This window comes from Apodemus sylvaticus, chromosome 3 (genome assembly GCF_947179515.1).
Source record: "Apodemus sylvaticus chromosome 3, mApoSyl1.1, whole genome shotgun sequence".
Taxonomy (NCBI): domain Eukaryota; kingdom Metazoa; phylum Chordata; class Mammalia; order Rodentia; family Muridae; genus Apodemus; species Apodemus sylvaticus.
In genome coordinates, this window is record NC_067474.1 from 75,239,186 (window position 1) to 75,311,274 (window position 72,089).

Consider the following 72,089-nt stretch of genomic DNA (forward strand, 5'->3'; position numbering starts at 1 on the left):
TTAGGTCATCATTAATTTCTCTAATGTTACAGTTTCGACTGTGGAACAGAAGCTGGCAAACTATTTGTAGCTGTCCAGCAGCCATGGATTAACTTGGATACCTGAAGGGGGGGCTGGAAATGAAAAAGGAACAGGGCATGAGCGAGGGATGAAGCCAAGACAAAGTTTCTAATCAAGGCTCAAAGTTTAATTTTCAGCACTGATGTTATATAGGGAAAGCCTACAGATCCCATCCTTTGTTTCAGCTGGATTATGTTGCAAAGCAAGCTCAGCAGGCAGTCTACTCCTGTAGGAAATTGCAAACGTGGCAAGGCAAGAGACTAGATTGTAAAATCTTTGTGGGTTTGTTTAGCCTACTCAAGGCTGGGGGAAGAGCATGATTCCCTCCTTTTTGATTATTAAAGATGAGCTGGATGGGGACATAAGATTTACTTGTTTTCTATAATCCTGTCTAGGGAGTAGCATGGCTAGGCAAATGTGCCTGACTTAGGCTGGTGCCTATATTGCTCCTTCATGGATAACAAACATAGCTTTTTAATGTATGTCTCTGTCTTAGGTTGATAGGAACATTCTTGCCCTTCTCTGGGTAATGGCCTTCAAAAGCACTCTTTCCCATTCAGAACAAAGCCATGAAGGGCATATGAATATGCACTCAAAGCATTTCTTCATAGTGATGAACAACTGCCATGGTGAATAGTTGAGCTTACTGAAGGCGATCCTGTGTGAAGTCAACCAATTCGTTTAAGATGCAAGGTCCAAAAGTTAAAAGCAACAAGATTATAATTAATGGTCCATTAAAGTTGTAAGCCATGGGTAAGTGGAGAACCAGAATTCAAGCCATCCCTGATTCTATCCTTTTTCTCTTTTCCTTTGGCTAGTCCTTCTCAAACCTTAGCCATAGAATCCTTTACTATTCCTGAATGATCAATGTAAAAGTAACATTCTTCACGAATGGTTGTACATAGTCCTCCCTGTTGAAGAAATAAAAGATTAAGAGCTTAAACAATGCACTAACATTTATTCCTGTCCAATTTTCCCCACTGCAAACGTAACTTCATAAAGAATTGCAACTAACTTCCAAATATGTCTCTGAAAATGTACAGAACCGGCCTTCCAAATGAAGACTATCATTTCCTTTTTTCCAGTATTGGATTGAGTTTTAGACCAGTCCATGATTGAGTCAGAATAACTGGTCACATTAAAGGAAAGAGAAGAGTCATTATAACTTCTCCTTTTGATTAATTTTTCTAAGTTAGTTTCCACAGTCTCCATGTTCTCTGTCCCACAAGGTCTAAAAGCTTGAAGTAAGGCAGCTTGTCCAATCTGGGATATAGGCAAGCAAAGGTGGGTCACGGACATATATCCAAAACAGCTTCCTAGTTACCATTATCAGGGTACTCAGCAAGCCCACAGGTCAGCATCATTTTTGTTCCATAATCAGCATGTCACACCATAATCAGCATGTCGCACCAATCACTGGCAGCTAGCACACTTCTGCAGCATCCTGAAACATGTGGGGGGGGGGGAGAGAAACACAGACATGCCCTCTTCCCCATATTAAATACTTGATCATGATCATACCATGTGCCAGCCGGGCGGTGGTGGCACACACCTGTGATCCCAGCACTCTGGGAGGCAGTAGCAGGTGGATTTCTGAGTTCGAGGCCAGGGCTGGTCTACAGGAGTTACAGGACAGCCAGGGCTACACAGAGAAACCCTGTCTTGGAAAAACCAAATCCAAAAAAAAACCAAAAAAAAAAAAAAAGATCATGCCATATGCCAATAAGTGGATCCTTCCATTTCACCTAGGCATAAGTATGCCTAGTTATAGAGTGCCATAGACACTTAGCAGAGAGTTTTTTGGTATCCAAATTTTAAAATTTTAAAAATAAAAGCATGATTTAAATAATGTGGTATATGGGGATATATACCCCCCCCCCTTTTTTTTATGAAGATATCGTTTTAAAGTTCCATGGTCCTGTTCCACAATACCTTGTCCTTTAGGATAATAAAGAGTTCCAGTAATATGGGTAATATTAAACTGTGAACAAAACATCTCAAATGTGTGACTGTAATATCCAGTTCTATTATCTGTTTTAATCTGATTTGGAACGCCAAGCACAGAAAAACAATGCAGGTGATGACTTATTACACTTTTAGTTGCTTCTCCTGTTAAAGCAGTTGCAACCAGGAAGCCTGAAAAGGTGTCAAATCACATGTACATATTTTAATTTTCCAAAATCAGAAATATGAGTACTACCCATTTGCAATAATTGATTAGGTATAAGTCATCAATTATATTATATATTATTATACCCCAATTATCACCATTATGCAGTACAGGAAGAAATTGAGGACACTGAGAACAAGTCTTTACAATTTGACATGCATTTTCTAGAAATACCAAATTGTTGTCTCAAGCTATTACTGTTTTGATGATGTAAAGATTGTATGGCCAATTGTTCCTGTAAGCACTATAGTCTGCCTGGTATATAAATCTGCTATGGCATTTCCCTAAGGAAAAGCAAATGTAGTATAAGCTCTTAAATGTCCTATAAAGTTAAGGAATAGTATGGTCTATTAAATTAAGTTGAATTTGTATGAATTATTGCAAAATTTCAGAATTAGCAATATCTAAAAATGGAATAATTTCAAGCAATTGTAAGCTATGAGCTATATACTCCATATCAGTATACAAATTAAAAGCTTGATTTTCCAACATTTCAAAAACAGTGGCTATAGCACATAGTTCAATAATCTGTGCTGAAGCAGGGGAAAACTCAAGAGTATAAACATGTTATCCAATCACATATGCTACTTTCATATTAGATGAGCCATCTGTAAATATAGTGAGCACTATCTTTATTGGCGATACATGGAAAAGTGCAGGAAATACAAAAGTATTCATATAGTCAAATTATAGCAACTTGTCAATTTTGCCCGAAAAATTTGCACATACAACAGGCCAAATATTAGCATCCTGCAATAATCAATTTAATTGCTGTTTGAAATAAGGAATAAATGTTTCATCAGGTTCTTAAAACATTCTTGCCAAAATACTTTTGTGATTCTATCCTATAATTCTGTATTAACACAATAACAGTTTCATAACAGTGTGTTCAAACTTTACTTGGAGATGAAGAAAGATGAATCCACATTAATGGTCCCTTTTGCCAAAGAATTGCTGTGGGCACATGAGAGCAACAACACAAATAGCCAACAATTGATCTAAGGTCTATATAATGTATCTGTTGTTAGTTAATGCTTCCTCTACTTTGTACAAAATATTTGTCTCTCACCAGTTAATTGCCTAGGGGAATTAGGATTCGAATCCCCCTTGAGAATATCAAGCAGAGGCTTAAGTTCTCCTGTGGTGAGCTTAAGGTGAAGTCTTGGCCAATTAACATCTAGAAACTTTTGAAAATAATTTGAAGTAAATCCTCTTTTCTTTCTTGAATTTTCTGTGCTACAATTTGTGTAGGATATAACTGAGATCTCAAATATTGAAAAATATATTGCCTTTGAATCTCTTCTGGAACAATTTTAAAACATGTTGTATAAGAAGAGCAAAGGCTTGTAGTAAAACTCCTTCGGAGGAATCAGCTAATAAAATACCCTCCATATAATTAATAATATACACTGAAAGATTCAAACTCTTAACTTCTTGTATTGGAGCAGAGACAATTTTTTATACATAATTTATAATTAAGTATAAAATTTTTATACATAATTTATAATTTATACATAATGTAGCCATTCCTTGAGGCAAAACTTTTCAATGATATTGCTTTATGGGCTCTTTAGAATTACAAGCTCACTAAAAGCAAACCATTTACAATAATCACGATACAAAGGAACAGTATACAAACAATCCTCCAAATCCATCATAATTTTATATGCATTTCCTGGAATGGCAGCTAGAGTAGGGAAGCCAGACTATAATGCTTTCATAAGTTCCTAGTTTCATTTACCTTTCATAAATCTTATGTTTGAACTTTATTTTGGATTAATGAAATAACCAATCCCTTGAAGGCAAGTGAGTACATCAGCAACATTGTCTAATATTTCTTCAAAGCTTTTTTCTTCAACTAGTATTTTAAGGTTAGATCTCTTATTAGTAATCTATTAGTAATAGAGTGAACCCAGTGTGGGAGACCAAACTGTGGAAAACCAGACTCTCAACAGATATGGCAAAAGTAGGTCTAGAATTAAATGAAATATTTACCAGGCAGGGCCCCAATGCTGTCCCATCTCTCTCCACATGGTCATGGCCAGTCTCTACTTATCTATACTCTCTCTCTGACTTTCTCTGTCTCCACTATCCCATTAACTTTCATCCTCTGTTCTGAATAACCTTTATTCTCTGTGTGTGTTCACCTAGGCACCCCCTTTCCCCCTTGTTAAATCTTAAACAAGAGAAAAGGCAGGTTTCAGAAAAGCAGTTTTTCCATGTGTAGAACGTGGTATCAAAAAAAGAAAAAAATGAATGGTTAAAAGCTATTTCAAGACTCTCCTGGAGAGGAGAGGAAAATGGGAGATGTCCTGTTTCCTCTCTGAAACCTACTGGAGATCCCCTTAGTTCTGGTTAAGATATTTTGATCTCTTTGGGACATCAAGTTCCCTCTCCATCTGTTGTCTGTCTTTGGTGCACCAAAACCTGTCCATATGTGTGTCAATTTATGTTGTCTATTATTTTGATTGGCTGAATGATCATTGTTTTTATGTTTTATGTTAAAAAGAAAAAAATGGTTAAAAAAAAGCTTTATCTGTTAACAGTCTTGCCAGTCTGCAATTTACACAGAGAAAGCTAATTTAAGGTGCCTCACATTCTTAAGTAGGAGTCAAACATAGCTGGAGAAAAAGCCACTTTTAAAAGGCCACCAGTCTCAAGTTTTGGGAAACTTTGGTTTAACTTATGAAATTCATGTAATCGCTTTATTCTTGTTTTTAATTGGTCTTAATGGTATAAGGTTTTACATATCTTGACTATAGAGTTATAAATTAGGTGGTTATGATTTAAAAGGTATAGTGTTATTAAGAAAAGGTTTGTTTAAAACTGGTGATTCGGTGTCAGAGCCATCTTAACTAGCTACATGTGGCATGACGCAACCCAAGAAATACAGGCCTCTAAGATGCTTCTAAATTGGTGTGGTGTTTTGTGTGAATCTTAGCCTGGAGATTGGACTTATAAGAAATATGATTTAAAATAATGTCTCTTTAATAAGTTACACTGTCATACACTTGAACATAAGAACTGGCAGACAGACCTTGTGCTGTAAAAATAATATGTTTGCCATTGATTTTAAAGGAAATAGATTGTTTAAAATTGTGATTTGCTTCCAAAGTTGTAGTTGTGCTCTAATATTGTAAAAAAAAAAAAATTGAGTTACAATAAAAATTGCCAGTGTGTCATTGGCTACAGTTTTCAGTTTACAGACTGGTTAAAGGCTCACAGTTCTTAACATATTTTGTGATTAAGATAATTTTAAGAGTGATACAGCTGTGGCTATTATAGGCCTATTGCCACTTTTCCACAAGTTTATTGGCTACAATGGTAGGAGCAAAATTTAACCCTCCAAGATTAAAAAGGAGATCTCAGTGGAAATTTATTTGATAGCAAACAGGCTCCTTTGACTACTATGAAACTATGAGTAGAATTTTTCCGGGAATCCTGAAATTATAGGTTCCTTTTGTTATTCAATTCTCAAAATGTCCTTGCAGGACAGGTGGGTTTGGGTCTGGTCTTAGATAAAAGGCTCAGATTAGAAGGTGGTTACATTTGAGGAATCACATATAATGTCCTTGCCAAGGACTCAAGGTGGGTCCTTGGGCAAAATAAAATAAAATAAAATAAAATAAAATAAAATAAAATAAAAAATAAAATAAAATTTACATTTGAATTAATGCAAAGCTTAGAGCTGCCTCAGGGGAAGCTAGTGAGAAAGCTTGTGAGAATTTGTTTCTGCCTTACAGGCCCCACCTAGGGAGTGTTTGGCTAAAAGAAAATTCTTGACAGACCTATTCAGGTGTGGTTTAAAATGCAGTTCAAATCTATGAAAGGTCAATAAAGCTATGTAGAACGTATAAAGGCATTAAAATTTGGCCTGTCTATTCCATACAAAATTATCATAGATTTAAAGGGTTGTTTTTTGCTTTATATTCTTATAATTATAAAAGCATTTGCTTCTAACTTTAAAGAAGCAATAAAGAAATTTCATTAGAAGGTATTTTCCTCAAGGAAATTCCTTTTTCTTATGTTATGTAAGAAAAAATGTTTTGTCTCTGTTTCAATACAAGAATCTAGGATCTTAAATTTTCAGTGTATAATGTTCATGGAATGTAGTTACAGGCCTTTTCTCCTAACTATGGACTTTTAGAATTCTTACATAAATGATTTTTAAAGGTTGTTAGGATATATTAATTGGCTTTATCTTATATTAACCTCATCTTAAGCTTGCCCTGGGAGGACCTAAACCTCTGTTTTCAAGGTAGAAAATGTTTGTTCCTTGTTTCAAACAGCAATCAAATTGGCTATTACAAAACATTGATGGTTGATTTATTACATGGCAAGCCTTTTTAGACAAAATTAATGTTATATAAAAGATAAATTGTTAAAAATTTGCCTCTATACATGTTTTTATAGTGTTATAGATTTATACATGCATCCTATAAAAATGCATCTACTATGGGAGTAAAGCTCATATAATTAGCTCATATAAATTTCATGTTTATTCTTTTGAGTGTCCCCTTGCCTCAGCACAGATACATATATATATATATATATATCTCATGGCTTACAATTGCTTGAAATTGTTTCTTTTTTAATGCTACTAATTCTTAACTTTTACAATTATTAGTTATACAAATACAATTCAAAAAATTAATAAAAAATATACATATGACCATTGACAGCTTTTCAAGCTTTCTAGTTATAACTATTTTTACATGTTATTTTTTATATTGAATGTTCCAAATCAGATTAAGACAAATATTATAACTATTATAGTCAGTCATTTGGGATGTTTTATTAACAATTTGATATTAGTCACATTACTGAGATTCCTCATAATTCGCAAAGACAAGATATTATGGAACAGGCCCATAGAACTTTATAACAATATTTTTATAATAAAAGAAGGGAGAATCACATATCTATATACCACAAAATTTTAAAATTTTAATGCCAGGGAACTCTCTGAGTGTAGAGAAGAGGTCATGTTTGTGTTTTTTTTCTGCAGGATGTCAAAGGTACATGCTAGCTGCTAGAGTATGCTGATGCTTAGACTTCTCCCTGGCTCTCTACCTTGCTCCCCAGCCTTTTGGGGCCCCTCATGGGTCTTTTGTTGCTTTTGTCATTTGACCCCTGGGTTTTTAACAGATTAACCAATTTCGTTAAATCACAGATCGATTCTGCCTTAAACAAACCAGTTGCTGTCCACTACCATTGGCTAGACATCCGAGGCTCAGCTGAAGACCTCTCTTCTGCCTCTTCTGCCGATGCGGAGACAGCAACTATTGGCCTTCAGTTCTCCACTCTTGCTGCAGACACGGAGCCTTCTTGGTTCTGTAAGCTGTGGAGACATCAGTGATGGGAGGGTTACCTCCAGCTCCTAATAGTGGCTGAGGGCCATAAGCTGTGGGGTCGCTAAAGACGGGAATATTGTGGTGCCACAAGCCATGTGCACACTGTCTATTGGCTACAGGGTGACTCCATGACGGGATTATTGTGAGTCCACTACCTGGGCGCTCATAACGACCACCAAGGGCCTGATTAAGTCATTAGGGTGGGATGTGATGCCAGGAGTGGGAGCCACTCACATAGCCTAAGACAGAGGCCCTGCCCTACTAGGACCTAAAAAGGCCTAGTTACTGTGGTGCTGGACATGGGGGCAAGCCACATAGCCTAAAACAGGCTCTCCACCGACCCTCTTTCCATAGCAACCCCCCAACTTTAAGAAAGAAAAAAGGGGGCTATGTGGGAGACCAAACTGTCGAAAATCAGACTCTCAACAGCTCTCACCTTGAGAGTCCACTGACCTTGCAGTTTACAGCTGAACCACCCCCTTCTTCACACAAGGCTGATCAACTGGTTCTTATCCTGGCCGAACACCTGGGGTTGTCTGGGCAGAACCAGCATTCCAGGGAAACTGCAGATGCTTTGAGCTGGAGTCAACATCCATCCTGGATGACCTTTCCTCTTTCTGTGCTTTTAGCATTTCCCTCAGCCCCTCCCTACTTCCTCTCTGGTGCATTCAAAACCAGGCATTTTGCTTTTCATTAGAGAGGCTTTGACAAGACACCCCTCTTTGCTTGGCCTCTCTTTCTCTCTCTCTCTCTCTCTCTCTCTCTCTCTCTCTCTCTCTCTCTCTCTCTCTCTCTCTCTTCTCTCTCTCTCTCTCTCTCTCTCTCTCTCTCTCTCATTTTTTTTTTATTTTTTATTTTATTTTTTTATTTTTGGTTTTTTGAGACAGGGTTTCTCTGTGTAGTCCTGGCTGTCCTGGAATTCACTCTGTAGACCAGGCTGGCCTTGAACTCAGAAATCCACCTGCCTCTGCCTCCCAGAGTGCTAGGATTACAGGCGTGCACTACCACCGCCTGGCTTGGCCTTGCTTTCTTTTCCCGCCCATTTCTCTCTAAAATTTCTGCCCCTTTAAAAGCAGCTTTTCTCCAGCTCTGGTTGACCCCCAGCTACAGTGCATGGTAAGTTATCTATTTCTGCTGTGCAAATTGAGACTGCCTTCTAACAAGTTAAACTAAATCAAGGGATGGATAGCCAGTGGATAAAGTTTTAACCATTTTTTTTTTCTTTTTAACATGAAACACAGAACAATGGTCATTCAAACAACAAAACAAAAACAGACATAAATTTATACACATGGACAGATTGGTGAATAATAGACAGAGAGGGAAGAGAACTTAACCAGAACTAAGGATATCTTCAGCAGGAGCCAGAGAGGAAGCAGGACATCTCCGATTTCCTCTTGTCCCTAGGGGAGCTCTGAGAGAGCTTATATCCCTTTTCCTCCTCTTTTGCTAACTTGTCCCAGATAGGGGACATCTGCTTTTCTGAGACCTATTCTTTCTCTTTCTATCTCTTTCTCATGTCATTTGTATATTTACCATTCCTACTTCTAGGAACCATGCACAGCATAAATCTGCTTGAGCCAATAAGTTTTCTGACATCTGTTTTTTTAAACCCTGCTCCTCTTGCCTGATGCATCTCTTGGCTGTGGACAAGTGCCTATATAGAATTCCCCTGTCTTAATTGTGCTGTTCCCCCCTAGTTGAATTTGGCATTGGGTTGACACTTGTTCAGCCTAGCTGCATCCTCTTAATGTACCTCCTGCATTAACAGCCCCCCCCCAATAAAATTTATACGTAGCTAGCATTAATGCTGTTCGTTGCAGGATACTGTTACTTTTCTTTCCTTTTTCTGTGGAGCTCCACCTAAAACAGCATTTCTCAGTGGGTCTCCCCTGTTTCCAGTCCCCTCATTCTGGGTCCACCTGTAGCTGTCCATCAGTCATAGATTAACCTAATTACCTGAAAGGGGGGCTGGAAATGAAAAAGGAACGAGGTGTAAGAAAAGGATGAAGCCAAGATAAAGTTTCTGATCAAGGCTCAAAGTTTAATTTTCAGCCCTGCGATTATATAGCGAAAGCCCACAGAACCCATCCTTTGTTTTAGCTGGATTTTGTTGCAAAGCAAGCTCAGTGGGTGGTCTACTCCTGTAGGAAACTGCAAATGCAGTGACATCAGAGACTCCAGCTAGGTTGTAAAACCATGCCATACAAGCCAAGGCTGGGGAAAGAACACACTATCCTTCACACAGGGCTAGACAGCAGATGTTTAAGACTTTGGGACCAAGAGGTGAAATAAAAAATATCAGTTATAATCATGCATTATATTTGCACATTGGCAAAATTCAAAGCATTAATTAAAAACCTTATGGGCTCTTCTGGGTTCAACGTTTCCAGCACGTTCAACCTTTACTAAATTTTTATTAAAGATGAAAGTCACTGTTATGATTTCCAAGCATCATGAACCTCTATTCTCACATTGAATCTTTTTATAGCTATCACCAATTGGAGTTCCTGGGAAGTGAAATTCTGAAGACATCAGAAATTTGCATGTACTCAAGAATCTCTTACCAGGGAGGCTTTTCTGAGGAAGAAAAGCTGTTTCTTTATTTTTCCTTTAAAGCCATTTGTGTAACGTGTTTAGGTTGAATCAGTTTAAATATATTTCACATTAGTGTATCTCATGGATAGAATTAACATCTTTCAGTTGATTCTTCTTCATGCTGTTTTGATTATGTATTTTCTTCTCAGAGTAAACATCTAGATAGAGTATATGCACTCTCTCTCCCTCTCCCTCTCCCTCCTCTTCTCCTTCCCCCCTCCCCTTCCCTCCCCTCCCCCTCTCCTTCTTTCAGGTTCATTTGTTTTAGCACCCCTGGTGGGGAAAATTCTCTTTCTTGATTGAGACTCTAATTTACTACCAGGATAGGAATTCAATACACATTCTACCATGCACCTACCATGACTTGCATGTTTTAGTCATGGGAACAGGACCACATTTAATTCACAGTTGCATGTGAAATTTTTACTATCCCTAGCATGGTTTTTTGTTTGTTTATTAAGATTTCCCCCCCAAAAGTTTCCAAAACTTTTTGGTATGTGAGGGTATTTCTGGATGGACAAGTGGAAGTCGTTATCCTTTTGACGGGGAGATTGACAAAGCCATGAGCCAGAGTCTTGAGGAGCTGACCACCTATTGAGCTTACTTTGTAAAAGAATCCAGCAGGAATAAAGCAACAGAACTCAGTTGAAACAAAGGATGGGTCTTTGCATATATAAACTCAGAACTGAAAACTAAACTTTGAGCCTTAATCAGAAAAACTTTGTCTTCACTCATTATTTCTCTCGCCTACCTCTCCTTTCTATTTCAACCCCAGTTCCACTTCCAGGAGAACTTGGTTCCCCGTGGCCACAGGTGGCTACAATGAGCCCTTGAATCCCATGAAATTCTTGTGATTGAGTCCTGCTGCAGATACCTAAGTTACTTCAGTCCTTCTCTTCCTATGCCCTAATCTCTATTTTACCTTCCATGTGCACAATTGTTTGGTTTGGGTGGGGCCTTCCTTGTGTTCATTTATTGCTTCCTTCAGTTGATGAAAGATATAACCTCTCATTAACTGTGTTAAGCAGTTAGAAGTTATTTCTACCATTGTTTGCTATGACTATCATTAAGAGTAGCACAGTAGCAGACAGGCAGGGCATGGTGCTAGAGCAGTAGCTGAGAGCTTACATATATCCTAACCTGCATGTAAGCTTGAGACATAGAGGGAGGGAGGGAGGGAAGAGAGAGAGAGAGAGAGAGAGAGAGAGAGAGAGAGAGAGAGAGAGAGAGAGGTAGGCAGATAGATGATAAAATGAGCTTATAGGGAATGAGTTTTTTTTCTTTTTATTCTCAAAGTCCATTTCCAGTGGCACACACCTTCCAACAAGGCCACTCACATATTGTATCCTTCCAAAACAGTTCAACCAACTGGAATCCATGCACTCATATAAATGGGCTTATGGGGCCATTCTCATTCAAACCATTACTTTGTTTTTTTAATTTTTAATTTTTTATTGGATATTTTCTTTATTTACATTTCAAATGTTATCCCCTTTTCTGGTTCTCCTCCAAACTCCCTATCCCATCCCTCCTCCCCTGCTTCTATGAGGGTGTTCCTATACCCACCCATCCACTCTCACCTCCACACACTCACATTCCTCTACACTGGGGCATCAAGCCTCACAGGACCAAGAGCCTCTCTAACATTGATGCCTGATAAGGCCTTCCTCTGCTATACATGTAGCTGGAGCCATGGGTTCCTCCATACAAGGAGGTTGGTGGTTTAGACCCTGGGAGCTCTTCGGGGGAGGTCTGGTTAGTTGATATTGTTGTTCTTCTTATGGACTTGCAAACCCCTTCAGCTCCTTCAGTCCTTTCTCTAACTCCTCCACTGGAGACTGCATGTTCAGTCCAATGGTTGGCTGTAACCTTATGCCTCTGTATTTGTCAGGTTCCAGCAGAGCCTCTCAGGAGACAGCTATATCAGGCTCCTGTCAGCAAGCACTTCTTGGCATCCAGAATAGTGTCTGGTGTTTGGTGACTGTATATGTGGTGGATCTTCAGATGGGCCAGTCTCTGGATGGCCTTTCCTTCAATCTCTACTCCACTCTTTGTCTCCGTATTTCCTCCTGTGAGTATTTTGTTCCCCCTTCTAAGAAGGATCAAAGCTTTGGTCTTCCTTTATTTTTTGAGCTTCATGTGCTCTGTGAATTGTATCTTGGGTATTCTGAGCTTTTGCGCTAATATCCATTTATCAATGAGTGCATACTATGTGTGGTTTTTTTTTTTTTTTTTTGTGATTGGGCTACCTCACTCAGGATGATATTTTTTAGTTTCATCCATTTGCCTAAGAATTTCATGAATTCATTGTTTTTAATAGCTGAGTAGTACCCCATTGTATAAATGTAGCACATTTTCTGTATCCATTCCTCTGCTGAAGGACATCTGGGTTCTTCCAGCTTCTGGCTATTATAAAGATGGCAGCTATGAACATTGTGGAGCATGTGTCCTTATTATATGTTGGAGCATCTTTTGGGTATATGCCCAGGAGTGGTATAACTGGGTCCTCACAAACCATCACTTCATAATGCTGGTGTTTATATGTCTTTCTTTTATTCTGTCAGGATTTATCACATGTCCAGGTTTCTTTGTTCATTCCAGTGCTAGGGATTGAACCTTATGCATACCAAACAAATACTCCATTACTGAACTTTTCTCAAGGTGTGCTTTATAGGTTCTTTAGGATGAGTACAATGTAGTGTAGGCCACTCTTAAATCTGGACTTTCTGTTGTTACTAGGGTTAGAGCTACCTAGCTATGTGATGGCTTGTGATAACTTCATGTTATTCCTGTAGTAGGTAAGGTGTTAGGATTCTGCAGTCATTTTATACAATGTTTCTGTATGTGTGTACTCCTGCCTGAAGATCTCTGTAACTCCTCCTTCTCCATCTCTAGCACCTTTCTCTGTGTGCTTCTCCTTGCATTCCTCAACAGCCTCTGATGGGATATCTTGTGGGATGGGTATCATTAGGTTAAAGATGGAAATACTTTAACAAAAACAACTTAAAAATAGAAGGAGTATTCATTTGCCCCACAACTCCAGGTTATGGTTCATCTCTGCAGAGAATGTCAAGGTGACAGTTGTAGCAACTGTGGAGCAATCACAAGTTAAGAGCACAAAGCCATGATTTAATGTGTGCATGCTAGTTCTTGGCAAGCTCTCTCCTTTTCTTACAATCCAGAGCCAGACAATGAAATGGCGTGGCACTCTTTTGAGGTGGGTCTTTCCATTTTAATTAACCCAATTAAGAAAATCTCTCCCAGGCATTCCTATAGACCAACCTAATCTAGACTATCTCATTGCAACCCCCTTCCCAGGTGACTTGAGATTGGGTCCTGTCTCTTCCCCCCACAACATTAAGCTGGCTGGTAACCCCCACTCTTCCAATGGGCTACCTCCTGCCTTTGTTCCTTGGAACAATAAGGCGCCGTCATTGCCTCAAGGCGGTTTTCACCTGACGCCCAACAGAGACCTCGCCAGGCTGGAAGCAGGTGACCCGCTGAGATCTGGAACCGAAGACTTCTCGGCTTGCCCTTTGATGTGACCAGCCTCTGGGAGGGGTTGGGTTATTTCCCTAAGACTATAAATCTTGACATAAAAATATTAAAGTTAGTCTTGACCGGCTTGTCGCCTTGACTCATCTCTCTCTCTCGCCTCCCCCTTCCCGTTAACCTCAGAATTCTCTTCCAGGTAACCCGGTTCGTATGTGGCCGCTGGTGGCCTACAGGGTCCAGCTGACCAATAAAAACTACACGGGAAAAATATTAAAGTTAGTCTTGACCGGCTTGTCGCCTTGACTCATCTCTCTCTCTCGCCTCCCCCTTCTCGTTAACCTCAGAATTCTCTTCCAGGTAACCCGGTTCGTATGTGGCCGCTGGCGGCCTACAGGGTCCAGCTGACCAATAAAAACTACACGTCACAGGCCCCCACCCAAGGTGGGTTGCCCTCACCTGGTAGACACTCTGTGCTGTCTTTTGGGTTCCTCTTTCCTGAGTTCCCTTTAGGAAACTGGGTAGCCAGGAAAGGGTAGTAAAGGTGGAACAGATGCCATATACTTGTTTCTTCTTAGGACCACAGTTCTATGTGGCCTGCCATTAAGTGAGCAAAGTCAATACTTCATGTATGTCATCTAGTTTTTCAGTAACAAGGTCACAGGGATAGTAAGACCTTTATTCATGAATGTATTACGGATAGAAGCAAAATATCCAGGCTCTTCTTTATCTTTGATTTCTCAGAGGCCAGAGTACTGCCCAGACCTAGATGCTTGAGGTTAGCTGAATGAACAATCAATCATTTTGATAGACAGGCTGTCCAAGCAAATAGGCAAAGGAAAGCATAGACCCTTGAGTCTCTTGGCACAGTGTTAGCTTTGCTGTATTTCATTTTCTTCTCTTGTGGTTTTGAGTGAGGACTCAGCATTCACTGTGAATGGGTTTTTCTTCCCTTCTTGATGAAACTTACACCCACACTTGTAGTGAAACCACATTTAACCTTTTGGGATTCACTTTCAGGGACTGTGGGGGAAACACAGGGAAATGTCCAGGAGTTTTCAGTATAATTTTTTTGGTTTCCTTCTTCATTTTTTAAATACAAATTATTATGTTATTATTATTATTAATAATACACACATGTGCATATGTGTGTGTGTGTCTATGTGTGTGTCTGTACCATGACACATGTTTGGAAGTTAGAGGACAACTTTTTTGATTTAGTTTTTTTTAGTTACCTTCTTACACTCTTTTGTGAGTAATGGGGACTAAATTCAGGTACTTAGGTCTAAGAAGCCGGTGCTTAATCACAAAACCACCTTATGAGCCCTGAGCTTCATTTCTCATTTAGCAAAGCCACAGAATTCTTGGAGTAGCTCTTTGATGAAATCAGCAGTTATCCTTGTCCCCCCCCCCCTTAAAATGCTTTTATTTTCTATTTTATGTGTGTGGGTATTTTGTCTGCATGCACATTTGTATACTACAGGTGTGACTGGTGCCTGTGGAGGCCAGAAGAAGGCTTCAGATTCCCTGGAACTGGAATTATGGAGGGTTGTGAGGGTGCTGGCAATTGACATTGGGTCTTCTGGAAGAGTGGCTAGTGCTCTTAATGGCATAGCCATCATCTCTCCAGTCCCATTCCTGTTCTCTTGAATGACTCTAGTGAGTAGCCTAATCCTCCTGTAGCAACTATTTATTTGATTTTCCTTCTTCTAGATGAGGATACCATGCTGACTTCTGTTTAAGCCTCTCTCTGGAAATGGCTGAATAGGCAGGGGAGTCACACGATTCTGTCAAGGACAGAATTATGAACCTCTAGGAGCTGAGTTCTGCTTTATAGGAAATTATCAGCACTGCTCAGCCCCTGCAAGCTCTGTTAGCCTCAGTTTTATATGTGGTAGTTATAGCATCTGCCTTCTAGGTAAGCTTGAAGGAATCAACAAGGGCAAAGCCTATGGTGTCTGCCTCAGAACCCACAGTGATAGGCTCAAATACCATTGACAGACTATGAACCCAAATCACTCTTTCCGTTGAAGTGGGTTTCCTTCAGGTGTATTGTTACAGTAAGAGAGAACTGACTAACTAACACAAGAACACTATGAGCCTCAGAAGTTACCCTTAGTGAGTTATTAAATGTGGGGGTAAATGTGACCTGTCTGAGACCTTAGTCTGTCTTGGGACACTGGATTGGAATTATAGATGTCTCCAAAATACATGGTATCCCTGGATAGTTGGACAAGGTGTGGTTGCCTTGAGAGAATGGCACATCCCAAAGCCCTTGGACTCCAATCCCCTGTGCCTGTCTGCATCAGAACCATAAGCACTTCTAGGGATTTATTCTTAGTGTGAGGTCTCTATAGTGGGGTTTCTCTGACCTTTTAGCGCATGGACTATATTCCCCCTGGGGAAACATCAAAGGGTTGGGTACATAGTATGGCTATTTAGACTTGCTTAGTCCCTATATTCATAGGACTCCTTTAGCTTCTTCCTCTTTGAACATCTCTTTATGTTCCATTAAACAGACACTGTCATCTAGGGCCCATCTCCTAACCACCATCACCCCTAAATCTCATGGGAAGAGGATATTTTCCTTGTGATGTTAGACTACATTTTCTTATGCAAAGGTAAAAACTAAGAGATATCCCTGAAACATGACAAATACAGCTTAGATGGGCATGGTTTTTGAATAACTGTGAGAAGGTAATTTGGATCTTCTTGCAGCAGCTGTAAGAGAGACACTTCCTGTCTAAGGCCATGGAATGGAGCATGCGGTCAGAGCTCAGGGTGTGGCTTACTTGCTTTGGCCCAGGGTCAGCTGGCAGCCAGCCAGGCCAGTATTTTTACCTCCTTGGTCTTTGACCCCCAAAGGTCTGGAAATTAGAGTGAGTCACACTTGCTATTAGCTGATAATCGTATTATGAAGTTACAAACCCAATGTTACCTAAACTGTAAAGTGTGCAGTTAAGTGTCTGAGATACAAACCCCGAGTCTCATGTGATAAAGGCCCTTTCTTTGTTTTTAAATCCTATTTCCTTTATATCCTTTATCACAACCACTTAGCAATTATTTAGTAATTCCTTTTTTGTACCCTGAATTTCAACTCAATAGTACAAATATTTGGTGAGTCTATTAGCCTTATCCGTTTCACACATGGCACTTGACAGAGCCTGACTTGTCACTGTGACCTTATGGCTTCATGATGTTCATAGTTTAACATGTCCTGTATCAGTGCAGAAGAAAAGAAAAGAAGACCACAGACCATTCAGACAGAGTGACAGTTGACTCTTAGTGAGCATGGACCAAAGATCTTGACAGAATCATCATCTTGACAGTTGTCATGTGTATTCACTCCCTTTGTCCCCTCAAGGGCATCACCCTAATCTTACTGGTTTGTAGATGGAGGAAGTAAGGCTCAAACTGGTCCATATATCTGAGGTCTCAGAGCTCGAACATGGCAGAGGAGAGATCATGCATCTATCTACCCCCATAGCCTTTCTCCACAGCCTCAGGCATCAGTGCTTTGAGAAGTCAATACTTTCCCTGTGTTCCACCTTAGAGATTGCAGTGGTCTGAATGAGAATGGCTCCCACAGGCTCATATATTTGAATGCTTAGTGCCCAGTCGATGAACTGTTTGGGAAGGTTTAGGAGGTATGTCTTTGTTGGACATATGTTACTCAGGGTAGGATTTGAGAATTCAAAAGTCCTCACAAGGCCCTGTCTGTCTGTCTGTCTGTCTGTCTGTCTGTCTGTCTGTCTGTCTTTCTCTGCCTGCTGACTACAGACAAGGATATAAGCTTCCCAGCTACTGCTCCATTACCCTGCTTCTTATCTCCTTCATGTCAAGATGATAATGGACTAATCATCTGCAATTGGGTCCCCAATTAATTGCTTTTTTTAAAAAAAATAGGAGTCACCTTAGTTATGGTCTCTATTCACAGCACTAGACTAGTAACTGTTTTAGAATTAATATTGCTCTGGTGAAACATCATGACCAAATTGGGGAGGAATGGATTTATTTGGCTTATACTTTCACATCACTTTATTATTGAAGGAAGTCAGGACAGGAACTCAAGCAGGGCAGGAATCTGGAGCTGATGCAGAGGCCATGGAAGAGTGCTGCTTACTGGTTTTGCTCCTTCTGGCTTGCTCAGGTGCCTTCTTATAGAACCCAGGACCATCAGCCTATGGATGGACTGGACCCATCCTGCCAATCACCAATTAAGAAAATGCCATACAGCTGGGTCTTTGGAGGCATTTTCTTATTGAATTTTTCTCCTTCCAGATGACTTTAGCCTGTGTCAAGTTGATGTAAAACTAGCCAGCACAGAGATTTTGATTGGATTGGTCTGGGATAGTCTCTCCCTACCCTCTACTTTCACTATTATGCAGTCAAAATTGAGAACTCAGTGAGGTAAACATAGTCAGTAAGGGCATCTTTCCTTTGGCATAGTTACAGGCACAGGTTGCTGGAGAAGGTTTTGGAGTGGTGTTTCATGGTCCCTAGAATGATTAGAGACCTGGAGAGGAGAGGGCTCTGTGTAGTGGATAATAAGAAAGAGTACCGCTCCACCCAGTCCCCACAGGTCCCACTCAGAATGGCTCTCACTGTCGCCGCTGAGCCAATCTCTTCTAGCTAGCTCTCACAGCATCCCAGCTGTATTCCCTCTCCACCATAGACTCTGTAAACAGTGGGAGTCCCACGATTCTGTCCAGCAATCACTCCTTCCAAGTATCTGGTAAAGCATGACTACTAAACTTGAATAGATAACCAAATATATTTATGTATAAGAAACTTCCAATTTTATAATGCCAATTTACAATGATAAAGTCTTATCCTAATATTTTTAACCTCTCCAAAACACCAGAAATACGTTTGAAGCCATCTGGATATCGGAGTCTCCCTCTCTGCTCCACTCATTTGGTCCACCCAGCCTTTCTCCCTCCTTAGCTCCTCCTCCTCTCTCCCCTCCAATCACTGGCCTCTCATTGCCTCAGTGTGACTGGATAGGCAACATCTTGCAACGACTCTGGGTATAATGTCCTCTAAAAAAGCAAGGCCAGACTTCTTATAACACAATAATGATGACAGTTGTGCTAAAGTTAAGCTAGAATACTAGAGTTTTAGATATGTACTTGAATTTAGAGGTCCTCTCTGAGGTCCAAAGGAGTTTGGTGAATTTTTCAATGACACACATAAGACACAGTGATGTAGGAAAGCCTAGAAGCAGAGTGAGGCACTGTGTGAGAAGGTGGAATCATACTTATTGGAAGGCCCAAATCCACGGAGTTCCTGGGTCTCTGTGAACTTAACCTTCATGAGTAGAAGAGCCGCAATGACAGGGGTTCCTGCTCTCCCAGTTCTGATGTGAAGATGAGGGAAACTGTGCTTGCAAAATGCTTAGTGAAGGGTACATGCTCCAACTGACTAAGGCCGAGTAGAGACTGCAGACCAGAAAGCAGACAGGGCTTACTTTTAGGGTGGGTGAGTGGTAACATTTCAGAGGAACTAGAAGCCAATAAAGAAGAACCCTACATTGCTCTCTGGTTAGTAGCTGGAACTGATCTGAAGACTCAGTGTGGCCAGAATTGAGGTTCCCAGTTTGGGCAAGACTGAGATGACCAACATTGCATGATGCTGGCACTTCCATAGGTTGGTAGGAGTAAGAACCTGGCATGCCAGAGGAAAGGACATTCCTGGGTGGGATCTCTGCTGTGCTCGCAGTGGCCAAATGATGCTTTGAGTGGAAGACCCAGTCACCTTTTGAGGACTCCATCCTTATTCTGAGGTTGCCAGTGGCAGTAGGAGCAGGCGTGGCTATTGACATGAACCCAAGGATGTGATGCTCAGAGAAGAAAATGAGATGATGCATGCCAAGTGCTTAGCTCTTAGTTAGCTATTGTTACAGATTGCTGACTATGGGTTTGGAGAGGCGGGTACTCTCTTCCTCTCTGGTTAGGATCCTAGCTTTGCAGAGTTATTTTAGGCCTGTGGACTTAATCTCCTGGGCTTCATTTCCCTCATCTGTTCAGTGAGAAAAGGCTAATTTCATAGCATTGCCGAATAAGGTGAGTTACAGGAAGACTTAATCTCAGGATTAACCTGGGAAACACCGGTTGTAACTGCAATAGCAACCCGCTAGGACAGTGTTTCCTTGATAATGTAGGATGGAGAGTGGGTCACCAAGCCCTACTGAAAGCTGAGAGGGACCAGTGGGTAGAGGGAGTCAAGAGTTCTGTTAACATGGAACAGACATTGGAATACATATCTCAGGCCCAGTTAGCTTTCTGTTTCCTCCACTGAAGAGGAGAAAAGTCCCTGTGCTGAGGGACACAGAGTTCTGCTTTCTCTTGGAGAAGTCCTCTTCACTCCCCACACAAATGTGATAAAAGGAAGCTCACTTGAAACTCAAGTACTATGGGTACAGGCTTACTTAGCTCTGCTACTTGTTTAATTAGATTTTTATTATTTTTATGCAATATATTTTGATCATATTCTTTCCCTCCCCCAAATCTTCATGGTCATCACCACTTCCCTACCCTCCCAACTTTCTTTCTCAAGGTTTCTCCTGAAAAGCCAACAAACAAACAAACAAACAAACAAACAGGAAAACAAAGCAAAACAAAACACAAAAAGGCTAAACCCACTAAACTGTAACAACAACAACAACAACAACAACAACAACAAAAAGCACACAAAAAAACATGGAGTTTGTTTTCTCTTGGTCAACTACTCCTGAGCATGGGGCCTACCCTGTAGTGTGACTTATATATCCAGTGTTATTCCATTACAGAAAACTGACTTTGCCTCCCTCAGTGGGTATCAATTTCAAATAGCTTCTCAGTTAGGAGTGGAGTTTGCATCCCCCACTCCTGAGATTGGATTGTGTCAGGCTTGAACCCGTGCAGGTCTTGTGCATGCTGCTATGATCTCTGCATTCCCATGTGCATCAGCCCTGGAGTGTTTGCAAATGATATTTCCTTGGAGCCATCCACCACCTCTCTTATAGTCTTTCAGCCTCTCCTCCATGATAGATCCCAGAGCCTTCAGAGAAGGGGTTTGACATAGACATTCCATTTAGGGCTAAATTTGAGCCCTGTTCTTCATCAGAGAAGAAAATGGAAACTTGGAGAAGTATTGTCTCAAGGCCAAATTGGCAGTCCGGGGCTTAGAACAGAGAGCTTCTGCCCCTTACACAGCAGTTTGTATGATTCCATATTGGATCATTAGTGCTGAGTATTATTGTGACGGGATGTGTGTGTAGGGTGGGTAAATGCCAGATAAACACATACTGTGATCACACTAGCTCACAACCATAATGGTAATATCAGTCTTTTAGAATGAGGAATCTCATCTGTCACTGGTTATTTCCCCTAGGTGAGTAGCATGACACTGGGGAGAAGGTGAATGCTTTTGAGGTTCTGGGGATGCAAAGTCCTTTCGAGAATCTGCTGGAAACCTCGTTTTTTTGGTGACCTGCATTAGACGTTCATCACTGTTTCCCCTCTGGAAAATTGGAATGAGTTTTCTCTGGTATTTGCTTGAAATGATTCATTTCATGCTACAAGTGTAAAGAACAAACTGTTCTCTGTCACTCTCAGGGATGGGCATAAAGGAATGAGAAGGGAACTGACCTCCAGAAGGACCAAGAGCCTTTCCCAGGCTTGTCCGGAAGGAGATTTTTGAGGCAGATGCTTCAGAGCAGAACCTCACCCCCCACCCTTTGTGTCTGATTTTACCTGTAGAGGTAGAAATAAATTTTCTGATGTGTGATTTTTTTTTAACCCTTAAAAATGTCAATTTAATGCTGGGCACGGTGGTACATGTCTTCAGTCTCAGTGTTTGGGAGGAAGAGGAATGTGGATCTCTTTCAGTTTGAGGATAGTCTAGTCTACATACATAGTGAGTTCCAGGACAGTCATGGCTACATAAAGAGACCCTGTCATCATCCCCCCCCCCCCCAAGAAACAGCCAGCAATTTAAGATAGTTTACATCTGAACTCCAGAAGTGAATTGATACTAAAAGTCTATTGCTGGGAAGTGGGCAGAAATGGATATCTTGAACCCTTATTATTATTATTATTATTGACAGAATCTCATTTTTTTTTAAATTTTTTTATTCGATATAATTTATTTACATTTCAAATGATTTCCCCTTTTCTAGCCCCCCACTCCCTGAGAGTCCCGTAAGCCCCCTTCTCTTCCCCGTCCTCCCACCCACCCCTTCCCACTTCCCCGTTCTGGTTTTGCCTAATACTGCTTCACTGAGTCTTTCCAGAACCAGGGGCCACTCCTCATTTCTTCTTGTACCTCATTTGATGTGTGAATTATGTTTTGGGTATTCCAGTTTTCTAGGTTAATATCCACTTATTAGTGAGTGCATACCATGATTCACCTTTTGAGTCTGGGTTACCTCACTTAGTATGATGTTCTCTAGCTCCATCCATTTGCCTAAGAATTTCATGAATTCATTGTTTCTAATGGCTGAATAGTACTCCATTGTGTAGATATACCACATTTTTTGCCTCCACTCTTCTGTTGAGGGATACCTGGGTTCTTTCCAGCATCTGGCAATTATAAATAGGGCTGCTATGAACATAGTAGAGCATGTATCCTTATTACATGGTGGGGAATCCTCTGGGTATATGCCCAGAATCTCATTTTTGTAGCCCAGGCTGGCGTTGATGTCATGTTCCTCCTGTCTTAGGCTCCTGAGTTCTGCAATGACATGTATATAGTCCTAAGGCAAGCTCTATTTGAGTTATTCTGTTGTGGTTTGTGTCCATGTCTACGCATAGATTTTTCCAAGTGCATGTGCCTGTAGGCCAGAGGAGAATACCTGAGTGTGCGTCTCTATCATTCTTTACCATATGTGTATGTGTGGGAGCATGTATATGTGTGTGCATTCATACTTGGGGGGTCATGGTTGATGCCAAGAATCTTCCCCAGTTGTTTTTGATCTTATTTGGTGGGAGCAGGGTCTCTCAGTTGAGCCCAGAGCTCACTGACATAGCTACTCTCAGCAGCCAGCTTGTTTTAAGGATACCCGGTTCACTTTTCTTTATATATATTTTTTTCTATATTCTTTGTTTACATTCCAAATGATTTCCCCTTTCCCAGTTTTCCCCCTTCCCATATGTCCCATAAACCTTCTCTCCACCCATTCTCCAATCACCTCTCTCCTTTTTCTCTGTCCGATACTCCCCTCCAATGCTAGATCAATCCTTTCCAGGATCAGGACCCTCTCCATACTTCTTCATGGGAGTCATTTGTTATGCTAATTGTGCCTTGGGTGCCTTCTGGGCTAATTAATATTCATTTATCAGAGATTGCCTTCCATGTGTATTCTTTTGTGATTGGGTTACCTGACTTTCACCTTTCAAAGCTGGAGATACTGATGACTGGTACTCCCACCAGACATTCATGTAGCTTCAGGCAAGAGAATCCAAACTCTGGATTCTCTTGCTTGTATTACAAGCACTTTAATGGCTTAGCTATCTACCCAGCCCCTAGATGCATTTTTAAAAGAATCCCAAGGTGACCCTTGTATTAATCCAGAAAGAGAAGCAAATGAACTGATTAACAGAAGAAATGAAAGAATCAAAATTTGTAGCCTTCAGTGTCAGTTTATTAAATTACAACTATTACATATGTTAACATATATAATTTTTCATTTACAGAGATTAGAATTCATACATGGGATGCATACTAGTTAATTATATACCCGACAACATACAATATGCATTTTACCATGGTGATATGACGTTTTAACATAAAACATACAACCAATGAAAGCACATGGGGCTTATCGATAAGATCAGGTGAACACCGACATCTGTTCAGCCTGTATACCCTCTGAGACAAAAGAGGGGTAGGTGGTGTGTCTTAATGACCTTCAGATGAAAATCGTGTAAGTTTTCTTCCCTGTTTATTTGCTACTGTGAGCCTCTGTCCTCTTGTGTGTACACAGCAGAGTAGGACTTGTCTGTCATGGACCCTCTTGGCATGAGAGTAACTAGGTGTGACAGGGGCTCAAAATAAAATAAAATAAACAAAACCACAAAGCAATCTATGGATCAAATCGAAAGGTTGGTGAGCGTGGTCAGGGGCAGGAAATCTAGTTTTAGCCTTAATACTCCATCAAGCCACTGCCCAACACCAGGCTTCACTTGCTGCCTCTCCTGGCCTGTGTTTCTCCATTCTTGAAGAGGCATAACCTTGGATAGCAGCTCATGTTAACTTTAAAATCTCATGGCATTTTTTCTACTGGTTATGCCCTAGAGTTGGTAAGGAAATGGATCACTTTTCTAGTTCATTGGGAACCACTGAACTCTGGGCAGGGCTGTCAGGTTTGTCATGATCAAATAGAAGCCCCCTAAAGAGTGGCCACATGGCTCTAGATGTGGAGAAGAAATTATTTGGCTTAATCCCTCCACTGACCTCCATGATGCAATGGTTTCTATAAAACTCTCTTTTTGCTTGACACGTTCCAGAGAATAAACAATCACTACAAGAAAAAAAAATGGAGGGGTCAGAAAGTTGACTTAGGGATGAAGCCAGAGATGTGACCATCATGTGTAAGCAGTCTCCTTGCTCTGCATAGTAAATGATATTTCTGTCTTCAATTTCTCTTTCAGTTGCACCAAATTCAGTACCATTTGCTAAGAGTAGAGTTCTGGCCATTAACATAGTGAGTCTTCTCACAAGCTACATCCCTAAGACTGGTAGATGGAAGAGGTAGGGGTAAGTGTGTTACAGAGGTTGGGAAGTTTTAACAATAATAGAATAGAGCAAGGTATGAATATAGATACTCTGATCTGATACTGTCACCACTATTAAATTAGCCAGAGGCAAGCAGGCAATACCTTAGAACACTGCTAATACTCAGGACAATACTGCAAGCTTAAATAAAATACAACTGAAAACAGTAGAACACTCCAAGGATTCTCTAAACCCTAAAATAAAATAAAAAAAAAAGCAGGGGATTTTGAGGCCAGACATATCTGCATGTATTTTGCAAGGGACAGACTATAAACAAACCTGCTCAAGCAATTAATCCCCAATGTCACAATCATGAGAACCTGATTGAGTAAGAGCTTGAGAGAAATACCACGCAAGAGACTGCTGGCAATGGCTGCGCCTTGTGCACAGCAAACTCGTGGACTTCCATAATCCAGAGTAGTTGACAGGCATAAACTTGGAATTTCCTTTGGGGTGACGTAGCTTGCACCGGAATGAATCCAAGGCTCTGGCATTCCCTGTTGTTGAGTAGAGTCTGACATGCATGAGAAACGTTGAGCTACAAGTCCACTTTCCTTTTTTCCCCACTGTATCTTAGTAAATCACTAAATCCACCTCAGAGATTACAGCTCAGGATTTGTGTTCTGCGAAACAGATCTAAAATCAGCTAAGGTCAAAATAATCATAAGGTGACCTATGCTGCAGGCTGATTAATGGCTTGGCTGAGAACATAGACTTTTCAAAGCACCTCTAGGCCATCCTCAAGGTTCTAACATTTTCAAAGGTGTTTGTGTTAAAATTTGAGGCCAGTAAATAACAGCCTCTTTGAGAACATTGTTTGAGTACTGGCTCTCACCACAGGGAATTGTATCCTTATACTCCCCTCCCATTTATTTATGGGAAAGTGCCCTTGATTAGCTAGTTAAAAAAAAAGGAAAAAGAAAAAGAAAAAAGAATATCATTTAAGCAGAAATTCAAACCATTTTGTTAATGATTGTCTTTCATCAAATAGCACCCATGTTCATAATAAGGAAATATCAGTGTGTCTTAAGTTAGCTAATTAATTAGCTAATACAACCAGAGTGATCAAAAGCGCCACAGACGATGGAGACGCCAATCTGTTAGAATGAGTGGATCTGAGGCTAAAATAATTTATGTCTTTGTCCCCAAGGCAAGCAAGTACTAGGTAAATGTTTATAGACTTGCTTTGAGTTCAGCAGCCTTGAAGATGCATTTGACCACAAAGCATTTCTCACTAAATTAACTATTTTCCAACATGTACACCCCTTCGACTATATCTATGAATATATTACCTTATCTCCAAGGACCAGCCTGTGGTCTATTTGGTTGTGGGTTTTTCTTTTTTAAATTTAAGACAAGGTCTTGTTCTGTAGGCTAGGCTTTCCTGAAAATTATCATTTAGCCCAGGTTCTCCTCAAACTCATGGCAATCCTCCTGGCTTAGTCTCCTATGTGCTAGGATTACAGATGTACACAAACACACTTTACTCCATCACATATTCTTAAAACTATGTTTTTCTATTTTGTTTTTAAAAAATAGCATGCTCCTGTTTGCTATGGGAATAGTTAGTAGCTTGGAAATGGAAATGCTGGTTTGAGTTCAATTAGGGATGTTTGATGCTGCCTTCTGAACAGCATATATATATATATATATATATATATATATATATATATATATATATATATATAAACACACAAAATCAACAGTAACAGTCTTCAATAAACAGGGGCAAAATAAATACATGTCAGGGACAAAGCCTCAAGTGTCTTTGGATGTCAGGAAATTCCTGACTTGGATAAATTTTCAAGCCATCCAGATCACTTCTGGGCAGCTTTGAAGGCCCTTGACACAAAGCTTGGGTTTAGTAGAGAAGGTGACCAGGTCACTCTTGCAGCTTTTGGGTAAGGCTTTTGCAATAAGTCTATGTTGTTCAATGTTCTCATGCACCATGAAGATAAATGCTGGCAGAGAGAGCGTCTCACTCTCCTTTCTGACTTTGGAGCCAGACTGGAGTCGTTGACAAAGAAACGTCCTTAACTACCAATGGACATTACTCTCAGGGTTTTAGACCTAAGCAAAAAAAAAAAATAAGTCCTTCTTCTGAGACACCCCTTCCTCCAGGTCACCTCAGGCTGCCCAGCTTCTTTCAGGTGTAATTTCCCCTATGAAGAACCAGGGGGAGGTGACCTCACCTTTCCTTGTGTTCTCACTGAGACCTGTGATATTTCAAGAAGTTGAAGAGAGAAAAAGGGCCAATGTAATGGTTTAACAGAAGCTAGATAGCATATGACCTAGGTTGGGTAGGCAGCAGAGATGAATTTTATAACAAATTATTACTCAACAAATTTTGGTCAGCTACCACTACTCTGCAAGCCATTGTGTGGGAGCTATACTGCCTAGCTCTGTTTCTAACCTTTCCTAGACAATGGCTCAACAGTCGTTTGGGGTTAATTTTACCGTCTGTCTCCTCTGTGGTATCTGCCATGACACAGCATTTCTAATACAGACTGTGGTAGTGGAAGTACTTGGCCATTTCAATCCAAGTTTTATTTATCTGATGAGATGTTAGATTTGGTCATGGAATCAATCATCATTGTTGAAATATTAGTGATCTTATAAAGGTTACAGAATAGGTTACCCTACATAAAATGCATGAAGCTAACAAGCCTCCTTCTAATGGTTTCATTTGGTCCTGAGAAATTAAGGAATTTCAGCTTTTCATATCAGTCAAGCAGCTAAAAAGATCATGGTTGCCCCTCCTACCCCTGTGAGTCTTGGCAAATCACACCAAGGAAATGAAAACAAGGAGGCCCAGAAGGACCTCATCCTCCAAGCTCTCCTCCCAGAAGAGGCGTTGTCTGGGCTGGTTAGTTAAGTCCACATTTAAATCCCTTTGAATATTTTAAGGCAAAAATACCTATGTAGTATTCTTCATAGAAAGCATCGAACCAAACTTGAAAGCAGATCCAGATAAACGGCTCCAGATTTGATGATTGACACCTTGTTGTTGGTCCTCATAGTACATTGACTGTTGGCATGAATCAAGTGTTTGTATAGTGGTCCATTTCACTAAATATCTGTCTTAAATTCCTTCAGTGTCTCTATCAGCTGGCTAGCCTGCCCTGGACAATGACAGAAACAACATTTTCAGGAGTGCTGCCTTTCAGGACTTGAAACTTTTCTTTAAAAAAAAATTTTTTTTTAATATATTTAGTTAGTTAGTTACGTGTGTGTATGCCATGGCATTTGTATGGGGGTTTGAAGATAACTTGTTGGAATCAGGTCTCTCCTTCCAGCTTTTGAGTTCTGGGAGGTCAAACCCGGGTTTTAGGTTAATGACAAGCAACTTTACTGACTGAACCATCTTGATGGTTGACTTGAAGTTATTCTTTAGAACACTTTGATCAGGAAGTATGTATTGAGAATTCATTTAGGTTTTAAGTAAAATTTGACTTTCTCTTCATGGTCCTGTGGGCAGAGTGCCCAGAGCACAGTAGGTACTCAAGAAACATGTTCTCACAACAATTAAAGTGTTCTATGTTCCATGTGCCTGTGGAATTCCCACTTGCACGTTTGGATACTAAAGGATGCAATCAGAAGAAAAGTGAACTTTCTCCTTCACAGCAGAAAACCAATTCCTTTTTGGAGAATATTTATGAGAAATACCAGTTCTTTTCTTTTTCCTTGTCTTCCTTTCTTCCTTTCTTCCTTTCTTCCTTTCTTCCTTCCTTCCTTCTTTCCTTTCTTTCTTTCCTTCCTTCCTTCCTTCTTTCTTTCTTTCTTTCTTTCTTTCTTTCTTTCTTTCTTTCTTTCTTTCTTTCTTTCTTTCTTTCTTTCTCTCTTTTTCTTTCTCTCTCTTTCTTTCTTTCTTTCTTTCTTTCTTTCTTTCTTTCTTTCTTTCTTTCTTTCTTTCTTTCTTTCTTTCTTTTTTCCTTCCTTCCTTCCTTCCTTTCTTTCTTTCTTTCTTTCTTTCTTTCTTTCTTTCTTTCTTTCTTTCTTTCTTTCTTTCTTTCTTTCTTTCTTTCTTTCTTAATTTTAGGTTAGGCACAAAAGAATGTGGAAATACAAATAAAGAACTTTTGCCTCTAGAGGAATTACATCATTTTCTCAGACTTTCTTTCTGTCCTTAGCTCTTGAACTGAAGTACATTTATCATCAGCTGTAACTGAACTGCTGGTTCAGAAAGGACTAGGACAGAGGGCACCATGGAAAGGTTCTGTTCCGAGATCAGAAGACTGTGCCATTGGATGATGGGTGCTTCAATTTTTAAAACCCAGCATGTCTCTATCAAACATGAGCTGTTCTGAGCTTTCCATTTATTTTTTTAGTCCATAAGGCATATAAAGATCAACTTTGGGTTCCTAAATTATATAGCTAAACCACTGTCCCCTATCCTTATCCATCTAAAGTCCCTGTTTATAGTTCCATATGAGCAAAATAAATTGGAAAGTAGGAGGCAGGAAGCCCCGTGGAATGATGGTTGTTTCTTCCTTATACCAAGAAGGCTCCAAAGAAAGTTTTATCTTCTTTTGTGTAATCCACCAAAGAGATGTCACTGACATTAACCATCAGCCTGTCGCCTTCTTCCAAGGAGAACATGGCCGCAAGGTAGATGGGCTGAAACCAGTTGCTGCTTATTTCACACATAGACTTGGTCCCTGTGAGTAGGTATTCAGGCACAGGGTAGCTGTCTGCTACCTTGTTGATAACCACGGTGATGGAGTCTGGCTTGTTTAGTCGTCTGCCCTGGCTGATGTCACCACACTCAGATGTGGTCCCTCGGAACGTGATCTGGGAATAGATGAAGTAGTCTCCTGACTCTGGGATCACCAGGAATTTGTTGGTGTAGTTCATCCGGTTCTTGGTGAAGGCCAACCCTAGGTCATGCTCCCACTGCAGAGCAGAGAGCTGATTATTCAGATGTGGTGCTGGAGTTTGCCTCAGAACTGCAAATACAGTAGAGAAGTTTAATCGTCACAGGTCAGAACCTGTGGTTTTGATACCTGGGATATCAGAATAAAGTCTTGTGCTATTTTTCTGTCCATTCCACCCCTCCCCCCACCATGTGTCTGTGTGTGTGTGTGTGTGTGTATGCATGCATGCATGTATGTGTGTTTATGTTGTATCTACACATGTGCATGCAAGTACACATGCATATGGAGGCCAGAGATAGAAGCTCTACATTATGAGATAGGGCTTTTCACTGAGCCTGGAATCTCCTTGAGGAGACTGGCTGGCTAGAAAGGTCTAGGGATCTGCGTATGTCTGTCCCACAAGTCTTAGGGACAGAGGCATGAGTGACTGTGCCAGGATTTCTGCTGATCCAAGCTTACATCCTCATGCTTGCACAGCAGGCACTGTACACTTGAGTAGTCTTCCAGCCCCTGCCTCCTGCACTCACTTTCCTTGGTGACCCTATGAGGTTAGCACTCTTTTAAAGTAGGAACTTTGGCATTCATGATAATTTAAGTTTGTGCCCTGGGACATGGTTGCTCATATTTGAATCACTAGAAAAGATTTTTCTCATGTACAAATTGTGTTTAATATGGGCATAGAGAAAATTTAGAACCCCCCCCCCCTTTTTTTTCTCTGTGTACCTGAAAGAATTTACTGCTAAGCTGGCTTACCCAGGATAAGGCTAAACAGCAGACCCTCTCAGTGCTCATTCCTGAAGCCATTTGTAGGTTGTGTCAATGCTTCATCATTTTACATGAGTTTAGCATTTTACCTTAGATTGGACTGTGTGCTAGAGGGCCTGGAAACAATCGTCCACCAGCATGGAATCTACAACTGTACTCTCCTCTCTCCCTCCCTCTAGAAATATTCCTTTTGCATAATATTTCATCTTACTAAATCTGTGTTTGTTTTTATTTGGCATGTCTTTCCTTTGAAAAAAGATAAATAATACTTGTGGGAAGAATTAAAAGAAGTGTAAAATTTGTGGCTATTAGGGAATACATTAATCTTTACTAGCCTTCATGTTTCAGAAAAGCTCTGTTCCAAAGGAAAGAAGGAGGAAGGAGAGAGGTAAGAGGGAGGAAGGAGAAGGAAGGAGAAAGAGAGAGAGGGAGAGAGGGAGAGAGAGAGAAGAGGAGGAGAGGGAGAGGGACAGGGACTGGAAGGAAAGAGAGATTCTGGAGTGGGGAGAGAGAGAAGAGGGAGAGGAAGAGGAAGAGGGAGAGGGACAGGGACAGGGACAGGGACAGGGAGAAAGAGCCCATAAGCTCCTGAGATGGAGAGTATTAGCACCAACCCTATCATTACATCACAGTGCTGTGGTCCAATGTCACAAAACAGGCAGTAATCAATAATTTATTACCTGGGGACTTGTTGGGACCAGAAACTCAGAACATTTTGGCAATTCTTCTCCTGTCCTGACAGGGCCAAATATAAGTCAATACAAATAGACTTGTGAAATGAAAGGAAGCTGGGCTTTGGGCCACTTGGGCCTAGTACCAACTCTGTTTCTGCACCATGCATAGCTCTTTGCATAGCTCTTTCATCATCTGTGCAGATTGTTTTCCTCCTATGTACCTCAGAGTCCCATCTGGAAGCTGAAGATATAGTTCTTTAGAGCCTTGTTTTGAAGATTAAGTGGGAAGAAAAATGTGAGTATTTTATAGATTGTCATGAACTAGGTACAGTTGGGATAATTTTTCCTGTTCAAATAAAGCAGCATGTTCATTTAGACAGATTAAAGAGTAAGCTTATGTCATTTTTATGTTTTATATGTTCTTATGCTTGCATCACTCCTAAATATACATTATATAAAACATATTAGCCAATGCTTTATGAAGTACGCCTGTAGTTAAAAAATAAATAGAACCAAACTTGATTCAAACCACTGATGTCAAATAGGATAATTTGCAACCAGGTTATTTTTAGTGGCAACAAAACATCTTAATTCCCTATAACTACTTTGGAAACTCACAGAGCTCACCATTATGTGTACTGACACTACAGTTTGGGGATAGCTTCTGTTTTAAGGAATAATTCAACAACTTGTGGATCCAATGGGTGACCAGACACCTAGATCCTGGACTTTCTAATAGATTCTCAAATAGATTTCTCAACCTATGGGATGTGACCGTTGGAAACCACATATTTCCAATGGTCTTAGGAACAGAGGCATATCTCAGTAGCAAAACTACAGTTATGAAATAGCAACAAAAATAATTTCATGCTTGAGAATTGCCATGACATGAGGAACTGTAATAAAGGGTCACCGCACTAGGAAGGTTGAGAACCAATGCAATCTAAGGTATCGTTACCTGCTGACTTGGTCTAGGCTATCTGTTGTAAGCTTGGCACATGTCCTGAATTGGTGTGGAATTCTCTAGTCTCTACATTAAATGGCTCTCGGAAAGCTCTGGGGCTTCCATGTAGACACCTTTATTAGTCACATCTGGTTGTCTCCATCTCTTGACTGTGGTTGATGCAGTGATTGATGTGTGTTCTCAGATGATGGATGGATAAACCAGTCCTACTATGTCTGTGGAGAGGCAAGCCCTATTGCACTGAATGCAATAAGCTGAGTTCTCTCAGCAGCATTTGGGGTTGAGATAGGAAGCATGTTGCTTGATTTGAATTTTCCCCACTGCCTACCCATCTGACTTGCAACATGCAAATCGGTGTCTGAGCCTGAGTTTTCTCAATGTCTTTTCATGTGTGTATGTGGCGAATGTGGTGTGTGTAGGTGTGCGTGTTTAGTTGTATGTGTCCCATGTGAAAACCAGAAGTTGACACCTAGTATCATAATCTGTTGCTTTCCACCTTATTTTTTGAGACAGATCTCACTGGACCTGGAGCTTACTACTTCAGCTAGCCTGGCTCTCCAGAGAGCTTCTGGGATCTGACTGACTGTGCACCATAGACACAGAGCAGCATGTCTGGCTTTTTACATGGGTGTTAGGGATCTGGACTCAGGTTCTTAAATAATAAGCACCTCACTTCCTGAGCTACCTCTCCAGTCCCTTCAAGTCAGTCCAGAGATCTTTCATCTGTTATGAGAGCAAGAATTACTTGAGGCCCCAAGATGGAGGAAAGCCACTTGTGGATGGCTGAGTGTGAACATGCCACAGGAAAGCAGGAGGGACAGGCAGAATGCTGACTGCAGTGGAGAGGGCGCCCACAAGTCATGGGCCCTTGGATCTAACACAGGGAAGAAATTATTCAAAATCCTTGATTGTCAGTTCTCTTGCCGGTTTAAAGCCATCACAGCGAGTTTTGGTAAATATAGTGAAAAAAAAAATCTCTCCGATCCATGAACGATGGTGTTTAAGGAAGTAAAGGAAGGCTTACTTGTCAGGTGTGCTTTCGGCTTGTCTCTGGAAGGTGTGTCTGTAACCAAAGGACAAATATGTTTTGATCAATGGGTAACAGACTAAAGATAGAATCTTCAATAGCAAAGGAACATCAATCCTACTCATTGTGGTTCAGTTTCATGCCTTGTGAGCTTTGGATTGGTGCATGGTATCTGTAGGACACTCCATGGGGAAGTAGGAGACTCTGGAGTAAGAGTCTTAGGTGTAAAGGACTGGGCAATTTACCTAGCTTGAACTCTGTTCTCCTATCTCTAAGATGGGCACAGTGATTTTTACCTTGAATGTTATATCCACATGGTTCTTGGTTCTTAGGACCAAATAAACCCTGGCTCATCGCTTCATATTCTAGGTGATTCTTTGAGGGCCAGATAATCTTTTAGATTCTTTTTGGTTCTTTTACCATATCCGTTGGGGAGTGGCTAACTCCTCAGTGGCTGACACAACAGAGAAGGGCTGTGGAGTGAATAGGACCCACTCTGTGACTCTATGACCTTGACAGATCCTTTCCCATTTCTGTGCCCTTTTTCTCATTAGTCTTGAGAAGGACCTTATCATTAAAGTTAAACATGTTCTATAGTGATAAAAATGGTGTTGACTATAAACAGCAAAATCTTCATCTACACTCATCTTGCCAGAAAGGATAACCACTGTCAGAGGTGAATGACTGTAGACAGCTGGAATGACCTGTCTGAAGGCCACATTGCCTAGCATGTCCCTGAACTGCACTGTTTTGCCTTCTTAGCAATGGGGGAGGAGACTCAACTATTCTCAAGGTCTGTCTACATCCCTTGGCTTGGCAACTTGGCATTTATAGACCCACCTCCAATACATGCACACTAAAACTGTCAGCAATGTCATTATCCCCAAGAAAAGACATCAAAAATGAACACTTACAAACTGGTTGTGGTGAAGGTTCAGACCTCTGTTCTGTTATAGCCTGTTGAGAAAAAGTACAGTTCAGTCTATTTACAGTCCTTCTTAAATCAAAAACCCACATAGCTACCCATAAGACTTTGCTGCTGTCTAAGTCTTGGTCCTCTGCCGGGAGGGGAACAGCGTTTGAGTATCTCGGTTGGTGGGAATCTTGCCTCTTAGCTCTGTACTCCTTTTTTAGAGACCCCCATGGCCTTCCTTTCTCCTGTCTTTATCTCTTAGCTTGAGAGCTTTTCCTGCTGCATCTGAGATTTCTGTATCCTATCATTGCTCGTAGTAAACAAACTGAAAGTTTATTTTTCCCACACTATTTTGAAGGTTGGAACTATTCTTGTTATTGGCATATACTGATTGTGCATCTTGAAGGATTTCGTGAAGACTGTCTCAGTCCACTATATCATATACTCTGACCATATTCATCCTCTCATATTCTCTTCTGCTCCTCTTTCCCCCCCAGCTACACTACCCCTGCCCCCGCAAGTTATTCCTGCTTTTAATTCTATGAAATCCACCTTTCTACAGCTGTATCTATATCATCTGTATCTATTTCTCTCTATGAATTATTTGTATATGACTGTGGATCTGCACATGAAAGGAAACACACAATATTTGTTGCTCTGAGTCTTAAGAAATGATTCAGACAAAGAAATGATGACTACCTTCCCTTCCCACCAGCTTTGCAATCTTATTTATTTTCACAGAACACATGAAGAATTCTCCCACTATCACAACCCTAATTCCTGAGTCACTTCAGATTTCCCATGATAGAAGAAAAGCAAATGCCTTGGTACCAGATAAACGTGCATTTGGATTGTGGTTCTATTCTTTGTCAATGGTGAGATCTTGTGAAAGACACCCTTTTCTCTGAGTTTAGCATATCCACTGGATTTACTAACACCCCAAACCTAAGTGACTTGCAGAGTTGAGGTGAAGATCAAATAAGAAAATGCTCCAGTCAGTTCAAAGGACATGTGAAAATACAAGAACTAGCATTCACAGGCCTGAGCACAAGACTCAGGAGCAAGGCAGGTTCCCAGCTTACTAACAATCACATCATCTTTTCACACACTTGCACACCTTTGCAAGACAGCTCTCTGACTTGGATCTTGTAATTACACAGCCTTCATTAACAGATTATTTCCTACTACCATGGACACCTCATCTTTGTCTGCAACTTAAAATCTACATGTGCACAGCATGTGTGTGTGTGTGTGTGTGTATGTATGTGTGTGTGTGCTTTTGTCTGAGGGGGTGTAACTGTTTGAGTGCAAGGAAGCAGGCTTCAACACAGGAGAGTGTGCACCAAGATGTCCAAGCCCTGCCTCCTGCTCTTTGGGCCCTCCTGCAGCTGCTTGGCAGACCTTCATGCCTTTGGTTTCTTCCTTTTGTCTATTTTACAGCTTCTCTCTAGAGGGATAACTAGAGAGGATTCTATTATGGCCAAGATTCTATTGTGCTCATAATGCTGTGGTGGCTCCTCATGCCTTTCACAATATAGTTCTATATTTTTAAAAAAATTACATTTTTATTTATTTTATGTATGTGTATATGTACACAGTGCATGTGTGGAGGTCTGAGGGCAACTTGTGCTAGGTCTGTTTTTTACTTTCACTATGGGGGTCCTAAGGCGAGCTCCTTTACCTACTGAGCCCTCCCACTGCTCCACAGTTCTATCTTATCCTGAGATCTCATTGGTCACCTCTCTTGTTACCAACTGTTTGTTCTTTTCTGTTGTCCATGTTTCCAGCTGTGAAAGGAAACCACAGTGTTCCTCAGTCAATAGATTTAGAAGTACGAAGAGTGTGGTTGTCACTTATTTGTGCTGACAAAAACTCTATAGTAGATTCTATCCATATCCCCGTAGTAACAGTGGGGCTCAAAGAATGTCCTCCATTCTACATGTTGGGGAATAGCATGCTAACTATGGTCAGGTGACTCCAAAATCTGAAGATTGAAATTCTGCCCTTGAAGCTTATGGACAAGCATCTGATGCAGAAGACATGACAGTTAGCATGATGATAGCGGGGGTGAGCTCAAGGTTCATTAAACGGATGACTGATCCACAACTGTAGGGACCAGTGGAAATCAGTCTGAGCAGAGGCTTACACGTCCTGTATATGTTAGTCAGGTGATGAGGGTTGAAGAGCTAGTTGCACTGGAGAAGACTAACAGCATGAACAAGAAGAGGGAGGCCAGTTGCACATGGGGACAGCTGGAAAAGGCAAGGCTAGGAAATGAAGACACTATAGATATTCATCCAGCATCTTTGAAAAGTCAAACCATTTGCTGGCACAAACTGTCCCACATGAATAATTTTGCTGGCTTGAGGGACAGAGATATATTTTCAGAAGTGGCTTGATTTCTCTCTGGTGCCTGATTTGCTACAGAGATAATAATTTCGTTGGTTATTTGGTGAGGCAGAAAGTGGGAAGTGGGGTACTCAAAGACAGTTGGGGAGATCTTGGTCGCATCTCCTCATGGTAAAGGAAGGTATAGCTGCCTTAGTTGGACTTCTCTTGCTTCATTTACTGCTCTGCTGAGAAACCACATCATTCATCCTGCTTATGTTGGGCTGAATGGACACTCAGCAAACGTTTTGGGGCATTCCTTTTTGACTAAGAATTCCAGGGCTGTGAGCTCATCCCTGGGCCATGCACACAGGTTCCTGATGGGTTTCTTGGGTTTTTATTACTTAGATATTTTATTACATTTTATTTTTATATATGGTTGGGATGCATGGGTTTTAGTGGTTCAGACTGCCACTAGATATGGAGGCTGAGCTAGTTCCCTGTTGGAAGGTATTGAAGAACATACCACTCCCAGAACCTGAAGGAAAACAGTGAGCTGGGACTCTGTTTTCCTTTCCTTCACTGGTTTTTAAAGTAATGACTGCCACAGAGGGGAAGCTACTGTGATAGAGCACAGTAGTAGATGAGGTGTGAAGGGGCGGGACAGTAGCTTGTCTAGGGAAAGGTTCAGGAACCAAACTGTCCTGCTGCCTATGCTCCAGATGGTCACTGCAACACCAGGGCAATTAGATGTCCTTCCTGTTCTCTAGGCGGGGTTCCTCTGAACACTTCTAGACGACTCTGGGGTCCTGGAGAGATGAAATTTCCCAAATGGGTTCTATATGTCTCCAAATCTAAATGGCCCCTGGCCCCAGGCCACATCTCAAGAATTGGACATTTCCCCTTAACATGACCATGGGCTGAGAATCAGAGCCCAATTCTATTTCTTGGGAGGATAATGTTTTTCTCTCTGTAGGAGAATTTGCTAGGCACAGTGTCTGTTTTGCCCTTACCACTTTATTCCCAGTATGCCCGGAAGTGCCTCTGTTTATACTAAAGTGTCAGTCTGCAAAATTTGAAGATTCTCTGACCCCAGGAAGTCAGAGAAGAGTGGGTAATGGGGCAAAGCTTGGATTCAATGACTTTAGCTAGGGTTTCACAACTCAAAAATCTAGGAGCCAGGTATTTTTGGATAGATTAGAACGTTTTGAACCTGGAGAGAATGCTCAGCAGTTAAGAGCACCTGTTGGTATTGCAAATGACCCAGGTTCAGTTCCCAGCACTCACATGGTAGCATGTATAGGTATAGTTTTAGGAGATTTGATGTTTTTTTTTTACCTTCCTGGGTACCAGATATGCATTTGGTACACATGCACACATACCACCAAAACACTTGTATGCGTAAATAAAATAAGCAAATCATCATCAGTATCATCATCATCAACAACAACAAGCAAACAATATCTTAACAACTTAAAGCTAAGCAACGACAGCCTGTTAGTACCACAGTTTCCGAAGTTTCCCCAAAGGTCTGTGTGGAACACAGCTGAGCCTCTGAAAATGTTTATTGAGAATTAAAAGGGATGTCCAGAAACCAAGTCAGAAGAAACACAAAACAAAATGCTAACGGGCACACTCATGATCATACATCTTTTGGGACAGTAGGGCGTCCAGGACATACAGCACTGAAAGATAATGGGTGCCTCCTCCTCCTTCCTCCCTTAATTCTTGCAGGTTGTAACTCTTACATTATTCTATGAATTTCTTTCTTTCTTTCATTGCTTGATTTTTTTTTTTTTTGGCATGTTGACTAGTAGTGACCCCTGGCCTCAGACTGACTGTGTTCTTTGCTTTACATATTTCTTGACTGAATCTTCTTTATCCAACTGGTCAGAAAAAAGGGTCAGGTGAAGGAGGATCCACTCAGCCATATGCTCCTGCATGCTGGGCTCTGTGCTGGGCCCTGGTGTGTGAGCATTTTAATACCTGTGCAAGCTGACATCACCCCAGGTATTTGAAGGCCGTAAGAAAGTACTGACAATCAACGGTAGGGATCTGAACCTTTGGAGCAAATTCAGACTCTGACGCACAAACCAGGATCCTGATAAGCATTATCAGGGAACACAACATAAACAAGTTAGCAGTGAGCTGGCCTTTGAGATTTCCTGGCATTCCCCCAGAAAAATCCCTGTGAGTGTTTATTAATTAATGATCCACTTAGCCTTCCCTCCCACTTCTGGAGTCACCTGCTCGATCTATTCTGTTCACAAACAGGAAATTATATTCATTTCTTGCTGTCATAAACGCTGCAATTGAAAAGACATTTGTGTGGATGGAGCTGGAGAACATCATACTAAGTGAGGTAACCTAGTCTCAAAAGATCAATCATGGTATGCACTCACTGATAAGTGGATATTAGCCTAGAAACTTGGAATACCCAAGACATAATCCACATAATAAATGATGTCCAAAAAGAACGGAGGAGTGGCCCCTGGTTCTGGAAAGACTCAGTGCAACAGTATAGGGGAATTTCAGAACAGGGAAGTGGGAAGGAGTAGATGGAGGAACAGGGGGAGGGAAGAGGGCTTATGGGACTTGTGGGGAGTGGGGACCCAGAAAAGGGGAAATCATTTGATATGTAAATAAGGAATATATTGAATAAAAAAAAAGAAAAAAAAAGAAAAGACATTTGTGTTTTATGATTCACAACACTTCCCTCCATGCCCGACTAAGGAAAATCACTCTATCTAAGGCTTCCTTTCCTCTGTATTCTCACAAGGATAAATACAACTGGAAATGGCTTCTGTTGAGGTCATTTCATTGCATCATCCTCTGCATCGGCCTGGACCACGGTTGGTATATATTTGATCTGGCACAGAGCAAAGAGTCAGGAGTTTTGCAGCAGAGTGAATTTGGAATTTCCAACTTTGTGTTTTCTTGACTCCTGATTCCGGCACAGTAGCTGGCCTCAGTGATTCTTTCCTGGCAGGCCTATCCTTCTGGCTCAGAGAAACCATACTTAAAGTTGATATCAATCCATTACATTTCTCTCTTTCTCTGGGCCCAAGGAATCCTCTTAGACTGCAGTGCCTGCACCTTCCATTCTAGGGTTTTGTAGTTTTGGCTGTAAACAGAAGTTACCATTGAATCTGTTTTATGAGAAACAGAAGATTTTAGATTCTTTTAGGAGTCTGGGGTGACTTTATTCCTTCTGCAAACAGACATGGTATAGGCATCATGGGTCCATAGTTTTCTTCTGGAATCTGCCTTTTCAGAACACAAATATGGAGAGGAAGCAGAATGGACCAGTGTCCACTTCAAATCCTCAGCTTGCTGCTGCTGTCTGTGGCTGGCTGGCATGAGGTTCAGGCTGGGAGACAACTTTACACAGTACTAGCGCTGTGGCGTCTGGCACTCTGAGGTGGTTGGGTGAGGACATGGGAGTTTGCCAAACTAGAATGGTGCTTGCTGTAGTGCAGGCTTGCCCGAGGGAGTGACAGCTAGGCTCAGGAAGTGAAGGGTTCGTGCTGCGGCCCTGACCAGCTAGGATGCACCTCCTTGGGCACCTTGCTTTCTTGTTCTGCCTTTGAACCTCCACTGTCTTCCCTGTCAGCTGCTCACAACCTAACTTTTGGGGATAAGCTACTCGTCCACGTGGGTCTTCCTTGGGTTATAGCAGGGGGGCTCCGCTGTGGGAGCAACATGCACACAGCTCAGTTGTTTGTGTCTTGTATACAATGCTGAGGATCATGTTGTTGTTTCCCTTCAGAACAGGAATAACAACTTGGGCAAGATAAGAGGCCGGCCCAAGGTGGAGTGGGTGGGTAGGGAAATCCTCTGGGCGGCATCCCTATTTTGCCTATAACTTTCTGGATGTCTTGCAGAATTTCTACTCTAGTCCCAAGAAGAAAGCACATTCATTCCCTCATTTTATAGATAGAGTCTGAGGCCCAGGGAAGGCTGATCTACTGCCCAGCACTCCGTTCCATGCAGAAAACACAAGTGAATGTCTTTGCAAGTTACCACTGGGTATCTTTCCAAGTGGAAATGGAGTTAGCATTTACTGATCATTTACTGCATTCCAGACCTTCCTGGGGTGTGGGCTAAGGGAATGAGGTAGGGGAGGGAGTACAGGAAACAGCAGAGTCTTGCAGAGCTTTTGAGAAGGGTGGAGAAGTGAGATTAAAGGGTCCTGAGGAGAATGTGGGGAGAGTCTGTGAGGGGTGTACAGATGCAACAGGAGTGCTGCACTGAACAGGAAGCCCTAGCACACAGTAGGGAGACATACTGTACAGGATTCAGTAACATTCTATGCCTTGTGTGCAGCTAAGAGGATTCAGTGTCCTGAGCCAGGGTGGGGTGCAGTTGGGGTAGAAACAAAGACCTGCCTTTAGGGTGCCAGTTTCAGAGGGTCAAGGGCACCTGTTCTGGAGCAGTGACAACTATTGGGGACCCTGGAGGAGACCTGAACCATGGTCAAATGCTTTCCATAAAAAGAGTAGTTTCAGGGAAGAGGTTGTGGTGCTAGGGCAAGATTGGAGCGCACAAGGGGGCACAGAGACACTCATAACTTAAGAAAAGCTGCACAGAGCTCAAACCTATTCTCTGGCCTGCGATGGCAAATTCCATAGTACGCAGGGAAGTTGTGCTCTGTGAAGTAATCTCGCTGAGCTGGGGATTTCCCTGGCCAGCATGATGTAAGCACTGTTCTTGGCTAATCCCCACCAAGGGGAGACACCTCGAATACCGTATTGCCTGCATTTCATACATAAGCAAGCAGACACCAAGGGAAGGGAGGTGGCCTACTAACCAGGCCAGTCTAGAATTCAGACTGGGGTTGAGATTTCAACTCATGACCTGTGGCCTCGCTGAAATGCAGATCATGCTTGTGCCTTCCACAGATCCGAAGATCCGAAAACACTATATTACATTTATCTTTTTCTTAAATGGTGGGACACGTACATTTTGTTCAAGGAATGTCTGCAAGCACTTCTTTCCTTCCCTGATGGTGGCCCAGCCTCCCATATCCCCTCCTTTGGGTTTTCACAGAAGCACCAATTTCTCAGCTCTTCATGGGATACTCCATGTGTTTATAAATGCCTATACATAGATGAACTATCAAAAACAAGTGTGTGCTATTATGTGTATGTATGCCTAGGGCCACTTGGCTCTTTACACTGAATCTGTAGATGCTGGGCTGTATCTACCTGACCATATTAAACTGCAATCTCTTTGTGCTGCTAAGCAGATTGTCTGTGATGCGCATCACGTCTCAGTTTCAGGATTGTTCAGTAATAGAATATAAGTCTTTGTTTCCCTTCTGGCTTTCCTGAGAGAGAGGTCTTCAGGGTTGGGAGACAATTTTGTTTTCAATTATATTTCCTCAGCCTAAGGGTGCCAGGCCACCTCTCTGATTCATCCCCCCACCACCCCGCAGTTCTAATTTCCTGCTGAGCTATGTGTCCTAGGTGGGTGGGTGATTCTGAGAGTGCTGTAGTAGGTTTGGACTGTGAAACTCCTCACTGGGCTGACATGGAGCTACTGGTAGTGGCCTTGACTATCCTCCAGGGCATTGCTGAAAGTTTTCTTCTTGTGATGTGATATCTAGAACCTACTGCAGTGTGGATGGGCATTGTGACCTGAAGGCAGAGCAGGGGGCTCAGGTTGTCTGGTTTTAAGCTTTGATCTGCCTCTGACTAGAGGTACAGGCTTAGGTAAGTATCTTCATCCCCCACTCCCATTCAATTTTCCTATCTGCAAAACAAAGGAATGGCTTACTTTTAAATCAAATGTAGTCTTTGACAGAGACCTCTGGAACAGCCTTTATTTCACAGCTGTGTCTCTGGACTCTTGCATAAAGCCTTCTTGGGGCCATTTTACCCCTGCTCCATGGCCAGGGAGGTGAGGGAACACCAGGACTTCCACAGCTCCTTTTTCAGTGTCCTGCATCAACCGAAGCCTCTTGAGGCTCAGGGTCATGTTTCCCTGGTGGTTGTCCGATGCCAATCATATCTCAGGATCCCAGGGCATGTGGTTTAGCCACATTCCAGACATACAAAATGTTCCTGCACGTGTCTCATTAATAATGTCAGCATGCTGACAGAGACACCCTCTTTGGCAGAAAAGGAAACAGCTCAAAGACATGAAACCAGCAGCCTGTTTGTCACTTGGCCAAAACTGGCTGAGCCAACCTTTAACCCAGTTTGCCCTCCTTGGATCTTATATTCTGCCCTCTCCTCTGAGTCAGTAATTCTCTTTCAGGAACCCCCAGTTCCATCTCTGCCTTCTCAGAGTGGCTCCTTCTTGGTGAGGCTAGCCTCTTAGCATGAGCGCTGCCTGGCTTCTTTGAGCCATGACTTTTGCTTGAGTCTGGTGATTGGGATCAAAAGTCTGGAGGGGAAACCGATCAGTGATTCCTGTCCCCTCTGCTGGCACTTTTCTCTGTCCAAACTTTTGCATCCTCCAGTGAGGCCCTTTCTGAGGGTTAGTACCCTACAAAATCCAAAATAGTGCTTCTCCAAATTCCTCATGCTGCGGTCTCATCTTGCGGTGACCCCACCACCACCACCATGAAAATATTTCGTAGCTACTTCATAACAGAAACTTTGCTACTGTTACAAATCATAATGTAAATATCTACTATGCAGGCTGATATGCTACCACTCTGCAGGTTGTGACGCACAGATTGAGAGTTGCTGTTCTAAAACTCCTTTCACCCAGTCCCAAGGAATTGGTGGTAGCAGCTTCTCAGGCCACTGACCCTGAATGTTTCCAGCTGTTCTGTGTTCCTCCTGTCTGTGCATCTCAGTGAACAGGCCCCCTTTAAGCCCCTACAAGCTGTTTCATAAATATTTTTCTGTCTTATGAACTTGCCTCGAGTGGCCAGCTGCCTCTCTTCAGGACCTGGGTCTCTCCAGGCTCCGCAGCCTCAGGTCCTTTGCTTTCTGTTTAGATGCTGAGATGTCTTGTAGTCTGCTTAAGCAACAGCCTCAAGCATCCCTGTGTGTATCTCCTCCAGGGAGATGGCTTTCTTCATGGTGGGATGGGGGTATTAAGTATTACTGTGGCTCATACCTAAAGCATCTGAGTTGGGATTTTGAGGAGGGGACTTTAGGGTGTTGTGGCTTTTGATGACACCCTGTTCCTTCTTTATGGGTCTTCCTGTTGTGTCATTTCCCTCTAGATGGTACCTAGATGGCCTTCTCTGGCTTCTGCCAACATGGGGTTTTCGAACAGCATCCTGAGTAATAGGATCGATCCTATTGTATGTCAGGGATCCATCCCTTCAGAGTCCAAGGAGGCGCAGGTTGCTGGAGGCCACTTAATAATACTGTGTTCAAGAATGGCTATCTCCATGTGAGTTGAGAATTCCCTGAAGTGCCTCAGTCTGGTGTGTGTGTGTGTGTGTGTTTCCTGGGGTCAGAGCCTGACTTCCTAATCCTAATCGCCTCCAGGTCCCTTCTAACATAAGCAGCCTTCCTGGTCTCTGTGCACATGTCTACATTTTATAAACCATGACACGTGGCTGCCTGAATCAATGTTTGTTGACTCTGGTGGAGTGACAGGAGTTACACATTAGCCACAGAGTGGAAATTGCCCAGGATTCATTAGAGACCAGGTTTCTAATTTGGCTGCCTATTTTTGCTTTTAGTTCTTAATCTTTGGGACTAAAATGGAATCAGTCACTCCAGACCATGCCAGATATTTTCCCCTAAGGAATATTCTTTAAATAACACACTTTGACCTTTCAGATTCTTCCCAGGTTTCCCCAGCCCTGGCTTTGTCACCTCCTGGACACTGGTCCTCTTATTCTCTGAGTTTCGCCCTTGCACCCCTGTGGTAGCTAAGCTTCTTTATAGCCCCAGCAAAATCCCAGAGTCAGTAGGTTCTTAGTTAAGCACTGCAAACTATTTCTAAACCCAAGAAGAGGAATTGGTTAAATAAATTTTATCACACGCATATGAGAGCATAATATGGTCACCCATACACCATGCTGCCATGGGGTCATTGCCATAGAAACAATTTCATACTATGCAGAAATCTCAGAATAACCCTCCATTATAACTAAAAAGGAATCACATACTTTAGTTCATTACTAGCTTAATCTATGGATTTCTGACTAAGGCCTTTTCTTCATTTCCTTGTCTCTGATTTCTGTTACTTTCCCCTCAGTAGTCATGCATTATGTAATTTAATTAAAGAGCTTTTTGTTTAAGGAAAAGGAATGTTTTCCAAAGTATTGGAAGCACTCTAATTGTAATGATCTTAAAAAAAAAGTATATGGAGTGTGAAGTTCTTCTTGCATAACCATGAGATGAAACAATTCAATTCCCTGGAAATGCAGAGTTAAGAACCAGATGGGACCTTTCCACCTCTCACCCTCCCAGTCTGTATTTGCTTTGGACAGGGGGGCCACCAGTGCTACCCATGAGCAGTTCTGTCCCAAGCTGGAATACCTGGCTGCCTGCAGAGAGACCACTGATTCTCTAGGTAGGAGAATGCTCACTTACCGGAAACATACAGTCTTTCCCCGGGACCCGGAGCTGGCCAGTCATCAGGAGGGCGCTAAGTCCTGCGAGCATGGGAAGTGACAGCAGGCAGCAGGTGAGAGCCAAGCAGGCTCTGCTCCTGGCAGCTAGCCCGGCCCTGGCCTCTGGCCTGTGCCTGCAGCCCTCAGGCAGCATTTCCACTGTGGATGCTTCTCCGAAGCCCAGCCCCAGCTCCTCTGCCATGCTTCTGCTGTCTTGGAGATACTTCTGATTCCTTCTGACCAGAGAGCCCCCCATTAAATAAGAGAGCAGCTGTCACGCTGTGTGAGTTACTGCCTGTCCTCTCCTCCCTTTTTTATTCTCCCCTCCCCCTGACAATCCTCTGCAGTCCGCCCTGCCCGGCTAGGGAATGCACCGCCTACAACAGAAACCAAGTTTGGTTTAAGAAAAAAAAAAAAGAAGAAGGAGAAGGAGAAAGCTTTCCCAAGCATATTTATATACAGTATGCTCATGTGCTCTTTCCTTCATCTGCAGAAGGAAGTCAGGAAAGTCCCTGGAGGAGGAGATCAAGAATGCATCTAGTCAATGGGTGGGGCAAATTAAAACGTACCTGCTCCCTGCCCTGGACTGCAGCCAGCTGAGCTGGTCTGGGGAGTATGTTCCTTCTGGAAGTGAAAGTGAGGGACTAGGAGGTATGTGGCTTGCAACAGGAAATGGAAATCACGTTTACACCAGCCCTTTGCCAAGTGCCCCAAAGCCTCTTGCTCTAATAGCACCGACCTGTCATTGCATACATGGAAGCACTGACTGTCGGAAAGGTACCTGCCCTTTCTTCCCTTAGGTCACTCTGGAAGTAAGAGAACAGATGCCCATTCTAAGTTAAGATTAGACATGGGCATTGCCTGCGAAACATAAGGCTATTTCTAACCTCAGTTCCATCAGAGAGTATCCAGTTGTGGTCGTAGTTAGAAGTGACTGTCAGAGAGATAAGGACATGGGCTTCTGTGCTCCTTTGTTCCAAAGTTACCTTAATGCCTCTGGATTACCTTGCCTATGTTGACTGTGGATGGCAGAGGGGCACGGCAGCTGATTAAGGGCTAGCATTCACTAAACACTCACTTTTAACTCAATGCTGGAAGTTAACTGTATCAGTCAACTTAGTTCATCCTGAGACAACTGCTTTTCTTTTTCTCTTTCTTTTCTTTCTTTTTTTCTCTTTCTCCTCCTTCTTTTTATTTATTTATTTATTTATTTATTTATTTATTATCTATCTATTTATTTATTTTTATACAAGGTCTTACTATGCTGCTTTGACTGTCCTGAAACTCACTAGGTAGACCTTGTTGGCTTCGAACTCAAAGAGATCTTTCTGCCTCAGTTTGGAGATGTGAATCCCCTTCTGAAAGGGACCTTCTGGAAGAGGAGGTGGGGTTTGAATTCAGTCTTGGAGCTAGGCAGGGGTGACACAAGAGAAGCATAGAGGACCCTATATAAAGGTGGGCTACAGAAATCAGGAATCCATGGCCTGTGAGCTGGCTCAGCAGGAGCAAGCGCTTGTTGCCAAACCCAGTGGTTTGAGTTTAATATTGGAAACCCACATAGTAGAAAGAGAAACCTCCGTATTCCACCGTGTGTATACACCAAATTTTCTGTATCCATTCCTCCATTGAGAGACATCTGGGTTCTTTCCAGCTTCTGGCTATTATAAATAGGGCTGCTATGAACATAGTGGAACATATATCCTTATTACTATTCAACCATTAAAAACAATGAATTCATGAAAAATTTAAAAGAACACTCATGGTATACACTCACTGATAAGTGGATATTAGCCACTTATAACCTTGGAATACCCAAGACACAATTCACACATCAAATGATGCCCAAGAAGGAGGAAGAGCAAAGTATGGATCCTTGGATCCCTTATAGAAAGGGGAAAAATACCTACAGGAAGAGATACAAAGACAAAAGGTTGAGCAGAGTCTGAGGGAAAGACCATCCAGAGACTACCCAACCCAGGAATGCACCCTATATACAGTTATAAAACCCAGGCACTATTGTGGGTGCCCACAAGTGCTGACTGACTGGAGCTGGATATAGCTATCACCTGGGAAGATCTCCTAGTACATGACAAATACAGAGGGGGGCACTCTCAGCCAGCCATTAAACTGAGCACAGGGTCCCCAATGGAGGAGCTAGAGAAAGGACCCAAGGAGTTGAAGGGGTTTGCAGTGTCATAGGAGGAACAACAATATGAGTCACCAACTACTCCCAGAGATCCCAGGGACAAAACCATCAACCAAAGAGTACACATGGAGTTACCCATGGCCCCAGACACATCGGCAGCAGAGGATGATCTGGTTGGACACCAAATGGGGGAGAGGCCCTTGGTCCTGGAAAGACTTGATACTGTAGTGTAGAGGAATACCAGGACTGGGAAGTGGGGGAGGGTTGATTGGGGAAGGGGAGATGACTTGTGGAATTTTTGGCAGAGGGGGGGAGACCAGGAAAAGGGACAACATTTGAAGTGTAAATAAAGAATATACCTAATTTTAAAAAAAGTGAAAGAGATCTGACAAGTTGTCCTCTGACTTCTACATGTCACATATACATATACCTTGGCACATATACATGTAGAATGAATGAACGAATAAATGAATGAATGAATGACTAATAAAATAAACAGGGGTGGGGAGAAAGAATAAAGAAACCAGGCACCTAGAGTAGCCTATGGCATGTCCCTGTTTGGTGACCATTGTGCCTTGAACATAACCCAAATCCTCTCAGTATTTGGGAAAACTCTTGGCCTAGACCACACCTGTTGTCATTCCTGCCCCCCCACTCCTCCAGGCCCAGACTCATCTCTTCCTATGTTCCTGAGATATAGATTCCCCAAGCCTCTACAGACTTATGCTCACCACGGTGTTTTCTGCTGGGGACGCTTCTGTTTTGCTCGTCCTAGCCCTATATTCTTCAGCTGTACTGTAAACCTTTGCTGCATCCCTCCCTCCAGCTGGATATAATGCTATCTTTAATGTTCTTGAGGCATCCTGTCTTCTCTGACACCAGATGTCTGTGTCAGATGTCACTTGACTTTTCCTCTCACTTGCATTGTACCTACAGACATCAAAGCTAGGAGGGAAGGTGCTAAGTCAAGTCCTTTCCTGCAGCTGCTGCTCCTAACTTGGCTGTGGTTACATACATACTCGATTCATAACTAACAACTGCTGAGGTGAATTCCACGGAAGGGTGGCTTTTATGGCCCCTGCTTATCCATGCTTGATTCAACGAACCTACTAAGAAATGGATCTTGGAGATTCACTCAAATCTTTGCCAGTATAATTTAACATTTCTTTCGATGACAGAGCACTGTACCGTGCATGGTACAGATGTTCTAATTTAACCTTACCCACTGAAGAGCATTTGAATTATGTCTAGTTATTATGCATAAAAGTGTTTTGAATATTCCTGCACAGGTCTTTGTGTAAACTCACTTTTATTTCATTGACATCAGTGACTAAAAGCAGCAATGCAGGGCTTTTTGATGAACTTATGTTCGTTGTGTAAAAAAAGTGCTGTAGTTGCATCAGAAACCATTTCATTTTTATTAGCAACATGACAGAGATCCAAGAGTCCTTTCAGAATTTGGTATTATCAATTGTTTTTATTTTAGCCATTTTTATTTCTAGCGTGTGTGTGTGTGTGTGTGTGTTTGCACGCATGTGAATAGACACATGTTGTCATAGTATGCATGTTTGTGGACACGTATGTGATATGTATGTATATAATGTTCGTGTATACACATGTACCACACTATGTGTGTGCGTGTATATGATATATGTATGGGTAGATCAGTGGACAACTTTGTATATTAGTCCTTGCTGTCTACTTTGTTTCAAATAGTGATACCTTGTTTGTCTAGGCCAGTCTAGCTGGCCTGAGAACATCTGGGGATTCTTCTTCTGCCTCCTATTTCCCTAAAGAAGTACCTGGATTACAGATGCACACCACTACACCCGGCTGTCTGTGAGTTCTGGGAATTTGGAGTCAGTTCTTCATGCTTAGGTTGCACACTTTACTCACTGAACCATCTCCCTAATTCTGTTTTAGCCATTTTTTTTCTGCTTTGAGACAGGGTTTCTCTGTATAGTCCTCAAACCCTGCAACTCACTGTGTAGACCAGCCTGGTCTTGTACTCACAGAGATATGCTTCCTTCTTTCTCCTGAGTGCTAGAACTAAAAGTTTGTATCTCTATGCCCAGCATGTTTTAGCTATTGTGATAGATGTGAAGCAGTAACTCATCATGATTTAGTGACTGATGATGTAAATATCTTTTTGTGTATTTGCTTGCCATCTTTAAAATTATTTTTTATGACATAAACATTCATTTCAATGGCTATAAGTATTTCTTCTTTTCAGCATTCTCAAAGGATTCAAAGGCACATGGTAATCAGCATGTAGCTAAAGAAGGAACTAATGTACTCATTAATGAAACAGCAGAAGGTAGGTTAAAAAAAAAAACACTTTCACAAAGCCCATGTAGCAGTCCCCTCTTGTCCACAGGGAATATGTTTGCATATCTCTGCCAGATGCCTGAAACTACAAGTAACCAAATCCTATGAAGGGACTATTCCATCTGTGATGCAGCTTGTGATAGGGTGAAACCCAGAGAAACCTACTGAAGGCGAAGGTATTGTACCTCTTAGTTTAGTGCTACAGGGCACCCCAGAGTTTCTATTGAGTGGCTAATGGTGGCTAGGACTTACTGCCATCGCTAAAAATCCCCAGAGAGTATCTGTTACAGACTGCTAGGTAGGTAAAGACAAAAACTATGTGTTGCTTTTATACCACCCCAAAGGGGAAAATTGCAAGTCAAACTACACACACTGAGGACCATCTACAAATACAATGTTTTACCTTTCCATAGGTACCTGTGACAAATCTTAATTTATAAACTCAGTTCAGTAAACAAATCACTGCAATAACTGGCTATAAAATAGAACAATTGTAACAATCCACTCTAATAAAAATTGCCAGCATCACATCTGGTGCACTTTGAAACCTCTCTCAAATAAATCGAGGGTTACATTACTGCAAGCATGATGACACTGTGGCAGGGGACCTGGTAATCAAGACGGTTGCTCACTGATTCACAGGGAGAGCATGGGGTCTGCCGCCGACAGGCTGCTTGTCTCGCGAGGAGTGAGGTAAGATGCAGCAAGATGTCACATGTCTCTGAACAGTCAGCAGTTCAAAATGTGCGAATGGATCATTTCTGGAAAGACACACAGAATGCTCATCAGCGGTTTAGAAATATTTCACAGTGTGTGTGTGTGTGTGTGTGTGTGTGTAAGTGATCTTAATGTAAAAGATGGTGATTAGAAAGACCACCACTATGTGCCTAGCCCTGAAGAGACTTGATGTGTCAGGGTGTTGGGGAGATACCTGGGCAGGGGGCATCTACTCAGAGGATAAAATGAGGAGGCCTGCAGGGGAGGATTGTGGGAAGGGATGACCGGGAGGTAGGCGGTGAGCGGGATGTAAAGTGAGTAATTAAAAAAGGAAAGGAAAGGAAGGAAGGAAGGAAAGAAGGAAGGAAGGAAGGAAGGAAGGAAAGAAGGAAGGAAGGAAGGAAGGAAGGAAGGAAGAAAGAATGAGCATCACCAGAAAGAGACCAAGAAGTGGGGAGAGGAGGAACCAGGGAGGGCGGCATAGCGTGAGCTCAAACAACAGAGAAAATACAATGACATGTCTGTGAGAAAATGTCCTCAGGAAACTTCCTGTTCTGTATACCAACTAATAAATTGAAAAAGAAAAGAATGATCCTCCTGGAGAAGAGGTACAGGGGCCACTATAGGAGGCAGGAAGGCTATGGGTGGCATGGCGGAGAGAGTTTCTGGTTGTGAAGGAGGCATGGATGTGCATCAACAAGGATAAAATGAAGGCTCCTAGATGGAGTGAGGGGTGAGAGCCAGGCGATGGGGCTGGGTGGCAGCGGGGGCTGCTGACCACGTGGGGGGGCTGCTGACCACATGGGGGGCTGCTGACCACGTGGGGGGGCTGCTGACCACGTGGGGGGGCTGCTGACCACGTGGGGCCTCCTAGGGAGGGTAAGACTGAGTTTTTCTTCCAAGTAAGGTATGTGTCTTTGAAGGCATAGGGCACAGACCTTGTCAGGTTTGGATTTTATTGTGAGAAGACCTTGCTGGCTTTTTTTCTATATATTTCTTCAATTTTATCAGAGATAGTTTCCATGTAAATCTTCAACTTTATCAGAAAATGTTTATAATTTAACTTTCAATCAACGTAGGAATACTTTTATGCCTACCATTATTACATCTATCTAAAATTTTCCACGATAATCTTCAATTCTAACATGTTTTTCTACACTTTTCTACAATTTTATCAGAAATATTTTTCCACGAAAATCTTCAATTCTATCATGAAGTGTTTCTACTTCCATTTTCAATTAATTTAGCGATGTTTTTATGCCAACCACTTTACTCTTTAACTTTTCCAGGAAAATTGTCAATTTTAATGTGTTTTATGTATCTTTTCTATTTTATCAGAAGTATTTCCCATGTAAATCTTTAACTTTATCATAAAATGTTTTTTACTTCCTTTTTCAATAAAAGAACATGCTTTTCAAAAAAAAAGGAAAAAAAGAAGAGAAAAGAAAAGAAAAGAAAATAGCATAGGGGAAGGGACAGGCAGGCAGAGAAGCTGGGGCGTTTCTCTGGCCGTCTGGGAGATGCGTGATAACATTTCAGATAAAGTGCCAATGACAGGTAGGTCTCAGGAAGGAATGGACTTAAGATATATTTTTGAGTAAAGTCTTTTCTTACAAAGGTGGACAGAGGACAAAGTTTCAGGGCAGGGTTCCCTTTTTACTTAAACCACTCTGAATACCAACCCACCTTCCCTTGCTACCTGGGACACATCCAAAGCATTTTCTTAGTGAATCATCTGTATTGAGAATAAAAATGATGTGTCACAGAACTAGGGGTGTTACTGTTGGTGGCATCTGTCAGTGAAGGTACTGGTGGTGGGTGTTAGCCGGGTCAAAAGATGGAAGGCATTGAGAGGCACATTTCAGCTCAGATTTAAGCCCTTGTCAACTTCATTTAGAAATACACCACTCTGCTCCTAGAAGCCTGCTGTTTCAAAGGCAAGACTCTGAGAGGACATTCAATGCCTGCCGAAGTGATCCAAATCATTTCTTCTCTCCAGGCTCCGTTTTGCCCACCGTGTGGGATTGGGACCTGAATTCTGTGCCTGTGAAGGATGCTTTGGCATAATGTCCAGGGGTTCTGGGACTCTCCCTGCCCTTCCTCTGCTCAGTCTCTGGTTTCCCCACCATCTTTGCATAGCCCTTTAGCATCCTAGTTTGTGAGTACCTCTTTCCCCAGAGTGTGCTGTAGAAAGATTCCCATGATGTACCGTGAACAACAAGACGTGGCCACTGGGAGGTGTCAGCAGATAGATTCCCTGTTGCTTCTTGATTGGGATTGATTAATTTAAAAATCATTTACTTTATTTTTGAGATTATAATATAATTATATCATTTCCCATCCCCTTTCATGCTCCAAAGTCTTCCATATATTCTTCCCTGTTCTTTTTCAAATTCATGACCTCTTTTTCATTAATTACTGTTATATATATATATATATATATATATATATATATATATATATATATATATATTTCCATGCATCTATCCATAAATATGTAAATACAACCTGCACAGTCTGTAGATTGTTACCTGTATGGGTATTTTCAGGGCTGGACATTTGGTATTGGGTAACCGGTTGGAATGTTCTTCTCCCACTTTCAGCATCCTTAGATGCCTTCAGTACTTTGTGTAAGGTCAAGGTTTCCTGGGCTTTCCCACATCTATATTGGCATGCTCATTGTGGTCCTTCTTCCACTCATGCATCCACCCCTGGCAGTCTTGCGAAGACTCCAGACTCACGCATGCTTCTGAATGTGTCCAGCCCATTCTTCAATTATGGACGTCTGATCACACAGCATTGTCATGACCTGTTTGTACAACAATCTTATCCACTAGCCTGCACACATCTCATAGGCAACAGATAGGAATTTGAAACTGATAAATGTTTTCAATTCTGGATATAACTGTGTGAGAGAACACTCCGTGTAGCCAGGGCCCAGGGAGTGCACGTGAGTGTTGAGACAGGTTATCACAGGCTGGGAGAGGATTTGGTACAGTTCAAACAGGAGGGAGTGGGTCTGGGTTTTCTGATAGATTTCATGGATGGAATAGGGAACCGAAAGAGTCAAGATTGCCACTCGTGTGGTTATTAGTTATTAGAGCACTACTGGCGACTTGATGTTGGTTGGCCTAGGAAAGGGGGAAGGCAAGAAGAAATGCCTTAGCATTATTGCTCATATTCTGGATGGTTCTCAGCATCATGTGTACGTGCACACTATGTACATGGGTGTGCCCAAGGTCATGTGTGTGAATGGAGGCCAAAGACAACCTCACATGTCATTCCCCAGTTACTATTCACCACTTTGTTCATTGGACAGTCTCTCAGTGACTTGGGACTTTCCAATTAGGCTATGCTAGCTAGCCATGGAGCGCCTCTTGTCTTTACTTCTCTCTATAGCTTCTGAGGGATTGAACTCAGGAGGTCTTCTTGGTCTTAAGGCAAGCACTATCCCAATTGAGCTATTCTCCCCAGCCCCGAGACTCTGTATTTGCATGATCTTTCTTGATTCCAACATAACCTTGGCAGGTAGGCACAGTTAAGTCTAATTTTGAGGATCAGGAAACAAAGCCAGAAAAGTGAGGCTGCTTGCTCAGAATCGCCAAAGAAGTGAGTGGCAGAGTACAAGCTCAAGTTTGACCCAGGCTCGGTTCTTTCTGGAGGTTGTGGCCAGCAGAGGTCAGAGTAGTCAGAGAACCAAGACAGGGGTCCACGCAGGGCAGGGAGTGGGGATGAGCAGGAGATGAGGCAGCAGGGGAGAGCGGGAAGCTCCCTTGGGAAGGGCAGATGAAGCATTGTGTTTATGGACAGTCTGTCTAGACTCTGTCAGCATCCAGTCTTCATAACCGTGAAAGCCCCCAAGGGCACAAGTTTATCACAGCCTTTCTGTGGAATGCTTTTGTAACAGGACATGAAGCTGAGGCTTTGTGGAAGGATGTGTTAGAACACATGCCAAACTCAACAGTCTTGGAATTTAGAGCCACGGCGGCGAGGAGTGCAAGTGAGGAGCAGTTGAGGCTGGGGATGAGTAACTGTTAGGGAACAGCTCCACTATCAGAGGAAAAGGAAGTGATTCAAAGCAGGCTAAGCAGTCCGCCTAATCAGAAACCTAAGATGTAAGTGAACAAGTCAGTTAGCTTGATATCAGCAGAGCCAAAGGACTGGTTCACCCAGAGCCAGCTTTCAGAAAAGCCCACAAGTTGCAGCACATTGCTGGAAGCAGTGTGTGTGTGTGGGGGGGGGGGAGGGAGAGGAAGTGGGGGAAGGGAGTAGACAAGAAATTCAAGTACAGTAGCACACAGTCGGATGACAAGCCAGAAGTTCAGGGACAAGTGGAAACCAGGGCAAACTGTCAGAGACAGAGATGGGCAGAGAGCGACAGGACGCAGGGGGCGGCGATGAGTGGGATCACTGTGTCATCACTGTGACTGGAGAACACAGTGAGAACTCCTGAGGGATGACACACTGGCCTTCTTAGCAGGACGAGTTCTGGGCTCGTGGCTTACGCTGAGGCAGTCTTACACCGCTAGGCTTTTGCTTCCTCTTAGTCGTTTGTGTTGCTGCAACTTAGTCTAAGTCGTTTGTGTTTTGCTCTTTGTCATAGGTATTGGGAAGCCCAAGACCAAGGAAATAGCAGACTTGATCCCTAGTAGGGGTTCACGCCTCTCTTTAAAGATACAATCAGGTTGCATCCTCAAAAACCAGAGGGGCCAAATCAGCCTTGTCATTTGTAAAAGGGACTCCTTTCTAAGGGTACCAATCCCATCCACAAGGGCAGAGATTTGGGCGGCCTCTTCAGAGAAATGTGTTTAAGATGGCACTTTTCTGTGCTAATTTTCTGAGGGAAGACTCAGGCTACTCCATGATGCTGATTCCTCTGGGTCAAAGGCCATTGGCATATAGAGACCCTGATGTTCTCTGTTGGATACTCATCCTCAGAACCCCCTCCCTTGGTCTGAACTGCCTCTCCGTGTCTGCCTCAATCTGTGAGCAATACATGAGCAAATCTAGCACTCTGCGCATAGTTCCGTCATTCACCCCACACACCCAGATTCTGTTTAATGTGGGAGAAAATAAAGGGCGGGGCTTTGTCTGCTGATTGCTGCAGTAGACAACCTCCAGTGTGTCTTAAATGATGAAAGTTTGATTTTCACGTCATGTCAGGGAACACTTGTTTTTTTGATTAGTAGGTTTCTATTATGGACTTCAGAGGCCTGGCCATAAAGTGATTGTTCTCATTGATTCTGATATTAGAAAATACATTAAAGCAGTCATGCATTGCCCTGTACTAATATTCTCTGGAGTGTCTTACTAGCTGACTCTCCACTCCCTCCTCTTACTGCACAGACTCTTTTTAGGGAACATCTATTCTCTCTCTCTCTCTCTCTCTCTCTCTCTCTCTCTCTCTCTCTCTCTCTCTGAAGATAGTCTATTAATGAATCTGGAGATCACTGACTGGCTATAGTGGCTGGCCAGTGAACTCCAGGGGTCACGTGTCTGTCCTCCCCGAGGGCTGGGGTTGCAGACATGCACACCGCAGCAGCCTTTTTATGCAGGCTCTGGGGCTCTAATGCAGACACTTCTCTCCCTGAGCCACCTGCCTAGCCAGCCACACTGCTTCTAAAACTGTTGGTTGCAACCCCATCCGGGGTCAGGCAACTGAACTTGGTGGACCGTGACAGATGTTCTAATAACACTGCAGGCTCGGTTCTGAACACATGTGCACTTTTCCCTGTGCATGCCCTCAGCATGTACAGTGCCTGCAGCGCCTCGTCTCAGAGTCGAGTCCACTGCATGTGATGAGTTACGTTTTCCTTTCCTTGCATTCACAAAAGCTTCTTGCGCTTACGGACAAAGTGACTTAATTATAGAGAACAGCTGTTCAATAACTTCCTGCTACCATTCTTCTTTGGCTTGTAAGTTTCAGACTGGTAATCTTTGGGTTGTGTTGCATTAGAGTGTTTGACTAGAAAAAAAAATCACTGTTAAAGTTGCCGATGAGTTTCATAAAAAAAAAAAAATCATTAAGTGAATTTGGCTCAGGATTCGGACAGAATTTCAGGCATCTTCTTAAGTGACCACCAACATGCTCATGTCGTGCTGTGCTACATATTTAGGTGAAATGACCTGTTCAGCATTGACAGTTGTAAAGTCAAGATGTCAGTCAATCCTGAAAAGTATTGGAGACAAATCCCATTATGTGGTGTCAAACATTCAGCTGAGATCTAATGATTTATGTAAAAATATGCAAACCTATCCATCTTGTCAGTATGCAAACTTTCCTTCACCTTTAATAAATGGTAAAATTATATGCTTATCAAAAATTGTTTTTGCACAAATCATGTTTTACCATTTAATTTCTAGACTTACTCAAATACTTGGAGTTTTGCCAGCACTCAGTGGAGATGCCACTGTCTCTGTAACTGCTTGTTGTTAACCATGATCAACCATACCATATTATCCTATAGTTCTACCCATGGCAAGCTCTCAGGTTGTGTCTTCTTATAGCTGTTTGCAAACATATTCTAAGGGCAGTAGACAACTGTTCTGCTCTGAGTACCAGAGAGAAGATTTGCCTATGAGGGCCACTCCTTTCACAGAATCATTCCAGAATTAATGTGCCAGGCTGGTGGCTTCACACACTGTAATGGCACTGGCTATAAGTCTATTTACAACAGAGGTTCTCAACCTGTGGGTTTCAACTCTTTGCCTAACCTTTTCACAGGGTCCACCTAAGACCATTGGAAAATACAGATATTTACATTATGATTCATAACAGGAGCAAGATTATGATCATGAAGTAGCAACAAAAATAATTTTATGTTTGGAGGTCACCACAATATGAAGAACTGTATTAAAGGGTCACAGCATTAAGAAGGTTGAGAGCCATTGCTCTACAGAGAAACTTGCGACTGAGAACTTCATCCTGAAGCATACAGGTCCTAATGTCTTGTCCATAGAAAACACTGGAGCAAACACAAATACTTCCTAGTTTTTCACCTTACTAATAAGCCTGAGTGGCTGGATGGCAAGCCAGTATACCAGGGCCTTGGGGGAGGGGTCCTCCAGCATGGAGAGGGGAGTTGGAGGGTGTTTGCTGATAGGGTGGTCTGAAGAGGAGATAAGGAGTGGGCAAGGGGAGTGAGTCAGGTATGATGGTCAGGGAAATCTTGAAGCTGACTTCCTAGCAATCAGGCTGCGTCTGTGGCTCCTAGCGGCAGCCATTTCTGCTGCTCCAACTCACTATCCACCAGTTGCTTCTTTCATTATGTAAGCTTCACAGAACGAACACAGACTAACAATTATCCAAGCGGTACAGAATAGACGTGTGACTTTTCATTACATGTCAAGGGTTACAAGTTCAGACATAATAGAAAATATAAACAGAACAGGTTTTATTCTTCTTATCAGTCCTAGAACTCTAATTCGAAGAATCTAGAAAATGTCTCCTCCAAACACAATGTTTCCTTGCAAACACATATATTACATGATAGCCTGCTTTCAAGCTGACGATGTTTGCTGTTTGAAAGCATTCCTGACAAACACAAAATATCTGAATCAGTCTTTTCATGAGTGTCAAAAACTAATGCCTAACTTCTTTTACTATATGTCTACATATTTCATCATCTATGCTATAAAATAGGAAAAGCTTATTGTAGTGAATCTTCTTTATTACTAAATTTTATTCCTTCAGGAGTGCACCCTGCATGGCCCCTTATCTTTACACTACATTTTTTTGAGACTTCTAAGCCTATAGTAAAAAGAGATCTTGGCCCAGTCTCCTGGCCAGTCAGTTTGTCAATTATCTCTGTTTACCCTGCATCAGTTATACTCTTTGATTTTGCTCAGGGGCAGATGCCCCAAGAAGACTCTTTAAGTAGTGGCTTCATCCAGCTATGTGCTTATCTGCACGTAATGATCTCCAGGGCATAAGGGAGGCTTCCAAATAGTGGCCAGATAAAGTTAACTTTCTTATAAAGACTCAGACATATTTTTTTCCTCAGGAAAAGACAAAATGAATCATAATGCAGAAAGTCCCAAACTATGAAACACACAGAGATCAATACGCTAAAGTTAAAGATAGAAGGACAGCGATTGTAGCAATTTGCTCAGCCTTGTTGGAACTGTATAGTGGATGTGACTGTCCCACCTGTGGTCTCCAGGAAAAGTCAAAGACAACATGAGCATCATCAGAGCCTTGAATCCCTTTGATTTCAGGACCAGCAGGACCAGCATGAAGATTGCAACTGTGGACAGGGCTGAGTCTTTGACTCACATACATCTAACCCAGCAGTCCCTTTCCTCTGTCACTCAGGAGAGTTTCCCACCCTTTGTGTTCTCAAGTTCCCATAATCTTTTTGTTCTCAATTCCCCTCCAAGTCTGGCTGGATGGCAGAGTTAAGTGTCTGATTATTAACAACAACTAAAGAAGAGTGGTTACAAGACCTCTGCCTTCTTAGGTCCAAAGGGGTCATGCGTGAAAACACTTTGAGGCACCTTGTCTTGCAGTAGTGCTCCTGTGTTTGTTGCTTTTAAGTTCTTTGAATGAGGAAAATCCTTCTGGCTAGCACATGGTTGCTATGGAAGAGAAGTGACCCTTTCCTTCTCTGAAAAGGAAAGTGGCACTTCAGGTTCAGGCTGGGAGATTTAAAGAACTGAAATCTCCAGGGCTCTGTGCCTTCCGTTAGCTTTTGTCTACTCAGCCTCTTCCAGTTGCTATTGTAACAATCCAGAGAACTTCTTCAGCTGGGGGAAGAAAGGACACTAGAAAATACCTTTGTAAGGTCTTCAGGGGGAATCACTTCATGCAAATATCTCTCTCTCAGAAGGAAACTGCCCAAGGTCAGTCCTTTGTCCATCCTGAGAAGGCAGCAAGCTGAGGGGGTGTTTTCACTTTTGCTTTCCTGTTTCCAAATATGAAAGAGTCAAGATGTCAGGAGACCAGTCACCAACTTGCTGCGTGACTTCAAGCCATACCCCTTCACCAGTCTCCAGGAAAACAAGGGTGTTCATGTGGGCACACAGGGAGTGGGCTGTTGTGGGGAAATGTGTTTCCTGGTGAGCTTGGCTGATTTTCGTAACATCAAGCCTGATGTTTAGAAAACTGGTTGTTTCCTATAAGCATGGGTGTGCAGACCCACACTGGGATCTTGCTGGTAGTAGTCTTGATTAGTGATTCAAATAGTAAGACTTGGTGCTGTCCCTGAGCCATGTGCCTTACCTCGTTTGGTGATGTGACTTTCTACTAACTGTTGATCCCTCCTTTAGCCTCTGTGTGTTCTCCTTGACCGTGACAAGGTGGTAACGATATGACCACACACTGTGAAGGCACAAGGCACCATGCTCATAAAGTGTTCACCCAAGGTACAATGCATGCTTCTCATCTCTTCCCTCAATGAGGTCAGCCTTAGATGGCACAGCCTGGGTGCCCTCACTCTGCTTAGCATTGACAGTCCTCTTTCTCCTTGGATAAGGTCAGAGAATAATTACTCACAACCACTGTTTCAGAAAGGATGGTGAGTAGGTCATGGAAATACCCTCTCACTGAGCCTTCAGATACCTGTCTCTCAGTCTACAGCATCCTATTCTTCATCTCATCTCTCTCAGAGATGTGGCCCTTTTCCTTTTCTGGTTTTCCATATTCTCTTCTGCAAAACTTGTAAGCTAGATGAGAACATCTCCAATGTTATTGACTTCAATGGCATCCTAGGCTGGATGCTCTGCACTCGGTTAAAACAGGGTTTCTCGGTCTTATTGATTTTTGTATATGCATGTGTATGTGTATGTTGAAATGTAACCAACAACAAACCTCACATGTTGTTCCTCAGGACACAGTCCACCTTGAGTCTTTGAGACAGAATCTCTCATACTTTTACTTAGACCCTTTCAGTTTGGCTAGGCTGGCTGGCCATGAAGTGCCAGGGATCAGTCTATCTCTGTATTGCCAGTGCTGAGATTTCAAGGGTGTATTCTTTACCTGGCAGTCTTCTTGTGCGAGTTCTGGGGATCCAATTCAATACCTCAGACTTGTGTAACAAGGCGCTCCCATTGGCTTTTCAGAACAGGCAAGTCTCTGTTGCCTCGTGTATAGACACTATCTAGCAGCATCCCTTATCTCTTCCCCTTAGATACAGGTAACAACCCTTTCTCAGGTTATGACAACCCAAAGTGCTTCCAGACATTGCCACCGGCCCCCTGAAGAACATCACTAAACTTGGATGAGAAGCAAGCCTTTGGTGCACTAAACAACACAACAGCCTTTGTTAAACACTTCGTGCCAACACTGTGTAAGAGTTTTGAATGCTCTCATCTTCGTCCTAATGCATCCTTTCCAAGTGAGCGTACTAGCCTTTATTTTGCACAGGAGAGCATTACTTCCAAGCCTGGTTGCTTCACTCCTTTGGATGTCAGAGGAGTAATCATTTGCAGATGGAACTTATTTACTAAAAATCCCTGGAGCTGGGGCCAGGCAGAGCTGATTCAAAAGCCCATGAGTTCATCTCTAACTCCAGAATGATCTATTTCTCCCATCATTATATTGAGGGGGAATGCTGGCCATGTAGGTTGTTGAAGGACAGCCTGGAGGCAGAGTTGTACCTGGGATATAAGGTGGACAGAAGTCTCATGCAATACTGTGCCACCTCCTTCCTGGTCTTATACCCTCTTGGATTCCTAGGTCTTTCTTCTGAGATCCAGGCCAGAAGAAGAGCAGCCTGCTGGAAGACTTAGACTTAGCACATGGATCTTTTTTTTTTTATTCGATATATTTTTTATTTACATTTCAAATGGTTTCCCCTTTTCTGGTCCCCCATTCCCCGAAAGTCACATAAGCCCTCTTCCCTCCCTCTGTTCTCCCACCCATCCTTTCCCACTCCCCTGTTCTGGTTTTGTCTTATACTGCTACACTGAGTCTTTCTAGAACCAGGGGCCACTCCTCCATTCTTCTTGTACCTCATTTGATGTGTGGATTGTTTTGGGTATTCCAGTTTTCCAGGCTAATATCCACTTATTAGTGAGTGCATACCATGACTGATCTTTTGAGACTGGGTTACCTCACTTAGTATGATGTTCTCCAGCTCCATTCATTTGCCTAAGAATTTCATGAATTCATTATTTATAGTGGCTGAATAGTATTCCATTGTGTATATATACTACATTTTTTGCATCCATTCTTCTGTTGAGGGACACCTGGGTCCTTTCCAGCTTCTGGCTATTATAAATAGGGCTGCTATGAACATAGTGGAACATATATCCTTTTTACATGCTGGGGAATCCTCTGAGTATATTCCCAGGAATGGTATAGCAGGATCTTTCGGAAGTGACATGCCCAGCTTTCTGAGGAACCACCAAACTGATTTCCAGAGTGGTTGTACTAATTTGCAACCCCACCAGCAGTGGATGAGTGTTCCTCTTTCTCCACATCTTTGCCAACACCTGCTGTCTCCTGAGTTTTTAATCTTAACCATTCTGACTGGTGTAAGGTGAAATCTCAGTGTTGTTTTGATTTGCATTTTCCTGATGACTAGTGAAGTTGAGCATTTTTTAAGATGTTTCTCCACCATCCGAAGTTCTTCAGGTGAGAATTCTTTGTTTAACTCTGTACCCCATTTTTAATAGGGTTATTTGGTTTTCTGGGGTCTAACTTCTTGAGTTCTTTGTATATATTGGATATTAGCCCTCTAGCTGATGTAGGGTTGGTGAAGATCTTTTCCTAATTTGTTGGTTGCAGATTTGTCCTTTTGATGGTGTCCTTTGCTTTACAGAAACTTTGTAATTTTATGAGGTCCCATTTGTCAATTCTTGATCTTAGAGCATAAACTATTGGTGTTCTGTTCAGGAACTTTCCCCCTGTACCGATGTCCTCAAGGGTCTTCCCCAGTTTCTTTTCTATTAGCTTCAGAGTGTCTGGCTTTATGTGGAGGTCCTTGATCCATTTGGAGTTGAGCTTAGTACAAGGAGACAAGGATGGATCAATTCGCATTCTTCTGCATGCTGACCTCCAGTTGAACCAGCACCATTTATTGAAAAGGCTATCTTTTTTCCACTGGTTGTTTTCAGCCCCTTTGCTGAGGATCAAGTGGTCATAGGTGTGTGGGTTCATTTCTGGATCTTCAATCCTGTTCCATTGATCTGCCTGCCTGTCACTGTACCAATACCATGCAGTTTTTAACACTATTAGCACATGGATCTTAACTGGAAGATCCTCCTTGCTTTGCCTCTGACTGGTCCTTGATCTCCTGTTCTTAGAATAGAGCTCGGCTTCCAAAGTACTACACGGATTTCTTTTCATCAGCCTTCAATCTTTCTGTACCGTTACATCTGTCTTCTCCCTTTTCTTCGTTAGCATCATGCGTTGACTCATGAGTTCCCCGAAGGCACTATGCTCATGATTCTCTTTGGCCATCTGAATTTGCCTTTGCCTTATGTGGAACACCTCTCTGCTACCCTGAGGTTGGCCTGGGTTAGTAGTACTTTCCCCTTGGGGAAACTATCTTGTCCCTAAGCTTGGGTCTAGTATTCCATTGGGGTTACCCCACATGCTGCTCTGAGCTATCTGTTGACATGTCTGTCTCCCTCACCATGCTTCTGTGTTTTAAAGACATTTACTATTTCTTTTTAAAAATCTATAATCCGAGGTCAGGGAGATTGCTCAGGAGGTGCTTGCTCAAGTTTCATCTTAGGGTCCTATATGGTGGAACTAGAGAAGAAATTCATGAACGTTGTCTTCTGGACTCCATGTCTCCATAATGTACACACAACAAATGAGATATATAAAAGTAAATAGATGATCCCTCACATTCAATACTGGCATTGCTACAACAAATATTTGCCCCATAAATGGATGGCAGCCAGTGTTGTAGGTGTGTATGGTTTTAGAGGTGCTGTGGGAAGGGTGGTGTAAAAAATGGCAGCGACTGATTTTCAAGCTTGTCAGGATCTGACAAGTGAATGATCAACAGTGAAGCCTGGAGATGGCCCAGGGTTCCCGCTCCTCGCCTTGAAATCGTCAGTAACTTAACTGGTAGGGGATCTTATTCAGAACAAATGTGACTCAGATAACTAACTACCTTTGATAGTAAATTAGATAGGAAACTGATTTTGTTATATGACAAAGAGTCAGTGTTCTCCCTCTGTGGCCTAAATCTCATCTGGGAAGGCTGAGGAACCAGGGGCTACATGAACTATGAACCAACCATTAGCTTGGCAAATCTCCTTGATGAAATAACTTGAAGAACAGGTGTTCAGGGTACTTTAAAGCAAGCTTTCTCAGTGTTGGTAGCATGGCATTTGGTGTCAGATAATTCCCTGTGAGAGCTAGTCTATGTGTGGCAACATCTCTGGCTTCTACCTGTTAAACGCCAACAATACCCTCTCTCCTCTTATACATTTCCCAATACCCTCTTGTCCTATTGAGTCTCTGTCTTAGAGGTGTTAGAAGTAGGGCCCATCCGATGGAGTTGTAGGAGCACTGGTGAAAATTTGAGCTGTCATTCACGGAAGAATATTTTTATAAGTTCTATCTGAAGTTGACTTTGGGAAAAAATAGCTCAGCACTTCCCTCTGTGCTCTCCTGTGGCATGTAGCTTGCTTTCTTTAAGCACACACTCAAAGCCCAGAAGTTTGTGGGCTCTTCAAGTTCAGCTTTGGCCTTAGCAGTCATCTGGAGGATGGGAAATCCTGGACCTTGGGACAGGGACCAGTTATTTAACACTCACAGCAGTGTGATAAGGAAGTAGATCTGGGGCTTTTGCTTGCATAGCATGGCTTCTCTCTGGAGACTGACATTGCTGTCTCCATGGGCTTATTAAGAATTTCTTCGAAGGACTATATCACACTGAATCTCCTATTAGCTACCCTCTTTCCTAGCAGCTAAGATTATTAGACATGAAAAATGATTCGAGTCCTTCATTACATTGGGGAAACTGAGGTTTAGAAAAGTGAAGAGATTTGGCTAAGGGTGTATAGTCTGTGGGTCACTGATAACTTGCTTCTGGCATTCTATCTCCAAGCAGGACAGCCTGTCCCACATTTACTGAAGAGTGGCTGGACCTGTTGTAGACTTCTGCCAGTGTTCCTCTTATTTCACGGACACTCACTCCAGTTACTCATATTGTACCCTGCTTTCTGTTTGCTGATGGGTAGCTGACACAAAGCAGCCATGCAATTCCCACACCTAAGGCTCAGGGAATATTGCAGAAGAAGGGAAAGAAAGATTGTAAGAGCCAGATGATCTGGAAGTTTGCTGTGAGATTGTGTCTCCTAGGTATGTCAGAACCTACACCCATAAAGTCTAACCCAAACACAAGTTGACCAAGGGTGTCAACAATGAACATGCTAGCATAGAATAGAGAATGCTCACTTTACTGAGAGAATTACAGTTAACTAGGGAATGCTGAAAACTGAAGAAATAATCTTTCCCATGGAAGAGTACACCAATTGGTTATTCAATACTGAATAGTCATTCCTGAAAACATACAGACTGAGAATATGGAGACTGAGCAGTTTTATTCATCTGTTAATGAATCTATCTCTATATATCTCTATCTCTGTTATCTATATCTATATCTATCTATATCTATATCCATATTTACATATCTGCAACAGCATATGAATTTGTGAGGCCATGGATTTGAAAGAGAGTAAGCAGAGATATATGAAAAGATTTAGGTGGAAGAGGACAAATGTAATTATATTATAATGTCAAAAATAAAAATAATTAAAAAAGAAATGGTATGTTAATGTTCCCATTCTTTTGTACTTTGGCTGTTGGCTGACAATTTAACTCAATGAAATAAAACAAATGGGAAAAAGCTGAAGGACTGTGCCAGGTTTAAAGTGATTTATGGAGAGGTTAGATCCTTTTGGGAAACTCCCTTGGTCTGGAGGCCATGCAGCCCTCTGTCATGTAGGGCTGGGCATGGGTTGTTTCCCATCATGTGATTTAGAGGAATGAAGCTGGGCTTTGGATTCAGGTTCAGCTCCTACTAGTTCCTCCAACTCACATCCTCACTACTGAGTAACACCATTTTTGAATGACCTTGTTATCTAGATTCTCAGTCCTACAACTACAGTGAGGAGTCGAGGAGTCATTAAAAGAGAACACTGCAGTACAGGAAGTTTAAAACACAAGGGGTCAGTAAGGAACAGAGTTGGAAATCAAAGATTCAGGGTGGAATTCAAGTCACCTGACTCCAGATTGTAAATACCTACACTGAGATTTTTATTAAATATATAGGTGCAACATAACATCTCTAAACTTCAGTTTCTTAGTCTATTGATTTCGGGATGATGATACCTCCTTGGAAGAACCCCTATGGGGATAAATAATAATAATTCTTTAAAATACTTTCTAAAAATTAATTTTATGTGTATGAGTATTTTATTATATGGGTATTTATGTATATGAGTATATATGCCTGTGTATCACATGTATGTCTGGAGCCCATGGAGACTGGAAGAGGCCATCGGATCTTTTAGAACTAGCATTACAGCAGGTTGTAAGTCTCCATGTGGGTGCTAAGAATTGAACCTTGGGTTCTCTGGAAGAGCAGCCGGTATTCTTAACCACTAAGCCATATCTCATCCCCAAAGGCTAAAGATAATTCTTGGGTAGTATTTGGCATCTTTGAGGGTCTAGAACATACTCAGTTTAATATCAACTGTGATTTTTTTAAAAAAATGCAATATTGGTGTAGGCAAACTAACCAGTGGACATATAGATGTGATTATATCAAATTTAGAATAAAACTAAGTCATGTCTGTATTTATTCCTTTTCCCCTGAGGACTGGAGGCAAAGAGAAAGAGAGAGAGAGAGAGAGAGAGAGAGAGAGAGAGATCTCCTCAAGCTCAAACATCAAAGACTTGGCTGAGCTAGAATTTCCTTTCATAATCGTCGAATTCCAAAGTGGCCACTATTTCCCAGACTGTATTCTAGCCTCATTTGAGGTTTAGAATTGTTCATCTGCTTCAAGTCATTTTCTGGACATGCTCTGAGCCCTTACAAATAAAAATAAGCTGAATGTTTATCTAAATTAAATCTCTTCTTGTTTTAAAAGCTGGATCTTTGAGGGCCATCTGTTTTCTGTTAAGCCTAGAGGACTTATCAATTCTTATTCTAGTTTAGGTTTCCATCCATCTATCTATTGTCATGCCCCAGTAGGACTTCAGGGCCTCAGACTAACCTTCAGTGAAAATGGGGTGAAATGTTATCAAAGTTCTTCCTGGTGTGGTTCTAGAGCACACAGCTAACCCTATTTCCTCTATGCTATCCCCTCATAGTCCGTCATGATTTATAGCCTGCCCCCAACTCTTAGATTCTTTTTTCTAACCCACTAGGCTCCCTTGTTTGGCATTTCCAAAATTCATCTGGACCAGTCTTCACTTGATACAAACACTTGATACAAGACTCTCCAAGGCTGTGTCTGTACATGTGGGAAACATGCGTCAGCATTGATTATCACATTTTATAGATCAAAAAGTCTGAGATCAGAAACCAGTTTTCTTTTTGAATCTATATCAGACCAACATGGTGCCCCAAATAGCAGGTGTGGCTAGTTGTCTAAGGAAAAATCAGGGCACTCCATGTGACATAAAAGTAGGTACTTTGGAGATTCAGATTATATACTCCTCCCAGTATTTTCAAACTTTGTGATCTTGGACAAATTTTAATGAACCCCTGCGAGCCTCAATTATTGGTGAACTGTGAAAAGCAATGCAATTTTGTAGGCATATGTTGGTCCATTCCACAAAAGCACCATGAGGTCCAGGCAGCTGTCTGCACACTACTCTTCTTTGATCTGTATGACAGTTTTAGTGCATCTTTTAAAGTCACTGAACACTTTTACTATGCCTGTGATTCACTCATGTGTTCTCCTGACACGTGAGCTCTGGAAAAACAGAGGCTTCAGAACAGACCCAAATGCTGAATTCCCACAACACTTTTCGTCGACGTGACTGACAATTTTCCATTTTGTGAATGAACAGAATGAACAACCTTGGGAGGAAGAAGACTTTATTGTGCTTCAAGGGGGAGCATGTGGGAGTCAGCTTGGAATTGTCTGAATCTCAGTGGATTCTTTATCATCACTTGGCTCAGAGGTAGGTGAGAACCCGAGGCTGACACATATGTACTAGAAAAAATGAACTCTAGACATATTTAGCCTAGCAGAGTACACAACTCCCACTTGAGCTGACACCTACCCAATCAGAAAAAGAGAAACTAAGTCCCAGGAAGGGAAAACTATCTAGCTTTATAGTGGCCAACAATAGCATTTTAGTTTCTTTTTCATATAAGGTAATCTATAACCTGGTACCTATACAGTTCCTGGTTGACCAACATGGACTCAATGTGGCATATCAGAACTGAATTCAGCTCAATTCTCTTATAGTCTCATGACTCTCACGGCTGAGCAAATCTGAGTGTGAAAGAGGAAGAAGGTGCGAGGTCAGTAAGCAGATGTAGTAATTATATTAGTCACGTTTTTAACATTGTTATGACAAAAAATTTAATGGCACCTTCAGAAGAGGTTCATGGACAGACTAGGAATTAGAGAACAGGGAATGGCTTTTTTTTTCTTTTTAAATTTAGTTAGGTAGCCAGTTTATGAGATGGTGCTGTCTCCATTCAGGGTGGGTATTAAAGTACCCTCCTAGACATTCCGAAACTCAGTCAACTGTGAAGACAGCCATCACTACTCTTCTTTCTGGATTTTTGCTTCATCTAAAATATGATACAAGTAGGGTGACCACCTATAAAGAGGGTTGAAGAAACAAAAAGGATGTGACAATATTTTCATCAGTCTTCTTGGAGCTATTTGTTTCTGGATAATAGTGGACTGTCAACTAGTAAGACCCTGTTACTGAATATACTGCATACTAAAAGTATGGAACACAAGAAACCTAGCTGGTATTCAGTTGGAAACTCTATCCCTCATGACCAGTAGTCCATAGTGCTGGAAGGTACTGCGCATGCTACCAGAGGAGAAAAGAAATCATCAGTCTCACCCCGCTGTGAATCCTGCAAGCTACAGTAATGACATTCCCGGTAAAATATAGTCATTCACGTAATAGTGGCATGGCTATTACAGGAGTAACCAACCATTTAAAAAATAAATTTACAGCCCCCTTCCTTCGATGGAACCCATCAAAAGCAATAGACTATCAACTTTTTCATTAGGACATTTTCATACGGACATTGGTGGGTGGCTGGTGACTGATAGGTTACAGATGTGTGTAGTGGTGAAGATGAAGGAGATTTTGAGAACTTGGCACTGAGACTAGTGATGTGTGCCTCTGTGGGGTGATAGGTGATGCCGGGAGCAGCATCCCGAGACCACTGTTGTATAGAGAGGCCATGAGAGAGCTGCTGCGGCAGCAATGCTGCTCTGGATGGGCACTTTGGAAAGATGGCAACTTGAAAATTTAATTGTTCATAAGATATGAGAAGGAAAAGAGACAAGTGGTAAAGATTACAGGGGCTGAGAGCTTGTGAGACGGTTTTGTTTTTTAAAAATGAGTTTATAGGAGCTAGTTAACCCTTGACTTCTTAGATTTATATGATGCTGAATAAGATGCTGCAATAAGAACCAAGACTGTGTGTGTCTCCAGGGGGACAGAATTGGATATAACTCCATTCTCTACGTATAAAATTGTATTATTGCAAACAGGAATAATGTGTTTTTCTCAATTATCATTTCTATTTCTTTTAACCCCTGTTCTTTCTCTTGTCTAGTTACTCTAGATAAGAATACTTATACTGTGTTGAATAAAAATGATTATGGAGGACAATTTTTTTTGTTTTGCATCTTAGACAGGTAGACTAGATGTAGGATTTTGGGTCCCTTGGGTCCCTTGTCTGCTATACCACAGGGCATGGCCACTCGGTGAGGCAGGACACGGGAGGTGACTGTGCTTACCTCACGCTGTTGCTGGGCTGTAGGGCAGTACTGGGACACCACTCCAGGGGTGGGAAAGCACAGTCTGAAGCATGGGACAGATGGAGCTGGCTTGGGGGTCCTTGGGCCTGTGATGAGGCTGGGACCATCGGGTTCTCAGACTCATGGACACCCAGATGCCACTGGAAGCTACAGAAGAGCTGAGAATGGAGTTGGGGTGTGAGGGCTGGATCTAGACTGGGGCTGGGGGTTTGGGGGTAAGGAGTAGCTCCGGCTAGTCTCACAGGAATAGTCCTTCGCTTGTTGGTGGCAGCAGGCTTGAGCTTGAGCTTGGTGGCCTTGGTGGCGGCTGTGGCTGGGAGTGCAGAGAAGCCTTGTAAGGGAGATTAGGTGGTGGCTCTATAGGCGAAGGCCTTCTCCATGGCTCCCCACAATGGATCCCAATGAAAAGAGGAAGTCCATGGTTTTAAGACATTTATTGTCATAGAGGAAAATAGGTGAGTAAAGCCATAGCCCACTTCCCAGGGTGGGCCTGAGGTTAAGTACCATTTGCAGGGAGGAGGGTCTGGGAAGGAAAGCTTATTTGTGAAACCCTCCAGGCCTTTAGGTACCTCATTAAAATGGAGACCTCTCTTGAGCCTATGCGACCATAGGTTACACCTATTATAAGTGGAGGGGCGTGGGGCATTGCTCTTACATGACTGATGGCCACAAATCTATGGGGGACTGCGGCTAGTGACATAGGCCTAGTGCCTGGGAATCAGGATTTCCGGAGCTTCAAGCCTTAGCTCAACCAGAGACCAAGCTGCCTTTCATGGTCCCACAATTAGACATAACTATGACGTTGGTTGTGAACTTGTTAAATGGAATCTTATTCACAAATATCTACAAAATAAAATATTGAGGAATAAGTGTAGCAAAAGAAGTGAACTATTTCTATAATGAGAATTACAAAACAGATGATGGAAATTAAAGAGGAAACACACACATACACACACACACACACACACACCCCCACACACATTTAGAAGCCTTCTATATTCATGGACAAGAAGAACAAACATTGTTAATACATCATATATGTCTATGGCAGCTTATTAGATTTAATACAATTGCTATCCACATGCCGATTTATTTTGTAGTTTTTTTTGTAAACAACTCTAAACTTTCTATGGAAGCACAGAAGTCTCTGTATAGCCACAACAATCTTAGGTAAAAGGAACAAAGTTAGATACATCATATTATCTTACATCAAATATGCTACAAATCTATAGTAATTGAATGCCATGTGGTTGTGATAAAGATAGAAACATAAATTAATGCAACAGGAATAGATTGCACAGAGATAATTCCACATGTTTATAGTCAGCTAATTCCAGAAAAACACAAAAAAAGAACATAAAATAAGACAATCTCTCAATAAATGGTGTTTATGCGGGAAGTGGATATATGGACAAAGGGTATCAAAATTTGATCTTATTTTTTATCCAGTATATAAACAAAGAACAACAGGAAGAATTTGAAGGATCAAGGTGGGACCAAAAGCAGTTGGGTTTATAACTAATTGATCTTCCTCCTCCCAAAGCTCACGAGTAATTGTGAAAGAGGGGCAGAATGATTACAAGAGTGGTGGATGACTTCAAGGAAATAGTGTCTTTCAGACATAGTAGGGCAGCTACCTATGTGAACTCACAGAAGTTATGACTTTATGTATAGGACCTGTGAAAGCTGAGGACCGAGCAAATCCCAGCATGGCACATGAGCGCTAAGTCCCACATCTGGAAGAGGAGCTATTAGCAATTAATAGCTTCTCAGAGAGACAGTCTTGTTTAAGAGTGAAGTTTCTGGTAAGTTGGCCATACTTCAGTGGAAGGGTAAACATATAACTCTATGTGGGCAGTACAAATTAACTCGATGTGGGGGAGGGCTCAAAGTTGGTGAGTAGGGATGGGTGTGTGTGGGTCTGGGAGAAGTTGGGAAGAAGCAGATATAATCAAAATGCACTACTGTGCATGTTAAAAAGTGCTTGCTGACAGGAGCCTGATATAGCTGTTTCCAGAGAGGCCCTGCCAGTGCCTGACAAATACAGAGAGAGATGCTCTCAGCCATCCATTGAACTGAGAACAGAATCTCCAATAGAGGAGCTAGAGAAAGGACCCAAGGAGCTGAAGGGGTTTATAGCCCCATAAGAGGAACAACAATATAAACCAACTAGTACCCCCAGAGCTCCCAGGGACTAAACCACCAACCAAAGAGTACACATGGAGGGACCCATGGGTCCAGTAACATGGGTAGCAGAGGATGGCCTTGTTGGACATCAACGAGAGGAGAGGCCTTGGACCCATGAAGGCTCATGGCTCCAGGGTAGGGGAATGGCAGGTCAGAGAAGTGGGAGTGGGTGGGTTAGTGAGCAGGGGGATGGGAAAATGGGATAGGAGGTTTTTAGAGGGGATCACATTTGAAATGTAAATAAAGAAAATATCTAATAAAAAAGTAAAAAAAAAAAGAATATAAATGCAAGAAACCAAAGGGAAAACGTCATCACAAATCAGATGAAATTGGAGGGCTAAGGTGCTTCCACATTTCAAAAGCAACCAATCATTAGAGTGAAGAAACAATCTGCAATAGAGAAAAATGCATGTGATTCATCTGGCAATGGGTTAATACCCTAAATGTGCAAGAAATCTAAAAATAACAACCAAATATACTTAAAATAATATGATTGGACACTAGTTAAAGGAAAAAAGTCAAATGACAAACACATAACAGAACTTCATTACCTGTCAAAAGAAATGCAAGTCAAAAACCACAATGTGATATCTTACTTTAGTCTAGAAAGATTATTCTCTTGTTTCTCTCTCTCCCTCCTCCCCCACAAAACACACACACACACACACACACACACACACACACACACACACACACACACACACACCACCTATGCTAAATGCTGGCAAGGATGTGGAGAAAAGGGAACCCATATAGTGCTGGTAAGGATACAAGTTAACCACAGTTACTATAGAGCACAGTGTAGAGGGTTTCTATAATGTCATCTACCACAGAATGTAGCAACCTCACCTCTGAGTGCACACGGAAAAGAAATGACAGAGACCTGCTTGTTAGTGTACTATCTACAATTGCTAAAATTTGGCTGCTCATTAAGAGGCTGATGGACAAAGAAAATGTGGTTTATATACACAATAGCAATTACATATAAAAAGGAGTATTTCATTATTTGCAGCAAAGTAGATGAAAGTGTTATGTTAGGTCAAATTTTAGGAAGAGAAAGATAAATTCACATATAGTATAGCAGTCACTGCTAGAGGCAGGAGAAAAGGGGATAATAATAGGTTAGAGGACAAGTATTCTAATACTTAGACAACAGAGCTAATTTCATGTTATGTAGTTTAGAACTGGGAAGGCAGTGTAGTCTGAAGAAACCTATAATATACTTATGAATGACTAGGAGGCATAAGAATAAATTTTAGAAAGGAACC

At 42.0% G+C, this 72,089-nt stretch overlaps 1 protein-coding gene across 1 annotated transcript; it reads right to left on the reverse strand.

The window, feature by feature from the left end:
- Positions 1-28,462: 28,462 nt before the first annotated feature.
- On the reverse strand, positions 28,463-44,873 carry Tnfsf15 (TNF superfamily member 15). Its single transcript, XM_052175510.1, has 4 exons — positions 44,488-44,873; positions 33,651-33,693; positions 32,734-32,772; positions 28,463-29,378 (listed from the first exon to the last, which is right to left on the reverse strand). The coding sequence occupies exons 1-4, from the start codon at positions 44,761-44,763 to the stop codon at positions 28,924-28,926; spliced, it is 813 nt and encodes a 270-aa protein (XP_052031470.1). The 5' UTR covers positions 44,764-44,873; the 3' UTR covers positions 28,463-28,923.
- Between the last annotated feature and the right edge of the window lie 27,216 nt (positions 44,874-72,089).

Coding starts and splice junctions, on each gene's coding strand:
- Tnfsf15 (XM_052175510.1), bottom strand. CDS start 44,763: ATGGGGGGCTCTCTGGTCAGAAGGAATCAGAAGTATCTCCAAGACAGC. Junction 32,773..33,650: donor ACCTTCACCACAACCAGTTT/GTAAGTGTTCAT, acceptor CTTTGGTTACAG/ACACACCTTCCAGAGACAAG. Junction 29,379..32,733: donor GCCGAAAGCACACCTGACAA/GTAAGCCTTCCT, acceptor CTGTATTTGCAG/TTCTGAGGCAAACTCCAGCA.